Consider the following 71,784-nt stretch of genomic DNA (forward strand, 5'->3'; position numbering starts at 1 on the left):
CAGGAATACAGGCATTGAAATTAAAATCTTATTGAATTCTTAAGAGAGAGTGCTACTGAAACCTTAAGAGAGAGAAATAGTAAAGAATTTGGTATGAAGATTTTCTTTTTGTTGAGAGATAGAAAGAGAAAAAAGATTGCTGAACCAAATTGCCTTGTAGCTCAACAAGGAAGCAATTCTTTTGTTGGGTAGCATTGGAACCAGATGGGGTAGGCAGCTAGCCAATTTGATTACCGATTGTGATCAGGAATCTTTCCTTAATTGTGACAGTAGGATAGTATCGAAAAATTTTGAAAAAAATTTAATTTGATATTAAGTTGATGTTAGTTAATTATATTTGTAGAATCCATGCAAAATACTGTGGAGGCTATGGGTGGTGACGTTGAGTCTAATAGCCAAGCAACAATTAGGTTGTTGCATCTAGTCCACAAAAGAAACAGAGGATTTGTAATTGCAAGCTTGATGATTGTCTTATTGATAAAGCCAACCTTGTTCCTAATTGAGAGTGCTAGTAAAAATGATCTACTTCATGCCACATAATTGTTGGTGGTAAGTTTAGGATTCATTATCACTGAGCTAGGGTGGTTTGTGTGGTGAAAGTAATAGGGTGATTGAGAGTCCTTCATTGGTGAAACCTGAGTTTGATTTTGAGCAGTTTGACTCTGTGATGAGGTTTGTGACCCAATTTCTCCAAACTTAGACATGATTACAAGTTTGCAGGTAAAGATGCTTAGATTGAATAAAAGCTAACTAAGAAGACTTAGTGCATGAAGAAAAGACTTACTAAATAAATGCAAAACACAGAATACTAATGGTCCTTAGCACCAATCAGCATACTCCATGCATCATCCGAAGGACAAGATTTGCAAGTATTATAATATGCTCTGATACCATGTTAGAAAATGAAGAAGACATGACAGTTATATGGGAGGATTTTGGGGATTCTCGTTCAAGCAAAAAGCAAAGAATACAAGAATTTATATACAGAGAGTTTTGGCTGTTAAACAAAAAAGAGAAAAGCTGCTAAACTAACTAACTAATCATTAACATTTAACCAATTTTCAAAAGCGGTGTTAGTCAAAATGATGTGTATTGGCAAATAACTAGAAGTCCCTGCTCCTTTTATTGAAACGGTGCGTTTGTGGAGTTCTTTGTGGCTTTCTTCTGTTGCTCCAGTCTTCCTTATTAAACGGTACGTTTCTGCTACTAAACTTCTTTCTTTCTTGCGGCTGATTCCTTCTTCAACCCGAGCTTCCTGCTGTTGCTGAGCCACTTATGCAATGATTTAAGGTACAGGTATGTGTTTAACATAGGAGTATCGTTTCAGGCTTTTCAATGAAGGATTTCCAATCTTCTTCAGACGGGTCTTCGTTAGGCATGTTTGTCCGGGCAATTGTCGGCCTGTTGGGAAAATAACCAGCATATTCATATCGTCCAAAGTTCACAGCTGCATGATGACCTGAGGAAACCCAAGCGACGGTCGTAACAATTTGGATTAAGTCTTTCGGGGTTCTGAGGACAGGCCACCATGATTCATCTTTCTTGTCGCCATGGTCGACTTCACGAATTTCTGTCCACCATGCTTGAAGTTCTTCATGACTCCACGAGACTTGCATTTGGGTAGTAGTGGTTGACAGAGTCAGCGATCAATTCTTTAAGGATGTCCCAAGGAAGAAGCCCGTCATTAGCGAAAGGGTAATCCCTGATTTTAACCTTAGGCCATGAGGAGCTGTTGGATCTTCCATGGCCATCCCCCTAAGGTAGAAAATGGCAAGTAGAGTTAGTGAATGATAGAAACTAATTAAACCTCTTTCTGATAGTAAATGTTTTTATTTGCCCTTTATTTTTGGAAGAAAAAAAAAGTTTCATATAAAATAAAGTAATATTCTTGCAAAATTATTAATAAAATATATAATTGTTCTTTTAGACAACGAGATGTATGATTCTACTTCTATTTTTCTTTTAGATAACGAAATGTATGGTTCTGCTTTGCTATAGACCAATTATATTATAATTGGAGTTACATTTTATATAATTATTTAATTATTTAATTATTTTTAATTTATTATAATTTTATTTTTAATCATCTACTTTACTTTCTAAAAAATTTTAAAAAATAAAATATAAAATTCAAAATAGTAAGCAAAGTAACAATAAGACTGATCCTAAGGCAATTAGTTTGTTATGTGATTTTAACTATTTCTTTTTTATTTATAAAAATTAAAATGATTTTAATATATAAAAATATTTTATAATTTACATAAATCTATCACTTTTAACTCATATTCTTATATTGCAATCAATTAAGCTATCAAACAATTATTTTTGTACCCAATTAAGTCCTTATATAGATGGAAACATTATACCATTAACTGTTTTGGTTTTTTTTTTTTTTTCAATTTTTTGCTTTTAGAAGTAAGATGTAATTATATAAGCTACAAAAGTAACAATCAAATAGAGTCTGAGTGAACACACTACCGGCTAATTAAATCTGCGGGGAACGCCTGATGATCGAATCGCCACTCAAGGTCATAGGCAACAGAACTGAACTCCATGGAATAATTGGCAAGCGAGAATGAGCTCTCGATGATCCCATCAGCATTGATTAGGTGTGCTCGAGCAAGTGCATTGATCTTCATTGTGAAACGGAAATGAGGATGAAGCAATTTATAGATTGGATGCAACACACTGAGCTGCTGATTTGTTGCAATTATGTAAGGTTCAGTGGCACCATGAGTTCTCAGGCTGCACATGGAATGGATATTACAAGTTAACACTGAAACAGAAACGTGTAGGTGCCAAAAACATTTTAAGAGGTTGGGATGAAAGCAATGAAAACTTTGGTTAAAGATGAAGAAATGGTACATACCAATGAGTAACAAGCTAGTGAGAGAGGGAATCATGAGCCAGCACATGAGTTTTGGCAAGCCTCCATAGCCAGGCACCTGTGGAATGCCCACAAGGTTTGTATGCTTTTTTCCAGAACTGCGGTTTCCCATCCAAGGTTGGCCGACTCCGCTCTATGGCCAAAGGCCTCAAAGTCTCATTTGGGTTTAACAAAAATAGTGTTCGTGATCCATATAGTGTTGTGCCTTTAAGCTCTCTCACTTTCTTAACGAATGGTGGTAACAGGTCATGGTAATTTAGAATGAACAACTTTTTTTTGTTTTATTGCCTGCATAAATTAATCTAATACATTAATGAAACGTCTAAAGATTATTATTTTATATATCGATAATAAAATTTTTAAATTTAATAAAAATGTGACCATTCTCTAATTTTTTTGTAAAATTTAAGCCTCCACTGTAGGTGTATAAAATAAACTTAATGGAGCTTTTTCTTTATTTAAACTTTCTAATGAATCTCTTATGGTATACCTCATCAAGTGTCATGTAACCTTTGATTTCACACTCGATCATTTCTTTGGTGATTGTAGATTCCGGAGGACCGTAGCTATCAGGATCAAGTTTGCTCTGAAGTGGCCATTCCTGTTGGAATTTGTAAAAAAATCTTTAAACTCAAGACCTTTGTTTCTCTTTTTCTTAGCATGCCCTACAGATGAACAGATTAATGATAGCCACAAAACATACAGTTTAATCATACAAAAAAAACTGTCAAGAAGTACATATGTATTGTATAAAGGAGTTCTTGTCTTAAATTAAAGATTACTTAATCAAATTTGCATATGTACTATTAACGATTAAATTAGGGTAAAATACATTGACCCCTCAACTTTTAACTCTAATTACACATGGATCTATTAATTTTCAAAATGAAAACTCCACCCCAAACATGTAAACAACATTAATATTTAAATATGAAATATCTAAAATACCCTTCTTCTTTTTCTTACTCTTTTCTTTTCTCTCAAATCGGTCGGTGGCGCTCCCTTACATTGATCAACCACCCCTCAATCAGATTCAGCCAAATCTCCTTCGACCCCCTTGAGGAGCACCAGATCAATGCTCTCTTAGGAAGCATTGAGGATGACTGATGGAAAGATTTTTTTTTTTTTGAAAAGGAGTAAATAAATTTTTAAAATAATTATAATCTATATAATGATAATTTTTAAAATTAATGAAGGACAAAATTATCTTAAAATATTATCACATAATCAAACTAATACAAATATTAATAATTGACTAACGACAAGATTTATATGTCCAGTGAGAATAATCTTTTGAAGCGAAATGTTCATTTTAAAAATGAATGCACCCATATGTAATTATGATAAAAAATCAAAAAGATTAATGTATTTTACCTATTAATTAATTTTTGTGAATGAAATCTTACCATTCTAATAAAGAAAAAGTTTTTGAAATCTTTAACAGTTCTCCTACATTTAAGTTTCACTATTTGTATGTTTTGTTTACTTTTTTATGGGATTTATTGGTAATTAGAAAACTGAAGTTCGAAATCGGCTGCTATTCTAAAAGAAAAAAAATAAAAAAATATTCTTAAATGCTTGAATAATATCATAAGTAGTTTAAGTTTTCAAATTAAGTTATTTTTTAGCATGTTATCAAAATTCTTTAATCTAATGTCAAGCATCCTCATCATCATTTTGGTATAAATAAGACAGGTGGGTCTTTAATTAATTAATATTTTTCACACCTTTAATCATATTTTTTTCATATGCATTAATGCTTTAATTTCCAGTATCTGTATATACGTCATACCGTAACTAGTTTAATACCATATGGGTTGATTCCAGCAAGGGTTTGCCGAACAAACTCTCGTCCCTCAACCAAAAGAATCTATCCCCTAAACATGAAAACAACGTATCATGATCATGTCCCAAGCTAAGGCGGTAAAATTTTGTAACAATTTGTATATATATTTGTGTACATATACAGGTCCATTGGATTCGAGAGTGGAAGAGAAGAGAGCTGAGTTTGCATTGGTCGAGGAGTCTTAAAGGGCCAGAGACACAAGTTGTATCCGAAATGATAGCCAATAAAGCTCCACACAGTGATAAATATTCCATGGAGTTTCCTGATCAGAACTGTTCAACACTAGTATAACCTTGGGGAGGCGATTCCATCCCCTCATCGAACAGCTGGTCTATAGCTGCGAAGTTTGGGAATCCGATACTCCTACGCCGCAGTGATGGGATCAAGGGGTGAAGCAAAGACGAAGCCGTCTTTTCTCTCAGTTTTTGCTGCTTAACCTCCGAGAAGCATTCATCCCTCGGCACGTACACGTTATTGCTCTTTGCCTCAGATTCATGATCTGCATGCAATCGTGTATAGCCATGGTTACGAAATCAGAGATTTAGAGTGGTCAACAGACATGACACAAACCTTCGTATGGCTCCATGGTAGAACTACATTTTCTTCTATCAGAATATTCTATTGAGATAATGATCCATATATGTATACATATATTATCCCCTCACACTATATAAACATGCAAAATATTTAATGATTTATATGAAAATTTAGTTCTCGACGTTTGAATAAAGATGGAAGGCAAGAAATAGTTTATACGTACCTCTAGGGCACGGGGGACGTCCCGTTCTGCAACGTCGAAGGTAAGGGAGGCCTTTGCCGCCCAGCACTGGTCTTGTTTTACTTGGATCACAGTCAGGGTCACCAATATCATTGCAAACATCATAATCATATACCCTTTCAAACCACTTACGCTCTCCTTTACCATTGCCTCTCAAAACCTTCAGCTCTTCCTTTCTCAGTGCCCTCAATCCCGCTTGGAGTTTGTGATGGCAAGTATGACTGCTCCAAACAAATACTTCGTAACAAATCAGTAATTTCTCTGCTTTTTTCGGAATTTTATTTCTATTTTTCTTTAAGAAAAGCATGGGTGAATGATTTTAGCTAGCTAGTAAGTTTTGAATTCTGACCTTGCTAGTGAAGAAGACTCTTTTCCCAGGATTGCCGTACTTTGAGTGAACCCAAGAATTACACTCGACAGTAACCGGACCCGTTGTGAAACCAACAAGGAGTATTTCCTCCAAAAATATTTCTTTGTGGTGCTCATTCTCAACAAGAGCCGCACCAACCTCCCCAGAATCTTCCCACCTTTAAATTCAGCCTCATACTTGACATTACCACCTTCTTTTACCCCATGTGCATAAGCTTTAATCGTGTCCTTCTCTAATCCGGTCCCTACAAAATATTGAATTACAAATAACTAGATTGATATTTACATGAAAATTACAACACTGATCGATATTTGCTATATTAAAATAGTTCAAGACAAGGAGAATCTAAAAGCAAAGAAACCTTCTACTTTCTCTTTACTTGGGTCAAGCTCAGCACTAACAAGCTCCAAGAGAATCAATTTAGCAGGCGAGTGTAGGAAATCCCATAGCCCTTTACAGCCAATTATTTGTTCCACAGTGACTACAGCTTTATCCCTTAGCATCATCATTTTTTTTTTTGGTTTTTTGTCTGTAGAGAGAATAATCCAGCTTGTTATTGGAGAAAGATGTGTTGGTACGTAGTAGATTTATATTATCTGCAAAATTAATGCGACATAGTTTTCATCCACTACACATAGCTACAAGCAAAGAGCCAAGCTGCTTAATATGTGAGTGGTTTTCGTATATAGATAATGGCATGGCATTAATGTGAAGTAAAGATATTAAAATTACACTTATTTAACAGTAAAGCCTTTAATTTATCCCTTTAGAGAGGTCCATCTGCAAAATTAGGAAATCTAGATGTAGCTTAGGGCCATTTACAATTGTACCAATTCGATATTAAGCAACCTTTTAATTATTTCTAATTTAAGAATTTTGGAATTAGTATTTCATACATCAAGGGTAATTTGAATAAAATTAATAATTTTTTTAAAAATAAAGAATAGAAATTACACAACCTTTAAAAATGAAAAGCTAGTAGGAAATCAAATAAAGGAAAAGAAAAGGGGAAAAATTATACCTACGAGTGATTTGTCTGCACAAAATATATAGTAATTGAGCATTCCTTCATTGTATTTTCTTTATCCATATAGAAAGAAATTGTTTGACATAATAATAAGTACCAGCATGCTTTAATTATATGGTAAAATTTATAATTTAATTAGTTATTACCTGATTACATTAATTTAAAATGAATGAAAATCAGAAATCTGAGTCTAGAATTAAGCTTGCTAATAACTTATTACATTTATCATAGAGGGGAGTAACATTTCTCGTTTTCTTTTAATTGTAAAAAATGAAAATTAATGGTTAATAGAACTTTAAGTAGTTAGGGCGGCCAGGCCCCCTGCTAGGGCTCTAGCTTTGCTTTTTATGCTCAATTGGTTGGTTCGGTTGGGTTCGGTTGAGATTGACATAGATGAAGTGTCTTAAGTATATTTAAAATGGTAAGAATCTCTGGCAGAGTGAAATTAGAAGGAATAGCTATTGGTCTTGGAGGAAATTGCTTAAGCTTAGAGAGTTAGATAATAATTAGTCTCATTGACTCAAGCTTAATGCAGATTATAAATATTATTGGTCTCCAATCTCCAAATCTGGTTATTACAATGCCAATAGGCTGCTACAATCTATATAACATTCCTAAGCATAGTCTTCTATCTTCTCAAGCCATTCATGTTAGAAACAATTTCTTTTTTGCTTTGTTCCCAGGGTCTTGTCAGCAGCAGACCTGGAAAGTTGTCATGTAAATAGGCCTGTTGGCGATCCGGCTTGAAGAATTCCATTGGGCTAAAATGGGGTTTTGAAAGGCACATCTGCCATCTTACTATTCTCAGGATTGTCCACATATATCCAAACCAACAAGCACTTTGGGCAGGTTTTTTATTGATGTCATGTAAATCTGCTTGTATGTGGGCTTCCATACATGGTTTGAAGACTATAAACTGGGGAACTTTCAACTTTCATGAAACAAACATATACACATCATTTAGGGGGCTGCTAAAGCTATGCATCCTATATGAAGTTTTTTAAGACTAACATTCCTTTAAAATCAATGCAAAGGAACTCAAACAAACTGTACAGATATAGAACATCCATTGGCCATAGAACACTATGAACTGAACTCCCTATTATAGGTTAGCTTCTACCTGAACATAGCTGAACTATTTTACAAGCTGAAGAGGTTACCGGGTGAGCTGCACAGAGATAACTATCTTTGCCTAGAGAGAAAGAACTCGTAATCAGGGTGTCTGTTAACTGAAGTCTGATCTCCCTTGTTCACAACAGCCCTTGCCATAAGAGATGCAGTCTCCTTGAGAGTCCTTAATCGCTCCTTCAGTATTCCAGAAGGGCTTAAGCCATGGATTTCTGAGAAATCATTCACGGTAGAGTGCCTCGGCTGGAACCAGCATTCACCCTGTTCAAGTGATGAGCATTAATGATTAAAGAGTCAACCACCTTTAAAAATAGATGCAGTACATATTCAATGGCAGCACAACAAAATATAATAACTAATGGAAGAGGCAGTGATGATAATGAGAAGAAGATATGTTTGCACATTCGACTGACTCATGGGCATTCTTATTTGATACTCAGCAGTTTAAGTGAACACCAAGTCAATAATTTCATGATTGTTATCTTAAGAATGGAATGTTTGCTTTTGAAAACTAAGTTCTGAAATAGTTTAATTAGAGATAACTAGAAAAGCCAACAGCACAATTCCATAACTAAGAAATAGGGGTAAAACTAGTCCATGTATTTTGATCCGAGAGACACTGGATGCATATTTTCCATTAAAAGACAACAGATGCGTTCTCCCATTCTAAGCTATGCAGCAAAGTACCAGTCTTTCACCAATAAATTCCAGTCCTCAGATTATCTAATGGCTCAAGCATATATACTTTAATGTTATTATTCATAAATACTGAACCTATACCAGTAAGTGCATCTGTTAATAATAGGAACTAACAAAAACATACCAAATCAATATCTGTCAAAGCTTACTTTCACTATTAAATATGAATGTATGTCAGATTGGAAAGTTTCTGATAACAGATTTGGTTCAACATTTGGTGCAAATGACTGAAGGCATCCTCTAGTCATTTGAGATGCTGATGAGAGGGTACAGCTGATAGAGCTCTTGGTGACACGATAAAATAGGATCACCCAATTTGGTATTTGCCTCTGTAATCCTACATTTGTGATCCTCAGTCATCGAGTTAAACAGCATCACCGTTAGAGAGGATGATCTTTAGACAAAATCACCCCTAACATATTAGCAGAAACATATATACAACACTCCCCCAATTCAATTGGAATGTTCATCTTATTATTTTAGGATGTCCCAAAATACTGCCCACTTAAAAAAATATAATTCATAATTCCAAATTACCTTTATTGAAATACTAGCCAACCTATTAAGAAAAGCTATCATTTATTTTCAAACAAAGTACATAGCTAACTCTAGCATTTCTCTTAGGCCCCTTCTAGGTTGAGATTTTCATGTGTTATGTAAAATTCAAACAAGTCCACTGAATTAGAGGGCCAAAACACCTTTATGACATTAAAGTAGAATTTCGACGGTTAATAAGGCAGCCTTTGTAATTTAGAACAGCAGCACAGATGACTGCTTCTATCTCACACAACCCTGCACGATTACAGTTCAAGAAGAAACTATCCCAGTCATAATAATTGGTGCATGCTTGTGTGCAGCTATTGGTAAAGGAAATATAGCTCTTTGAAAAACATGAAGTTCAATAAGGGAGGTTTGTCCAAACAAAATAAATTGGGCACCAGGGAACATCTTAAAGACTGTTAAGAAATAGGCACTACCACAAAGCCACTTAAATTATCAAAGCTGGGCTTCAAAAGGATAGCAATTGAGTAATTAATTATGAATACCTGGGCATTGTAACTCTGAAGACCCACAACAGGAGATACTATACATGCATCCAAACTAGGGTAATCAAACTTGGAACTTCTACGAACCAAATGGCCAAGTGAATGGTAAGTCAAAAATGCTGCACGAAAATTTCCATCTGGAATTCTATAAATAGGATACCATGCAACAGAATACCTGAAATATAGAAGCAACCAACATTAAAAATCCTCTTGGTATAACTAGATACTAAAGAATTTCATCTTGCATTAAGTTGTCTAAAATAAAACCACAACATCATTCACTTTATGCTATGTGAATAATTTTCTATCACTAACCAAGATCGAGGATGCAGATCATGTATATTTATGGAGTTCAGATGAACTGGATCCCCATACATTTTGCACCGAGAAGAAACATCATCTCTAACCAGTTCTTGTATCCTGGAACAAACAGAACCATAATCAAGGTATTTGGGAAAAAAAATTGTTATTTTTATTAGCACACTAGATTCACCCAAATCTGCCCACAAACCGAAAAGGGTTAAATCAAAATTATAGTGACTAATTAAATAACATGTCAATCCGAAGCTTCACCTTCTGTCCCATTATTAATTGCTTGTTTACATTTAATTAAAACAAGAACAGCAAATTAGAGTTATCATCAATATGCACCAACAGCCAGAAGAAGCATAAGAACAGCATAAAACAAAGCACAACTAAGACTTACAAGCTAAAAATACTTTGCTACTACATTCAGCCTATCATTAACTCAGAAGCAAGAGCAGCCGGATCATGATTCCAGTCTTCAATTATGTTAAAGGTCAAGAATGGAAAGATAGTATTTAGCATCAAGATTTGTATCCATGTAATCAAAAGAGAAAACTGTTACACTTTTGTTTAGCAGGTGAAAGTGGAGAATAGGGAAAAGGGTTGATTAGAAACCACAAGAGTTGGTTCTACTTACTAAGGAAACTTAACATTTAATAATAAAATGATAAGTTCCATGAAAATCATATCAGATGTCAAAAGTATTGTAATTACAAAGGGAAAATACTGACGAGAAATAAAATTAACACTTACTTTTCATATAATGCCCGTCTTTGCTGAGGCTGTTCAGATTCAAAGTACTCAAAAACTGGTTCTAGACAATCTGACCATGCCATGTCAACTGATTTGGCTGACAACCCATTCTTAGAAGAAACTAGAGATGGTTCTGATCTAACCACATCATTTACTGGCAAATGACTACTTGGTTCTGAAGTGCGTGGCTGGGGTACAAGCACTGACAATATTGGAAGGTGACTGACATTGGTAAAGTCTCTTGAAGTGGAACCAGTATCATAACCCTCAGAAACTCCAGGAGAAGCAATTGTGGTGTTGTTCGGGGTGGAATGACTTTTACTGTTCCTAAAGAGTTGAACTGCTGACAAGAAAGGCACAAAGTAGGCACGAAATTCAAACCGATCAACACCCAATCTCTTTGGATTTTCATAATCTTCAGCCCTTATTTCTAATCCATAGCTGCCATGTTTCTCATACCACTGCCACAGGCATCCCAATGGGACGTTTGGTGTCTCATGTCTACACAATAGACCACTAGGAACCTGGTCCTGCAAGCAAGTTTGACAAGCTACTGAACTGTATGAATGACAAATAACTGGAGAAGAAAAGTGAAGAAGCCTTTCAAACTCGGCAATGGGACCCCCGATGGCCATCTGAACAGCTTCAGATGCCATTTGTGCCCTATAGGCATCATTCAATGCCTTAGATATCTTGTTCAAATCAGTTGCAAGTGCTGATAAATTTTGTTCTTTAGTTTCATCTATTAAGAAATTGGCCCCATTATGCTTGCTTTCATTTTCATTTATGCAAGCATTCAGATTCCTCAAATTTTTAATATGGTTATCATTTTCAGGAGAACTAATTGCATGTCCTGAATCTTTACCAATGCTACACATTGTTCCAGCGTCAACTGAAGAAGAAAGATTCTGAGCACAGGGAGCAACTTTCTCTTCAAATTTATTTTTGAAAGTCCAATCTTCAGCTTCTGGCCCATTAGAATGTTCCGTCGACAAACTGGCAGATCTCACAGATGTTGTAAATCCAGGATCCTTTATCCCAACAGGTATCCATTTCTGCAGAACCGAGCCCGAACTATGGCTTTGCTTACCATATTCTGCAAGAGAAAATTCTTTCTCTGTTCGAGCAACACCATTCACCATCAGATGAGGGAGGTACACTGGAGCTCGCACCTCATGCAAATTTGGCTGGTCCAAAGGGACACATGACTTTTTCAGCAAGCTGTCTTGATTCTCTATGCATTGATTATTCAAACCAGAAGCAGCATCACAGACACTTTCACATGGTTCCATGCTGCCTGGACTAACTTGTAAGTTGTTAAGTGATTCAGATTTCATAGTCTCAACCCTCGCAAAACCAAGCTGAGTACAAGACCTTGAAACATTTTTAATTACTCTTTGGTCATTCAGAGCAGTTAAAACATCTAACATTTCATCTTTTTGCATGCTGCTAGTCTTTGCATGAGCATTTAAGTTTACCTTGTTGGGATGAGACCCCTTCCTCGAACAACTGCTTTTTTCTTGTTTTGAAGCTGGACTAACTTTTCTTTTCAACTTCCTAGGAACCTTATCTTTTAACTTCCTTTTATCATTAGTTCCAGATAAGGTTGTTTCATTGGCAGCATTAGAACTTCTTTTCAGTAAAGGAGCATCCTTTGCAGTAACATCAGACCCTGAGCAAATGGGACTTGCTTTCTTCAGCTCAGTGTTGCACTTCTTTACACCATTCCTCTGAACCCTTTGCCAAACGGAATGACTGTTCTCTGTCCCCATTCCACCGTGCAAGTTTCCTATACTTCCAAGTTTGCAAGTACTTGAACTCCCAGGAACTGATTTAAACTGCTTACCCCTCTTGCCTGATGCAATCATTTGTACATCACAGCTGCTAAAATCCAGACCATGCTTCGGTCCCTGAGTATAATCATGGGTTTCCGAAATGCTACATAATGAGTTTTGATGATAGAAGGATCCCTTCTTGGTATTGGAACCGGGTGCCTCTGATTGACTATTTTCATGGCTGTTATCAAATGGCTTAACAATATGACTAGCACTCATACTCTCTTCACTGCTTGAACCAACAGAAACTGAATCCAACACTAGAGAATCATGCAAATCAGAGAAATCCTCCTGATGTATACAATCAAGAGAGCCCACCTGTGATGGATATCTCCTCTCTAGACCTACTCGAGACCTGGAAAATTGCTGGTCTTCTTTACCAATTTCAGAATCATTAATAAGATACTCACTAGGCAACTTCTGAACCTGAGAAGGTACAATAGATTCTGTTATATCCACTTGATCAATGTCAGATATGCATATATTTGGTGATTCAAAACTTGTAATAACACCATTGCTGCTGTCTGCAAAATCCGCTATATTTAGCAAACCATTAGAAGGTGAAGTTGCACATGATACTACCATACCCTGATTCATGTCATTGTTACCACAGATTTCAGATGCTGAACTTCCACGCGTATACTCAGAACAAACTTCTGATGCTGTGGAGCTAACATCACACAAATGTTTCTTTCTATGTTTTCCCTTCTTTTTTGCCTTCTTTCGTGAATTTCTCTTCTTAGACTTGTCTTCCTCAGAACAATCGACGAACATAGCAGATGGATTAGTAGCAGTAGATCCTTTTGGCATAAAAACAGAGGAATCATTGCAAGTGACGGAACTCTGACAGGAAGAATTGTTGGCCACTTCATCCAATTTAGTCATTTTGTTTGCAACAGTCCTGGTGCGAAATTGATGCTGCATATTTGATCCAGAGAAACTTCTGGCTCTACATTGCTTGGCAGAATAAGTAACCTCAGGTTGAGGCCCTTTCTTTGTCTTCCGTCCATCAACCTTAACTGAATTAATCAATGGAGAGGAAACCAGATGCATGCTATTCATATTCAGGTGAGTTCCAGATCTGAAAAGGTTATTGTGATCCAAATATTGCAAAGGTATTGCAACAATTCTCCATTGTCCATCAGATCCAAGTGTAGGTAATGTCAAAATGGCACACCTAAAAGATTAACAAGAGATGGACCAGTTACACAATCAAGTAAATATAATCAAAAGAGAAACATACATTGCTGATGCACATTGGAAAATGACAAAGAAGGAAACTAGATGACTAACTTCCAGTTATAAATGTTAGCAATCAGAAATTACGAAAGTAGTTTCATCAGAACAAAAAGGTAAAATACAACAGAAACACACATCTGCAAATTTCTAAATCCTCATTCTTTTCCACTCAGTTATTCAACCCTGTATTTAAGTCATTAGACATTTAACCCAGACCAACTATGCATAAGCTGCTCAAAAAGCTTTTCTTAAGACTCCAGTGACAACTGGAGGATCTTCTTGACAGAGAGGAAGCTTATATTCAAGCATTAAATATTAAGGCATGCTGGGAATAATACAAAAAACTTATGTATGCTTTTGAGATTACAAGGGAGAGCTATACCCTAAATAAAACAACACAATGTTTTGAATGTAAATGGCATCCGAAGTGTGAGTCAAGCCCTTACTAACATTTATCTATAGATATCAACAAATCGAACATACTTCCTCTATCATAAAACATAACCATGTACCCAAAGCAATTGTTCTATATATAGATTGCATTCATAAAGATTCCTAATTTCACAATGCAAGATCATGCTCTGGTTAACTCTGTTTACTACTGCTATCAAGAGTAGCCAAAACACATTTATATACGCTAGCTTTTCTTGAGGATCAATTTGCACCTGAGCCATAATATCTTGTCTCAATTATTTTAATGAAAATCTTTTGGCTTACTTTTTACCCAAGCTTTTCATTAACTTTTAGGATTTATTACTTTCTTAAAGGTTAATTTATTCTAACATGACAAGGACTCTACTAAGTAATAAAAAATGACTTAGAGCCTATTTGGCCTGGCTTTTTTCTAACTTAAAAGCTATTATGAAGCTCTTATGAAAAATAATAGCTTTTAAAATTAAGCTAAAATTGTTTGGTAAATTTCTTTTTATAAGTTATAATTTTTGTTAAAATTATTATAAAAGGTATTTCTTTTTTTTTGAGAGGGTAATATTGTAATTATTTTTAATAAATGAGGATATTTTTAGAACAGAAATAAAAATTCTCTTATATTTTTAAAAGAAGAGAAGAAAAAGCTCCTCTTTGGAGCTTTTTTTTAAGCTCTTTTTTTAAAAATTTTGTTCTTAAAAAAAAAAGAAGAGCTTCTCAAAAAATCATGTTTGGCCTAACTTTTGCTTTTAAGAAATAGATAAGCTGAAAAAAAGCTAGGCCAAATATGCACTTAATAATAACATAATAGCATAATTGAATTTTTTATTTATAACTAGCATCATAAAATTTGATTCAAAACAAAAGGGTAATATAATCTTCACAAAATTCTCACACTCCTTAACCCACACTATATAATCTTAATAGATAATCAATATTTTAAAGAAAGTATTTGTTAGACCTTTTTGAATGAATTACATATGTTTTTCTCACCTTGGATAAGGCAACAAAGCATTAGCTGGTGGTTTGGCAGAAGGAAATTAATTCATTAGATGTATCATACATTAAAAAAAAAAATCTGGTTCCCTTTTTTTTCTCTTTTTCTTTCTTTGGGGTGGGGGCGTGGGGGGGTTCATCATTCGCTTCTTTGTTTTGCATGCCATGTCAACAAAATGTAAGGTATTTTCTCTATGATATGTTCAGACATCAAATGCCTATTACCTGTGTACTTCCAATTTGTGCAAATGTTTTAGAAACTGAATTACTTTGAGTCAGCACATAAATTAGTACATTTTACAGAATCTCTCTTCTTGAGGGATGGATTTCAACAGATTTGAAACAAAGATTTTCTTTTATATTGATTTAAATATTATTATTAAACAATGACTTCATTTTCCGATCAATTCCAATTAATAGAGTATCTGAAGTTTGAACTTCAATTTTCCTACAATGATATCCTAGATGCAAGCACACATAGTTTCATACTAAAAAGGAAAATGATAATATAAAAGGAAATGAGCAAATATAAAAAGAAAGATAATTGAAAACCATTATTAAGCAATCTCAATAAATGAGAGGCATCTAGAAAAATAATACTAGAGGAGAAAAAGAAATAATGGGTATTGACAGCTTAAGTGTTGTCTCAAGTACCAAACAAAAACTTTGATTCTATGTTTGGGAATAATAATTTGGGAGAATTTATTAAATTTGGCTTGTTATATACATTGTGAGGGATGAAGCTAAATGCTATCTAAAAACTAGTTAAGTTAATATTTGAAAAGGCACCCGAGCATTTGGCTCATTGGTTGGTGCATTATCCCTCTGTCTAAAGAGCAAGGTTCGAATCCCCCCTCCCCCAATTATATATAAAAAAAAAAGTTTATATTTGAAAGGGTTTAAGTAAATGAATTTCAAATTCCCTAAATTATTAAGGTATTTCAAATACACCACCAAAATAGAGATATAGCAAATCCATGAATTTGGAATTAATTGAGAAAGTCATGATTTCATGAGTTCTATCACCCAAATCTATAGTAATCAAATTCAAGTTCCCAAATGCAACCTAGAGCAATTTATGTTGATCACCTTTAACTTGAAGCAGAAGGACATGTAAGTACAGCATACATAGCTAATGATCAAAATTGGATTACCTCTGACCAATGTTCCTCAAATTGAAAGAAGAAATTCCAGAATCCTGAATAATATATGGATGGTGATAGAAAAAATTACTCCAGCTAATCACAAAGTAAAAGAATATGAACTAGACCACTTAATATTGGCGAAATATAGGGAAAATATCTAACCTCTGATCTTCTAGAATCATTCAGCTGCAAAGAATTCTTGGAGCGGTTAGCCTTTCCTACCTCTGAGACTTTCTGATTATCTTGATGGGTTTGTTGAAGGGCACAAGGCATCTTTTGCTGTATCTGTCCATGTCAATAGCATAAACATATAAATAGGCAGCTTTATGCCAAGCTTACGAAGATTTACTCAATTAAAAAACCATGTTTGAAATAAAATTTTCCACGCTAATCACAGCGAGAACAATTATTTATCAAAACTATTAGGAAAACAAGAAATAAAACCAACAAATTTCAGTCAAAGAAAAATTCTATAAAGTAGCCAGATGCAGCAATCTATTCCAAGCCAAAATAGATGTTAGAAGAAATCATAAAACTCAGGAATGGGGTATAAGAAATTGCACAAGCAAAACATTCATAACAAAGATAGCTGTTGAAAAAGATATCTTAGAGCCATACAATGAACTAACCACTGCTATCAAATACACCACTAACTTCACAAAGTTTAAGCTATAAGCAATCATCAACTGTCTTTCGAAGGGAAAAAGAGGTAAACAGGTTCAGAGGGTAATTGATTACTGCTTCCTTGAGAATATATTTCTTAACGCAGAAAAGGAAGGTGCTAAACCATTTTCCAAGTTCTTGCTCAAATAGTCAAATTGATTCCTTTCAAACCAATTGTCACTTGAAGTTCTCGTAGCATAGAATAGGAAGATTCTGGGCACACATGAAACAGAACTTGACAGCATTTGCCCATTAATTGCTGAGGGTAAACGTAATCCACTTAACAAGTAGAAGAATAAAAAAAACTGATTGGAGTAGGAAAAAAAAATTTGCAATGTTAACTGCAGAGCAGTAGATCAATTCAATCAACACAAGCCATATAAAAACAACAAAAGGCAATATATAACAATGTTAACTAATTATTCAATCAGTTGCATAAGACAAACATAACCTTTTCCAAAAAGCTATAACCAATAAACAACTAACAGCTATCTAATTAGTGGAATATAGAAATCGTCAAATTTATCAAGGAAACAAAAAAGAAATCCAATACACCACACTAAAACGATTCTCTAAGTAGAGAAATCAAACAATCATGTACAAGAAAAGGTATATTTACCAAGAGAATGATTGTATAAAAAATTAACCAAACTTAATTAATTCAAACAACAAGCATAAGACTGAACATCATCTCTACCTCAACCTAATTCAAACATGTCAACACAGTGGTTACCACAAATCAAATTGGGGTTCTCACAACAACCTGGACAATCCAACTTTTGCAACATAAGACAAGCAAAATGCTACCAGCCATTACTAGAGTTTTGAACAACAACCAGGAACAAAATAGGCAATATAACAAAACTGTCCGATGTTGCTTTGCAATGTTTTGTGACATACGTAAATATGTTTTGTTTCCGGAAAAAGACAGACAAAGACAACCACTGTTTTTTCTTTCGCAAAATAAGCATTGGAAGAAAAAGTTTCTTGTTTCCCTTATTGACAGTTTTCATAAAGTAGGTGACTATTGTCCATGAGTACATACCGGTATCATATTTTAAACTTTTATTATATTGAAAATATATGAAAACTAGTTAAATAGTGAATTTAATATGAAAATGCAATAAATATATAATTGAATATATCAAAAAGGTTGAAATAATTATGTTAAAAATATATTAAATGTACAATTATAAACTAGTATATGCACCTAAGCATTTGGCTCATTGGTTGGTGCATGATCCCCTACCTGAAGAGCAGGGTTCGAATCCCCCTTCCGCCAATTAAAGAAAAAAAAATCTAGTATAAATACGATTCCATAATATATAAATATAAAAAACTTATATAATATAAAAAAAATAAACATGTTCTATAATACAAAACATATCTAATGTTTTAATTTTTTGAAAAGTTATCAAGTGTACATTCAATAATCATATCAAATTACAATACAATATTTAATAAAATAATCAAAACTCTGATACAATTTTGATCAAAAAACCTCTACTGTAATTATATCAAATCTAATACATAATTACACCTGAGCATATGGCTCATTGGTTTGTGCATGATCCCCTACCTAAAGAGCAAGGTTCGAATCCCCCTCCCCCACTTATAAAAAAATAAACCTAATATATAATTATATCAAATACAAAAATTGAAGATATATATATATTTCTCTAGTTATATATTTAAATATAAGTAAAAGTATAGAAATATAAGTAAAAGTACAGAGACTCAAATGAATTCCTATAGGTAAAAAATCGTTTTACCTATAGTATTACATACACAGATATACATGTATTAATACTGATTTAAATACATACTTTGGTTTGGTCAACTAATAATTAATATTCAACACTTAAATTTTCCTTTAATAATTAAATATCATTGATTCATATTATTATTATTGTTAATTATTCTTCTTTTCCAACATGTCATAATATTGCTCGTCATTTCAAAATTCTGGAAACAAAACGGAAATAAAAAAAGAGAACTTGATCAAACAAAGAGAAAACCCCACCAAAAAAACAAGGCGATTTTTCCAGAGATGAGGGAGCAGTAAAAATTTAAGCGGAAAAGGAAAAGAAAAGTCATATTGAAACTCACCAGAAAACATGCGATGATATGAAGCAAAAACTTCAGAAATGGAAAGAATTTAGGAATTGGAAAGAAAAAAAAAGGCGAAAAAGAAAAAAGTGAATGGTAATTTATAATAGTGGTAAAAGAGACTGTAAAAATTCTAAAAATAAAGGGAGATTGCCATTTCCCCAAAAATCTATGAGGACACAATCTAAGGAGAAGGGAATGGGTAAAAAACAGGGGGTTCCCCAAATTTAGGTGTGAGGTTCAGATAGAATAGCTAGAAAAGAGTAGACTAAATTTGCCTTGTGATTTTCAACAACCACTCTCATTTTCTCCACTTACTTTAAATATATCTATACATAAATAAATAAATTTTGAAACAAAAAAAAAAAAGTCTTCAAATATAGATAGAAAGACAGAGAAAGAGAAAGAGACAAACCATAAGTATAGGGATGAACCAGAAACAGAGCTTTGATTCCTTGTTGCCGCAAACTTCTCTCTCTGTTGTTTTTTCCGTCGTCGACTTCATTTAAATATTAATGCTGTTAATTGTGATTTTGCAAAATAGTTAGGGATATTATGGTCAGTTGAAATGAAAAAATTATAAGGTTTCTTTTGTTGGTTTCTAAGGCTTGGGCGACCATCTGTGAAACATGCATGCCACATAATAAAGAAACCCTCTGGCCCCACTACACCCTTTTTTTCCTTTTGTATACTTTATTTTCCACACCAATCATTAAAAAATAACAAACCATTATGTTTGGTTATAATTGCTTTGATAATTTTTGAGCACTAATAAATAATATATTATAAGTATCCAATAGTTATCATTTAATTGATAGTTATATATGCATAAAATTATATATCAACGCATTTTAAATTATTCTTGTATTACACAATGATTAAATTACTTAAATTCGAATATATTATCCGAACGTCTTGACGATATATCGGTAATTATTATCTATATTGAATTTCTTTTAATAAAAATTTAATCATTTAATATCAAAGAATTTGGTAACAAATGTCTGATGTGACACGGTAAATGAATACCTATAATAGCAAACTGAATGAAAAAGCATTAAATGTGAGCAAATATTTCAATTTACTTCCATGTTTACAAGCATACAGCAGATAGCGTGTGATGCCATTACCTTTTTCCCAAGAATTACGTTTTTGGAATTTTATTACCAGATATATAAACCAAACGTAAGCAATGTTAAAATTGAAAACTGAGAAGGATTTGGGTTGTATATCAGGGAAGAACAAAGGTTCAAGCCCTCTTAAACATAACCTTGAAGGGCACATCGCTAAGAGCCAGACGCCTAACGCCACCATCAATGAAAACACCCACATCCCTACACATGACTTTGCAGAAATCGCACACCGTTGGGCAGAAAACAAGCTTGTAATCATCTTCGTACTTTTCAATCTTAAACCAATTGTCAATAGTTTCACGACCGGGGTTGCCTTCGACCCCACCGGTCGTCACGAACCATTGCTGTGTTGAATCATCGAAACTGTCGAGCTTCCAGAGCGTGGACTGGACACAAATTGTAGCAGCGGAAAACTTGATGTTTTGATCGGTGGAAACACGAACAACACCTTTCTTGATGTTAACAGGTGAAAATGTTACTGGGAGACCGTCTGAGACCTCCAGCTGCTCTTGAACAACATCAAGCGGGCAGGACTCGTTGCCAGTGCTAGCAAGAGTTAGGCCACCTCCTCGACCACGGAAAACCGGCAGAATGTAATAGTCAGTGCCGGTGCGGAGCTTTTTGCCTGAGATATCGAGCACTGGATCAGGTGCAGCATTGGCACAGAGAAGGAGAGAAAGTGCTAGGAACACTGCAGTCTTCATTGTCTATTGTTTCTTCTTCTTCTTTTTCAAACTGTGGAGGACATGCAAATCTACAATTTATTTATAGAGCTGAAGGGATCTAGTGGATAATACTTTCAGAAGAGTGCATGACGTGTAATCAAGATCTTTAAGGGGAGTTGTGGGACAGAACAGAGAGAGCTGCCTTTGTTTGACCAGCTGAGCTGATGAAGCTAAGCGAACTGACTGTAGAATTGTGGAATGACGGACCTCAACTCAACTTGAAAACCATTTGTTTTCTCCAATTTCAACACCAAAGAGGCAGTTGCAACTTGCACATGCACAAAACAATAAAGTATATACAGCTTGAATCAGTCAAGTACATCCAGTTCAGGATCTAGATTGGTCCTCAGGGATGGTGAGACGGCCCTCGCAATCTTAAATCCATTTCTTATGAATAATTTGCTGTACTCAAGATTGCCTAGGAGATCAAATGCTCTTCTTTATTTGAAAGTGAAGACAGTAGCGCCATACAAATCATAATAGAAATTGTCGCCATCTCTGGAATTTTGGATATTTTAATATGTAGTCAATATATTTTATGCAATGTCAAACGTCAAAATATCTTATCCTATCAGTATGACATCATTGATGATTGTAATATAATAACTAAAGTTTCCCAGCAAATACCCAGATTCCCAAGGCAGGTTTGACGTGCTCACCGCATGCTAATATGATCTAGTACAGTCATTTTTATTTTGTTTTAATTAATGTCTGAATTTGATTTTTTTTTAATTAATTTTTTTTTGGGCTTGATTGCTATTAATTTATTAATGATCCTTAATTTAAGTATTTGTCATAGATCAACATCTATGACCAAGGCTTATAGGCAAACTGTGGATTTGGGAGTTGGACAGGAATAGGGAAGATTATAAGAGCGGACATGAAGAGGCCATAGTAATAATCAAAAGGGGCGAGCAAAATTATTTCAAACTGAAAAAATGTGAGTTTAGTTTTTTTATTCAGTTAAAATGGTTTTGGAGTGGTCGGTTAGTTTTGGGTGTTTAGTTTAGTTTTCGGTTGAGAAAATTTTCAACGGAACATACTGAACTAATCGAATTGTTGATTATTAAAAATTTAATATATATATATATATATATAATATTTTTGGCTTTATTCAATAATAATTTTGAGTTGTTAGTAAATTTTTAGTTCACTTGAGTATGTTAAAATTTAGAGTAAATATCCTCAATTTTTAAGTTTTAATCAAAATTTTAAACGAGTCCATTAATTTTTGAAATGAATACTTCATCCCAAAAGTGTAAACATTGTTAACCGATAATATAAAAAAGATTAAATTTTTTTCCTTTATTAATTTAAAAAATTATAATTGTATAACCTTTTTTTGAAAAAAAATAGAAAGCACCAATCGATGCTCTAAGCTCCCCAAGTGAGAGGAGCACCTGCTACCCTTTTTTTTAAAAAATAATCAAAAGATTAATAAAAATTATATAATAATAATTTTTAAAATTAATAAAGAGTAAAATTATTTTTCTAATATTATCACGTCATCAAATTAATGAAAATATTAACAATTGACTAACGCCTAGAGCTATGTGTCTAGCAGAAGATATTTTTTGGAGTAAAGTATTTGTTTCAAAAACTAATAAATCCATTTAGAATTTTGATTAAAACTTAGAGGTGTGGTATTATATCTTAAAATTTATATTTTATAAATGTATTATCTTAAAATTTGATAAAATATTATAAAATTTTTTAAGATTTTTAAAATTGATCAAACGGATCAAAATAGATCAATTTAATTAAATATATTAGTTTAATTTGATTTGTTATATCGATATTCGAAATTTTAATATTAAACCGACCGTTAACACTTTTGTTTTCAATTCATAGGGAATTAATGAGGATAGTACATATAAATTAGAAGAGTGGGTTTGGTGTCATTGCCATTTGAAAATCATTATCTATTGATAATTAGGGTTTATGCTTATGGGAGAAACATATGTACGGACTAAGACAGTTCATGAGCAGCAGCAACCATGGGAGAACTTTTGGGCTTCAAGAAGATTATCCTGTTTGGATTTAGCCATTTCTTATCCCTTCAAAATTTGCTTTATGTATAGTTTGAAACTTTTGGACGTGAAGAAGATTATCAATTCCCGAACTGTACAAGCTTCTTTGATCGATTTCTGGATGCAAATGAAGATATGGTACCTATAATTTGTTTATTATATGGCATTGACCATGCAATTTTGGTGTAATTTGCTCTAGTTTAGGGTCAATTATATTACCCAACATCTATAGAACAATCAAAAGAAAAGCATTGGGTATAAACACCAAGGAGTAGTATGTGATATCATCATTTATTCATATTATTATAATCTTTCCCAAGCTTTACATTATTGCGATCTTATTGCCGTAGTATACATATTTAGTGAGAATGGTGTGGGGTAAATGAAGGAAAATAAACAGCTTCAAGCTCTCTTAAACATGACTTTCAAGGGCACATCACTAAGAGCTAGACGCCTGATACCAGCATCAATGAAAACACCCAAGTCCCCGCATACAGGTCTGCAGAAATCGCACACCCCCGGACAGAAAACAAGCTTGTAGTCATCTTCATATCTTTCGATTTTAAACCAGTTGCTGAGAGTTTCGATACCAGGATTCCCTTCAACTCCACCAGTTGTCACAACCATTTTTTGTGTTGCTTCATCGTTGTCAAGCTTCCAGACAGTGGATTGGACACAAATTGTAGCAGCAGAGAACTTGATATTGAGATCCGTGGATACACGTACGACGCCTTTTGTTATGTTCACAGGTGAAAATGTTAACGGGAGACCGTTGGAGACCTCGAGCTGCTCTTGAACAACATCAAGCGGGCAGGTCTCGTTGCCAGTGCTAGCAAGAGTGAGGCCACCACCTCCACCGCGGATGACGGGCAAGATGTAGTAATCAGTGCCTGTTCGGAGCTCTTCACCTGAGATGTCAAGCACCGGATCAAGTCCGTCAGTGGCTCCTGTTGAGCCCCAGAGAAGGAAGGAAAGTGCTAGGAATAATGCAGTCTTCATTGTGTTGTTGTGTAAACTTGCTTCTGTTTGTGCCTTGATATACCACGACCACAGTATATTTATAGAGCTAGCTAGAGGGAGCTGGTAGATAATTCAGAGGCGTGATTAGGGAGTCGTGGGCCAAGATAGAGCTAGCCTGTTCTGACCAAACTCCTCCAGCTAATCAAACTCATCAACTTGGAATTGAGGGATGATGAATCTTAACTCATGAAAACCTTTTTTACTTGTACAAACAAACATTAAGGATTCACAGCTTGATTTTCTTTTTCTTTTTTTTTAATTAGCTGTAGTAAGGGGTTATAGGGGGTAAATCCCCAAGTTAAGCTATTGCTTTTTATTTTTTTGGCATTGATTACAGCCTGAATCAATCAAATACAGAAAACTTTGGGCTAATCTAGAATCTGCTCATATAAGATTAGTCTTCCAGGATGATAAGAGCCGGCCCACGCAACCTCTCCAACCTTTTACAATTACGTGATGACTATTTGTTGCAGCTAAGATCAGGAGACCAAACGCCTTTAATTCATTAGAAAGTCATGAGTATTGGCCATGTTCACATCTAATGGTCACAACTAGTGGCTGCAATGTTTTCATCGTCAAACTGTCTATGAAGAAGTTGTGGCCATGACGGTAGATTTAGATTTTCGCATTGTCAATATTTTGTGAAATGTTAAAAGCCATAATCCCTTATCCTATCCGTATGATATCATGAATGCATTGTCCTCATTGCAATAACTAAGATGGAAAATGGTTGGGTCAACAATTACCCAGATAAAGTATCAAGGCATGTTTGAAAAGTTCAGGCCAACAAGATAATATAAAATCTGACTTGGGGTATAAACAGCTACATTCTAAATGTAAAAATATTTGGGCCAAGTTCAACTTGAATGCGAAAGTTACCATCATTAATCTCCTATTAAGGCTATTAATAGGCTAGCATGGTTTGGGAAGTTCAAAGGGAAAAGGAGGGCTATTTGGGAGATTGAAAGGAAAAGAAGGGAAGATTACAAGAGTGGGTAGTGAAGAGAGGTTTGAGGAAGCAACCCTCTTTTTGCTTTGTTGAAAAGAAAAATAAAATAGAGCAGAGAGTTTATATGTCATTGCTATTGTACCTAATTTGACATCATTACTAAAATCTCTGTTCAGAGGAAAATTGGAAAATGGGGAGGAAAGGAAGTGTGTCAACACATTTATGAACTAAGAAAAGAAGAGATCATGAGGGAGAATAGGAAGTCCATCTCATGATGGGTGGCTCAGTTTTTTCCTTCTACAACTTCTCAAACATTTTGTAGCATGGCATCAGCTTTAGATTAAAGTAGCAATCTAGCAGAGATCAGAAGAATCAAGGAAGCACCCTGTGATATGCGGTGCTCAAAGAAGGGCTTTCCAAGTGAGGCCATGTCTGCTTTTTCCTCTTGTGCAGCTGGCGATCCCTAATAAGAGGGAAAAAGAGCAACTGAGAAGATCAAGATCTGTGGTCATGGCTGTCAGTGAACTAGCAATAGACATTTGATGAAATGTGTGTAGATTTAGGTTGAAGTGTAGGTCCCTTTATGGGCCAGTTATTAACACATAGCCGGGTTATAAGAATAAATGTTTTAAGAGCTAAACACCAATACTTTAACTTGTAACAAATTATTATTTCTTGCAATGAAAATAATGAAAATTCAAATTCAAATTCAATCCTCAGCATAAATAAAGGCGTATTAGTGTAAGCATAGATATTTATATATCTACATGAACCTGTCCTTGTGTCTTAACTTCTTCGATAAATCATGTCCCTCAGTCATGTCTATTTACCCATAACATGGACTAGAATCAATTTGAAGGCCAACAAGGAGATTCATAAGTCAAAATAATTAAAATTTAAATTCTCCACTCTTAGCCCTCCTGATTTGAAATTGATTGAAAAGTAAGAGTTTGAGTGAATTTTTGCAAGCCAAAGCACCAAAAACATAATTAACAATCAAGTGCTGATTAAAATCCAAAAACAGAACATCTTCACAATGCAATTGAATTTACAAAATTAAGGAGAGTCAAAGACTAATGTGCAACATCCTAGAATACACGGCAAAGAGAAATGTTTGATACACGCCTTTTCTTTCTTTTTGCTTAGAATACACGGCAAAGAGAAATGTTTGATACACACCTTTTCTTTCTTTTTGCTGCAGTCTATAGCTTGAAAATTTAATTGTCTCTGCCATCTATTAGCCTTAGCCTTGAATTGACCAGTGATTGTTCGTCTGCGGCTTATAGATAAACAATATACTGCATTACAAAATGAAGGAAATAGACTATCTCCCAAAATAATAATGAAGGAAATACACTGAAATTAGAGAGAAAAATGTCCTGGGTGAAAGAATTATTTTTTAAATCGAATGATGAAAGTTCATATGAAGACATTTGCAAAAGTTATCAACTATGTTTGGCTAAGATTTTTCTTCATGAAATTAAGCAGATCAAATAAAAGAGAATCAATTAAAATTTTGGAATGCAAAATCACATAGTAAGAACAAAAAAGTAAGTGATCTGTAAGGGCTATACCCGGTAATGGACAGGTTTTCCTCATGATCCGTTGTGCTAATTCTTCTGAACACAAACAAAAGATGTATGGGCTTCTACCTGATAATGAACAGGTTTGTTTATGGAAATCCTTTGCAAAGCCTTCTTCACCACCCCTCCCCCTAAAAGATTAAGAGGAAAATGAGAAAGCAGCAGCTTGGAGTATTGAGTTATTCCAACCCTAACCAAAGAAATTCTTCATTCAGTTTTGATTGTTCACTGATGCCTTCCAGAATGCAGCAACTATCACTGCCAGCATAATGTGGTCTATATTCAGCAAGAAATTCACGAACAATACCATTCACCTCAAGCCAACTACATCCAGGTCTTTTCCTAACCTTTTGATTTCTCATCAACTTCCTAATCTTCACAGCACCTTCCGGCCTATTTGTACTAGAATACATATGCCACAGAAGTAAATACGCCCCATCATCATCTGGTTCTAGCTCAATAACCTTCTTTCCTGCCACCTCTGCTAAATCCAATTTCCCATGGACTAGACAAGCACAAAGTAATGATCTCCAAACAACAGCATCTGGCAATATGGGCATTTCTTCAATGAACATTTTTGCTTCTTCCAAAAGCCCAGCTCGGCCAAGAAGATCTAAAACACATCCATAATGTTCAATTTTGGGTTTAAAACCATAGCGTTGAACCATTATCCTAAACAACCTCTGCCCCTGGACAAGCAACCCTTCATGGCTACAAGCTGATAGAGCAGACAAAAATGTCACCTCATTTGGAGCAACCCTTGATTCTAACATGTCAAAAAATAGCTCCAACGCTTGTTTTCCTTTCCCATGAAATGCATACCCTGTTATCATAGTAGTCCAAGAAAACACATCCCTGACCACCATGTCATTAAAAATCTTCGCGGTAACATCAAGGTATCCACACTTTGAATACATATCCATCAAAGCATTACTCAAAACAACATTCTTTTCATTCAAATTCACTTTCTTAACATAGCCATGAACGCTGACACCAAAATAGAGACCCCCACTGTCAGCGCAACCAGCAAGAACAGCCACGATAGTAACCATAGTTGGATCAACTTTTCCTTCACTTTTCATTTCTTTAAAAAGTTTCAATCCGACTAACGGTTCCTTCCCTTTTACGTATCCAGATATCATAGCAGTCCAAGAAACTGCATTTCTAGACGGCATTTTATCAAACACGCGGCGAGAAGCCTCCAAATCATTGCACAATAAAAATCCATTGAGCAAACTATTCCAAGAAGCAATATCTTTAACAAACATCCACTCAAACACTAGTTCAGATGCTAAAATATCACCATTTCTACTATACATATCAATAAGAGCATTTCCAACAATTGGGTTCTCAAAACCCAGCTCATATTTCGAAACAACTCCATGAATGAACTTCCCATTGTCCAAATCTTTATTTTTACCACAAGCTGACAAGGCAGCAACGACAGAATAAGTGTCGGGTCTTAAACAGTTACGTATCAACTGGGAGAAGGCTAAGACAGATTTGAAGGGATCTTCGTATTGTACGAAAAGTTTAATGAGACATGTCCATGAGACTATGTCTGGGCGTTGGATTTGGTTGAAGGTTCTGTTTGCATCATCTGGGTTGTTTAGATTCGCGTAGGTGGTGAGTATTTTGCACGACAAGGCTTGGTTGTGGTTTTGCAGCAGTCCTAGAGTTGTTGCATGGGCATGGATTTTCTTCAGATTTTTAAGATTTGGGCATTTCTCTAGGAGTGAAAGCAGCAGCTTCTTATGCTTCATTTACTTGCATCAATTGTTTCTTTTCTTTTCTCTTCTTTATTTTTTTTTTCTCATTTTCTTCTCAAATGAAAAAAACATTTGGAGTGAGAGCACTTCAGACTAACGGGCAATGGTTGTTCTGTCAAAATAAGGATCTGATTTCGATTCTAGACAACAATTATTAGGTATTGATTGTTCTTATATTGTTAAGGAAAAAATAAAAAAGAAAAACTTTGGGCTAGGATAACATTGGATGTGTACTTATTCAGAGCCAGATCAATTAATAATAGATAAAGTGATTTTTATTATATTTAGAATATCTTAATGAATATGAAAAAAAATTTTAACCTTACTTTAATAATCATGCCATTTATATTTTAATGTGTATATATATATATATATATATTAAGTTTGTCTTTGTTAAAATAGGTAAATTTTTTTCTATTATACTTTCTCTCAGCTTTTTAATTTACCATTGGCCTAATGTTCAAAGAATTGAGCAGAACTCAATTCAACCTCCCTAACCATCTTTTGTCTTGGAAGTTATTGACTCAATTCTGCCATATCTGTTTTTAGCATATACAATTTTCATGCAATTTACTATATTAGTATTCAACTTTGTTATGATTACATATAACATAAGAACTTATTGTATATGAAAAAACAAAATTATATGATGGTAAGATTTTAAAAACTAAGTACTTATGTGAAAATGTAAGCATATTTATTGGAGAATCCACATGCATAGTCTTGATAGAGAGCAAGTAAAAACTACTAGTATAAAATTTTGACCAGTATATAAGGATTAAGCAAAGAGCTTGAAAATGAGTGAATTCAGCACATTTATTCAGCAGTCATCACATGACATTGCAGTAAGCATGAACATTGTCATCACTGAAGAGATGGACGGTTTGATCAGGAACAGTTGAGTAAGCTTGGTCTGGGAAGTATCCGTGCACGCTTTCGTTGTAGCCATGCCTGTAGTAGTTGTAAGAAGATGCATACGTCGATTCATCCAGATACCGGGAAGCATAAGGATAGTATTCACTGTCATATGGAAATGGCCACAACTCTGCTTTCCTTCCAGTTCTCCTCACTACCTTTAGCACCTTCCTCTCATCAATGTATCCCGTCACCGTTACCTTCTGCTTATCCATGTCGATTTCCAAGCTGTCTACCCCTGCATTCATTTCAATTAACTTGAAACATGATCTCCTACCGTCTATTTTTTGTAAGCAGTAAGGCACTTAATAAACACATCATGAAATGCTTTGTTACTCTGATTCTTTATTTTCCTTAAAGTATCTTTGTCCGACACATATTTGACAGACACGTATCCGACACTCATCCCGAATCCGAGTAACATAGATGAAACGCAAACAAGAAATACATAGAAATGAACTCTTGCCATCTATTTTCGAGATTGCTCTTCGTATCCTTTTTTCACATCCTTCACAATCCATGTGTACCAAAAGTTCAACAATCTATCAAAAGAAACAAAAACAAAAGCCGATAAAAGAACTCGAAATCAATATAGAAGCAGGGGTTTGAACAAAGATCATCTGCTAGAGCATGCACTTACAGACATGGCATTGGAAAATCTTGTCTTCCCATAGAGCCAACCAAACATTTTATTGTGCTTCTCTTACCAAAACGTCAAGGCTTCTTCTATATTTGTCCTCCCTCAAGACTTTGTCCTTCGAAATATCTCTCTTAAAGCTACCGTCCTTGTTTCTTGAGCTGGCAGATAATTTTAGTAATGAACATGGCTTGACTATGAAGCTAAATACAGCTGCCTAATGTCCATTTTACAGGACATAACCAGCTTTGAGTTGTCAAATTTTTGGTTGATGTTTAGCCCTCCATTTATTTTTTTACAATCTTTATCTTTGTCTGGTTTATATCCAAGTTCACATATGCAGAATACTGGCAGAACTTAACTTAGTTTAGTGAATAAATGAAAAAGAATATCAACATGGCCATTGGTCTATAAGTTGAAACTGATAGCAATCGGAATCGATTCTTGGTTTGATTCTTTCTTCTTTTTGGCTGAATTTTTCGTTTCCAAAACATAAACATGCTAAACTAGAAACTAGAAAAAAAAAGGGCATGCATTATCAGTTAGAGAATGGCAGAATAATAAGTTTATTCTCTGCCAAAAGTCACAGTCAAGCAGGATGCCATGGTCCCCCTATTATTTCTTCATGTGTGAAACAGTTAAAGAATTATAATATCCATCCAAAGAGAAACTAAAAAAAAAAAAAAAACATTGCATGCCTCAAAGTAAGCATAAACCACTCAAAACTTCTGACCAAGAACACAAGAATTTGAACAGAGAATTTTTGGGGAATGAAGCAAACAAAAGAGTGTAAGAATCAGCTACAATATCTTATTCTGCAATCTAACTGATGACTTGAATGATTTCTAACCGGCTTCTTTGTTTTTCCAGCTATGAGTTTGCTTTGGTCATAATACACCCTGCTGTGTGTTTTTTCTTTCTTTCTTGAGAACAAATACCTTGCAGCCTTTTAACTATACATATTTTTGGTATTCTTGTCACACAAATCTATGCAAGTTCTTTAAAAAGAAAAAATAATGCAAGTTGAGGGGCTAAATTGGTGCAAAGAATATTAGAAGAAGAAAGGAATGGTTAGATGTAGGTTTGGGGAAAACAGAATGTTGAGAGCTGTCTCAACTGTCCTTGTAGAGCATATGCTGTGCTAATATAGGATTGGCGTGGTGCAGCTCTCTCACCACTAGCTACTGTTCCATCAGTCCTCCCCAGTCCCCACGGCACCAAATTACATTGTACTTGTGCAGCCATCCCCTAACCCCTCTCCTCTACTTGCCTCAGCCTTCTGTTTCTCTTTGCTTCTCTTTAGCTTTAGTAGAAGATGCCATTTACATATTGTTTAGTTGCTAAAAACCACATTCTTTACAATTGATGGTAAGGGTTAAAAAGTCCCTGCCATCGGGAATGTTGTATCATGTTCATTTGCATTACAAATACTCTCAATCTATAAATGGCCAACATTCTAGTATTCTTAAGTTACGGCAAAAATGTTGTAGGAAATTGAGTCCCTTTTATTTGGTTCTCACTTCTCATTACAGCCAAACCTGAGAACTAATCCCGCATTACCAGAAGCAGAAAAAGTGGCAAGAGGGGAGGAACTGCAATGAAAGAGGCAGAGGAAAACCCAAAACAGAAAGTTGGCACTTCAAAGTTCAAATTTGTCATTGTAACAATCCCGAATCATGAAAGACTACAAAGCAGAACCGAGACCATTTGCATCATTGACAAATTATATTTTGCATAAACTAACTCAAATATTTTGACAACGTGTCATTAAAAACTTATATATCTATTTCAATATAAAAGAGGTACATATGTCAGCAGGTCATATTCGAACAAAACGACATAAAGGAAAATCTATGACTATCATTTTTCTTGAGAATATTTACAAACAGAACTTATTCACATAAAAAGTTTAGAAAAGTGAAAGAACAAGAATTCTAAAAACCTCCAATACACAACATTCATCACAAGATAGAGATGATTCTGCAACTAGAACTATCAGCCGCACACTATTGTGATATATGGTTGAGCAGTAATTGCTGGCCAGAAAAGAACTGCTCTATCTCTTTGAAGCCCACTTTAGCTTTCACATTCTAATTCATCGAGTCTGGGTCAGTGAAAGAAGTGTAAAGATATAAACCATAGGGGATGATTGATAGGGGCATTTATGCCAACATATTATGGATTGTTGAAATATGACAAAGAAATTAACTAGAGGAGTTTCATGTGTTTTTTAAAGCCTTAAAGAGCAGAAAGGAACAAAATAATAGTACAATCCATGGAAAATCAGACATATATCTTGAGAATATTATTCTACCAAGCATGCAGGAAATGACACTGGTATTCAAAAGGTACTCTCTACCATATTAATACACAAAGAACAGGCAAGCAACGATGAAGGGGCAACAATTCTTCTCCTGCATATCATATACTACCTCTATCCTGCAAATGATGTTGCTTGTTTAGCGAGCTTAAGACACACTACCTCTGCATGCATATACAGATTATATTATCTGAATGCTACATTGTGTGATATCCAGAAACTCTCAGAAAACTACATGACTGCCCAACATATTTCCAACAACCATATGCAGACAGATAGTAAATACTAATGCTCTGTTAGGACATCGGTGTTCCATCAGTAAAATGTTCTTTAGGATAGTGTTTGGAGAGATTAGTATTGCAAGGGTCATAGTATATATTTCAATCATTTAAATATCTGACATCTAAATGTTATTCTACCTCTTATCTACACTAAGTTTCCTCTCTCTCTCTCTCTCTCTCTCTCTCTCTANCTTCTCTCTCTCTCTCTCTCTCTCTCTCTTCAATTCTCTTTTAATCTCATAGCATGTTATTCTATGCTCTATATTTATCTTAGCTACCAACATATCATTACGATTAAGAGTTTATATTTGTTGGTTTCAATCTCATAACTTATTTACAATTCTAAGTCATCTTAAGAGGCTCTAAGTGGAACACAACTTTGTACATATGCACATTGGATGTAAAACTTTAACTCCTACAAGCATGTTTTACAAAATAAAAGGAGGAACTTTACAAACTAGACCAGGCTTCATCCATAGACTATTAAAAGAAGATAGAGGAAGAGGAATCAATGAAGTTGATGTTGAACCTGGTGTTGAAATATGCATAATGTTGGAGAATATTGAGCACAGAGAAGTGCTATTAACATTACATGCATCACTCCCTTTTCCCTTTTTCTTTAGTACATACAAACAAGACTTACTTAAACAGTAGTCAAAAAGTCACCTGAAAGTCTCCCAGCTCAATCTTAAAAACTACCAGTAGGTACTACAAACCTGTTTAAGGAAATGATGATGGGGCTGCTGGTGTTGGGGGCAAGGGGCAGGGTTCTCTCTGGAGTTCTTTAACAACAGCAGCCAATGCCTCAGGGTTCAGACCCAGGTCACAGAGTGCAATGAGAACTGAGAGGGTGCGCCGATCAAGACCAGTATCAAGAATGTTTGAGATGTGAAATGCCTGGTCAAGAGATTCTCTGGCAGTCTTTGCAGCCTCTTCCATATTGAAAAGCTGGGGAAAAAAACAGAATCTTCAACAAGGTATTCTTAATCTTATTAACCTCACAAGAGAAAACCATAATGGCTAAGAGTCCACTTAGTTGTTGATTTTAATACTTACACATTGTTTCCAGAAACATAAAATAGAAAGCTCGTTCGGGTATGAGAGCAAACAATATTTTGAAAAAAAAAAAAGAATCAAGATTAAATTTTTTAGATAACAGAATGTAAAAAGCAAGCAACAAAAGCGATGATAATCAAGCAAAGCATGAATGACAAGTGCTAAGATAAAAATAGAACATAGAATACAAATTCTGAAGTCTCAACAGTCAATTCTTCCCAATTACTATATGACTTTGATTATGCCATTAGTTACCAAAGCCCTTCATTTGCAAAAATGCACCAAATTTCCATTCTTCTTTTACGAGTTTGTAAAATCGATTCACCGAAAGCAAATAATCAATAGAACTGCAAATCCCAAATACCCATTGTTGGAATCTAAACAACTAATTAATTTGGATCAATGCTTAAAGCAAATATATAATGAAAACCCAATATGGAATTTCATACAAAAGAGTATAAAAGAGTCACCTTTTATATAAAAGGAGGCAGCTCTTTGCAGAAGAAGAGCGGGAGATCGCTAGGGAAGACGGCAGTCCTCTCGCCTGTCCCTTCCTCGTATCTGGTTTTTTCCCCTAACCACCGTAGGAAGCAACTTTAGCTAATTGTATGTACCTATTTTAAGAATTGAGATTGACAATATAAAACAGCAAAGTATGCGGTACCTTCAAATTAAATTGTTTGAATAAGCATATTTACACTCACTGCTAAGTCAAATATTGAGATTTAATACGTCCCTAATTTGTAATAAAATTATGATTTTATATATTAATGATAAAATTCTTAAGTTTCATTAACAATTAACAATATTAGATAATTATCATATATTCATTTAATAATTAACTAATTTATTACTTCTCGTAAATTTATCTTAAATGTATTGTCCAAGTAAATACTTATCCCTCCATTTGAACTGTATCTTTTAACAAAAGACTAGATTGTACAAAGATATAAATTTCAAGTAAAACAATTAAAAAGTTGGTGATAAAAAAGAGAGGCTGAAAGCCAGTTTGAGGTACAAATATTGCTACAAAAGAGAGAAGCATGTGTCTGAAACAGAGATCCCAGAACAGCTTATCTAGTCAAGACATTGATTCCCAAAAATTATTGGCAAAATGGAACACCACTTCTGTCTGCAACTAGTTTCTTCTTTCAGCCCTTCTGGTAGCTTTCTTCTGCTTCGACTTTTTTACCTTCTGATGCTGTTTTACACCAACCAAATTGATGAACCATTTGGGTTTTCCAGTTTGAAAAACTAGATAACAAGCAGCTGCTCCAAATATGAATCCACATCCATATCCCATCAACGCAACTTTCCATCCGAACTGAATTCCTGATTTTGAGTCATCTTCCAACGGCAAGGTTGGCGATGGTGGCTTTGGTGTCTCATTGCAAGACTTTGACAATGGGCGGCCACATAACCCGAAATTTCCTTCGTAGGAACTGTTTTCAAATGTGTTGAACTGTTTGCCCTGAGGTATAGATCCAACAAGTTGATTGTCGGAAAGGTCTATAAAGGAAAGAAATATTAAATCGACCAATTCCTCTGGAATCTTTCCAACCAACTCGTTTGATGAGAGATCTAGCCATTCAAGTTGGGTCAAGTGTCCTAGTGATGGTGGGATATCGCCGCCTATTTTGTTACTTGAGAGGTTAAGCCCTTTGAGTGCACTTAGCTTCCCCAAAACTTCTGGAATCACGCCTTCAAAGTTGTTATTGGAGAGATCAATGCTTGTGAATATGGTTAAAATTCTCACAAGTTGCGTCGTGAATCCTTTTATTGTCAAAGTGAGTGAATAATTATATGAACGACTGCCCTGCATGTATCTCACAGAGCTATAACCTTCATCAAGATATGCCATAGCTTTTAGATTCTCAATGTACCAAGCAGGCAAAGGACCAACAAAACCATTGTTAGAGAGATCTAGAACTCGTAACTTGGGGAAAGGAGCTCTTGCTTTCGACTTAGGTACGAAACCATGGAACTTATTTGAGCTTAAAACAAGCACTTGTAGCTCTGGTAGAGTTTCCAACCAGTAAGGAAATGTACCCTTCATGTTGTTGTTGCCCAAGTCTAAAACCTCTAGGCTTCTACAATTAACCAGGGATTGCGGTAAGTCCCCTTCGAATCGGTTTCCATTGAAGTTGAGAGCCTTCAACTGACATCCCTTCATGAACTCTGGTAGCACTCCTTGAAGCATGTTAAATTGCAGTTGGAGACTCAGAATGTTGAGCCACGGAAATTCTACTGAGCCATTCAAAAAATTTTGAGAAAGACTTAAATAAGACAAAGTATTCTTTCCCACATCCCACATCCACTTTGGAATCTGTCCGTGAATTCTATTCTCAGAGAGGTCTAAGCCAAGTAGAACTTTATTCCCTCTTAGAAAATTTGGGAATTCACTCAAGTTACAAGAAGCCAAGAACAATGAGCTCAGTTTGGGCAATGTATAGTTGACTTTGATGTTCTTGCTTAATGACAGATTATTATGTGAAAGATCCAGCCACTCAAGGTTTTTGAGCTCTGAAAACATGTCCAACTCTACAATGCCACTGAAGTTATTAAATGACAGATCAAGCAGTGCAAGGTTTGCAAGTTTAAAAATTGAGCTTGGAATGTGGCCATGCAGCCTGTTATTACCAAAATCGATTGTGGTCAAGGATTTAGATTGGAATGCCTGAATATCTCCTGTGAATCTGTTGTTTCCAAGATAGAGGTTTTGTAATGATGGTAGGTTCAAAACCCAAGATGGTATTGCTTCAATAAGAAAGTTATCAGAGAAGTATAAACTAACTAGCTTTGAAAGCCCACTTGCATGATAAGGAATAGGGCCTCCTAGTTGATTATGTGACATGTCTAAATCTATAAGTTGTGGGAGGTTCACAACTGATGGAGGGATCTGACCACTGAAGTTGTTAAATGAAAGCAACAAAGCTATAACTTCTGATAGGTTTCCTATTGTTGAGGGAATTGAACCTTGCAAATTGCAACCAATGAGATTTAGAAACTGTAAGGACCTTAGATTTCCAATTGAATCAGGCAGTCCTTCAAGGACTTCTGTGCTTTCTAGGTTCAGAAACTCGAGGGGATTGGTCCAATTGGACTTTGGAAGATAAATGGCGAGTTCTTGGTTAATGCCTAAATCAATAAACTTAAGATTTGGAAATTGGAAAATGCTTTCAGGAATTTTACCTCGTAATTCGCAATTTCGGAGACTGAGAGATGTCAAAGAAGAAGAAAATTTCATCAAGTAACTAGGATCAACAGATGACATGTTTATACCGTCAAGGTAAAATTCTTGTACCTCACCCAAGTTCTGAACAAGCCTTTCGAGAGCAGTTGTCTCAAGCTTCAATTGTGAATCATCAGGAATGAGTGGTTTGAATGAAGAAAGATCAAGTGAAATTAGCTTGGAAAGACGGGAGATATCGGATGGAACTTGGCCTGAAAACAGTGAATTGGAGAGATTTAAATGTGTTAAATCTCCAAACCTACCAAACCCTGCTGAAATCTTGGAATTCCTAAAATCATTGAAGGAGAGATCGAGCCTCTTCAAGTGTTGGAGGAGGAAAATGCTGCTGTTGGAAGGAATGGTACCATAAAGCCTACTGCAACTGAGATCAAGGCCAATTACCTGACCAGTTTCACTATCACATGTGACCCCATCCCATGAACAACAATCTGTACTCTCTTCCCATGAGTCTGTCTTAGGATAAGATCTGATCCCATAGTCTGCATCACAAGTAAATGAAGCAGAGCTATTAATAAGAAAGCTCTGCTTGAATTGAAGCAAAGCTGCAGCCTCGTTGTGGGAACATATCTTCCCTGGTGTCGATGAAGTGAAAGAGGATGAAGTAGTGGCTTCAGCATAGATATAAAACAAGAGGAGCAGGCAGAGGAATTGATAGTTCCATAGCAAGCTTCTCATTTTCCTTATTTGGAACTTTAAACAATGAATGTTGAGGATGATGTGAAAATGTAGTATTTGTAAGCTTACAAGTCGGCAGGAGTCAATATAATTAGCCTCAGGTCTCCGTCTTTCCAAAATAAAACCAATACCGCCCTGTCCCCGGTGTCTTTGCAAGACAGCTTAGAATTCTTGGCATTATTCTCCACTAGTATGTGGTAGGCCAGTCCTTGTTAACTTTACCGGTTCCACTTTTCTGACTTAATATCTGTCAAGCCGTTTTATTAGAAAATCTTGTGATGTGTCCTTTCGTGGAAGGGAGGATCAAGCAGAGGCGGCTTATTCAAAGATTCAAATGAAATTTTTTTATTAAAATTAAAAAAAATTATTAAAAATTATTTTTTTAATTTTTTGTAGATATAAAATTTTTAATTAAATTTTTATAATTAAGTTTTTTAAATATTTTTTTTCAATTGATTATATAGTCAATTCATTTAATTTTTATTGAGATATTATTGATCTTAAATAAAATTTAATTTAATTTTAGTTTTAAAAAACTTCTTTCTCCTAAAGCAACACTTACTTAAATTGTTAACATTATTTTAAAATCAATATATGCATTTTAAAAAAGAATCAAGTCTTTTTATATGATTAACTATATCAATTGAACTTTTTTTTCCTGTATAATTTATTTTAAAATTTTTAACTCTGAAAATAAATCTAGACCATCAATATTAGAATAATTATTATATTTTAAGAAACATTCAAGATTAAGGTAATATTCTTTCAAACTATTATCATCTAATGATTTCAACTTTTTACCACTATATAGAAAACAAAAAAAATTGATTTTATATTTAATAAAAAAATAACTATTGAAAATCATTAAATGAGTTGATTGAAAATAAGAGAAATAAGTGAGAAAAAAATAATTGTTGGAGATGATTAAATACATATGACCGTTAGTTGATTAAAAATAAAATAATATAATTGAAAATTAATAGCATTCTAGAAATGAGAAAGTGATAGAAAATTGAGATTTATTAAACACATAATTAAAAAAATAAGAAAATAAATAAATTTATTAATTATTTTTTATTTATATATATATTTAATATAATTAATTATACTATAATTATTATAAAATTATAAATCTTTTTTAAATTTGAGATCTTTTCAAATTGAGAGCCTAAAGTCCTTGCTTGGCTGACTTCACTCAAGGGTCGGCTCTGGGACCAAGAATGTGTCAATCGGTCAATTGGTCCATCTATTTTGAACAATCGCTATATTCATCTTATGCATATTTCCTTAGATCAAACCATGGTGGCCCAGTTATTAGCTTGTAACTTTGTTAAAGCTGAGATCATATGAACTAAGGCACCAAGAATTTCATATCTGCATGCCATTTAGTAGGTAGAGGAAAATGAAGCTTAAATTTCTCACAAACGGGTTCAAAGTCTAGTAATGCAAACAAAGGGCAAACGGTATAACTTCCTCACCACTTCAAAGGGAATTTGAGGCAAAGTCAAGGTTCTTGCTCATGGTGGCTGGCTGACACGCCAAACCTCTTTGCATTTATATTACTTCAAGTCCGACTATATCCCAGGAAAGAGTGCATCCTACTTACCAGTTTCGCCATCTCATGAACATAAAATTTAGGAGAAATCAACGAGCTCCTCTTCAGTCAAAAAATGATCTTGTATTTTTATATCATGCTATCTGTCACGTAGCAGATGATGAGGTATTAAATATTATTAATTAAGATTGAATAAATTGATAAAAGATAAACACACAAATCTTAATCAATAATATTTAATGCCACGTTATCTGTCACATGATAGATTACATGATATAAAAGTATCACATATATCATTGGCTAATAAAAGTTAATTAATAGTTCAAAAAAGAGATTTATTTGATTTAAAATAAAATTCAAAGATTTATTTAAACGTAATAAAAAAATAAAAATTAAATTAATTTTTTTGACATAATTAAAGAATTTATTTAAATATTTAATAAAAATAAATGATGGGCATGTTTGCTACTTACGGCGTGCGCAACCCTTTGTAGATGTCCTTTCTGTCTCAAGACCCTGGTTTTGGACCACTCATTCCGGAAAAGCTATAAACAATATACGGAAAGAAAAACTTTTTAACAGTCTTTTATTTAAAACAAAAAATCGATGGCTTTATCAATGATACTTTCACTCCACAAAATTAATTATTCATCGAAAATCTTTATCAATGAAATTATTCGGTAATTAAAGAGTAATTATTTTTAAAAACTATAAAAAGAGTAATTAAAGAGTAATATTTAATTAAAGAGTAATTATTCGGTAAGAATAGACTAACGTGTTTAGTTGAAAACTATAAAAAGATAAAAATAATATTTTTTTTATTTTTTAAATTCATTACCTTCTGACAATATGTTATCGTTAATTTATAATTTAATAATAATTTACCATTATTTGCACTTTGAAATAAGTTAGCATGGTCTAAATTTGTCATTTTCCATTTTTGAAAGACACATGCAAATGTGGGGAAACTTAATTTGCAAGTTGTGCAATAATTGGAGCACTCGCCTTTAACCAAAAACAAAAAAGAAAAAGCAATTGGAACAGTCTTAGTATTTACCGCAGCGCTTAGTCATATGGAAGTCTAGTCAACACATTTTTTGACCAAAAATTCCACTATATACATAAAGTGTTTATAACACGTTTGATTGTAGAGCAATTATTCCGTAAGAATAGACTAACGTGTTTCTGCAACATTTGGAGCAATCTTCATATTAAATACTTGCAGTACTGCTTAGTCCAATTAAAGTTTAGTCAACACTTTTTTTTGACTAAAAATTCCAATCCATATATATATAAATTATAATATTGATAACATATTTGATTTACATAATACAATAAAAATAATAAAATAATTATTTTGTATGAATAAAATTAGGTATGAATAAAATAAAATAAAATAATTATTATACCGTTGTTAATAGAATGCAGTTGCTAATATTATTATAATGTTTAGTTGAAAATTATAAAAAGATAAAAATAATATTTTTTTATTTTTGAGATTCATTACCTTCTGACAATATGTTATCGTTAATTTATAATTTAATAATAATTTAATATGTTATTATGAAAATTGTAAAAAATTAGGATAATTTATGTATACTCAATTTGTCAAACCCTGCTTTGTAAAATAATTATAATGTCATTCACATGCTCGATAGAATGTTTGTATATTTAGGAAGTTCGAGAAATCGTTAAAAGACAGTATTGCCCCTAATGGTACCATTAAGTCGATTAAGCCTCGAACTAGTTCAAATAAGAATTTTAAGGTGAAATTAAAAGTTTCACAGTTCAGGGATGACTCAAAATGGTAATTAGGAGTTCAAGGATCAATTCGGAGTCAAACCGAAATTTTCACTATCTAGGGGCAAAATTGTAATTTTTTCATTCGCGGATAAAATTTGAGATTTTGAGAGAATTTAGATCACATTTGACAAATTGAAGAATGGTATAAGTATAAGGGATGAAAAATATATCTATGGGCAATTTTTCAGTTTTTAGGGAAAAAATGTAATTTTTGAAAAGTTCGGGAGCAAAAGTGTAATTTTTAAAAATTTACTTCACCAAAACTTTAGAAAAGTCTAGAAATTTCATGGAAGACATGGATAAGTGAAGAGGATTGAGTGGTAGAAAAAGAAAGTCAAAAAGATGGCTAGAAAAAAATAAAATAATAAAATATTTAAAATGTAAATAAAATAATAATATTTTATTAAGCCTATTAAAAGGCTTGAAAATTTCAGAATTTTTCATTGGGATGGTCAGCCAAAACCAGCAGGAGAGAGAGAGAAATAATAACAAACCCTAGAGTGAGAAAATTCAAAGAAAAAGTGTGATTTTTCAAGAAATCAAGTGTTTAAAGGTATGATTTTTCAAGTTTAGCTTAAGATTTATCATTTTCATGCATTTCTCCTTATTTTCTATGGTTAAATTATGTGTTTTGATGATGGATTCAAATCTGATCATATGGGTTTAGAGAGAGAAAGTTGTTAGATTAATTTGATTTTGAACTATGTTAGTGTTTTAAGTTAGTTTAGCATATTTAGAAACAAAACAACAAGAAAAGAATTCATTTTCCTCCATTACTATTATTGGCTGAATTTTCTAGGGGAATATTGGCTGATGATCTTGATGTTTATTTAAGGAATTATGATGAATAATGATGAATTATGAGTCTAGAAAAATAATGGGAATTTTCGGAGCAAAAATACGAATTTTTACCCATTAGGGGTATTTTCGTAATTTACTACCGAGACTGATAATTTGCACCACACTGAGGGACATTAAGTCAATTTGGGTGCAATTGAGGTATAGAAACTGAAAAAAATTAATTTGGAGTTTAAACGGACGCGTATATCGATTTAATCGGGTAATAGGCCGAATTAGGTCAGCACCGCATTTAAGCGGTAGTCGGATAAGTTGTATATCATATCATGCATATATACCGAGCCTGAATTGATTTTATAATGGTCAAGCATTGATGTGGCGAATTATGTATTGTACATTGAGGATAGGTGGTTAGCAAATTACACTGGTAAAAGTACAGAAATTGTGCTTGAAGACTGGGATTAGGAGTACATCGACTCCTAGAACTGTGAGTGGACAATTTATCGTCTTAAATTTCTAGAGTAATTATACTTGTTTGATACTTTTATTGAATGGTGAGTTTAAATTATAAAATATTATGTTTTTCAATTAAAATGTTTTTTAATAAAAATGAGATTTATACTGATTTTTAAATCAAATATTGTTTTGGAAAAATTGAGTATATGGAGACTGTATTGAAATTTATGATTTTATATGTTATTGAAATTGTGGCTTTTGACACTATGGTAGCATGATGGCTAAATTTTTTGGGTTGGCATGAAATATATGAATAGTTTTGGATTGATCTCGGTAGACTAGATTACATTTTATTCGCCATATTATGCTACTGGAATTTTTATGGGTCTGGTGGTATATTAAACGGTCACTTCAGTGGTGGGGGTTTCCGTGGACTGCCTATGAGAGGGGCACGGTAACCTAATTATATATTTACCTCCGGGGGGAGATGTTGGATGAAGTATCTCTTGAGGTAAGATTTGAATGCACCTCACGATCACTGCAGTGGTGGGGGTTTCCGTGGACTGCCTATGAGAGGAGCACGGTAACTCAATTATATATTTACCTCCGAGGGGAGATGTTGGGTGAAGTATCTCCTGAGGTATGATTTGAGTGCACCTCACGTTCGGGCCACCACGTGAGAGTGAGACTCAGCCAACGTCAAGGAACGGCTGTGTGTTAGATGTGAAAACATGTTTATGGGTATGGGTCATTGAACAGCCTTGGCGGTCTCAGTGGGATACCTTGACGAAGGTACCCGCGAGAATGATTCTGACAGGGGCCAAGTTTAAGAAATTCATAAGCCGGGAAATTTTGATGAAAAGAAATTGTTTGGTATAGATTGAAACGCATTTTGCGTTATGAACATTATTTATATATAACGTTTTTATATTATCTCTATTTACTCGGCTTTAGATGCTTTTGATGGTAATTGTTTACTCACTGGGATTATTTAATCTCACCCCTCTTCCTATCTATTTTTCAAGCTCAGGACAGTTTATTGATAGTTGATTAAGACGAGAATTAATCTCGGAGTTGCATCATAGGAAGTAAGGGTTCGTAGCTCTACACCTTCTTGGTTAGTTGGGGGCCCACGTGTCACTGTAAACGAAATTTCATACTTTAATTATCTTTATTACTATATGAATAAATTTATTTTACTCTTACGCTACAAAAGTTATTTTAGGAAGACTTTGAAAATATTGTGTTTTAAGAAAATATAATATTTTATTTAATATTTTTATTATATTCAAATAACTATAATTTTACTTTAAACGAATGTTTTAGACTTCAAAATTTAATTTAAATCATGAAATATGTGTTTCCACTTACATATTATATTTTTACGGATTTCGAAATTTCAAAAAAAAAATGACGAAAATGCCTCTGTGAGCTAGAAAATAATATTTTATTGTTTTGAGTTGGAAACAACTTATGATTTCTTAAAATGCGAGATTTAATAATTGTTGCTCATCGGGGAGATGCGGAAGTTGATGCTAAACCTTGCGGGGTTTTGATCGGCATTCGGGGTAATGAGTGCTTATCGGGACATCGCGGCGGTTGTCACAAGCCCGATGAGAGTTCCGAGTCGTGACACAATTAATAAAATGTGAATCTTAAATAATTGGAGCATTTCTAAAAATTGAATCTTGGATAATTTAAATGATATAAATTTTTTATTTGAAATATTAATAATTTTAATATTAAAGTTTTAATTTGATTTTTTATTTTCATTTATTTTTATTTTTTTCTATATTTTCATTTTCCTTTTTTCTATTTTCTTTCCTTTTTCTTTGTTCGTCACCCAACCACCAAAGATATTGTCCGTGCAATAGAGTGTGATCTAGCGCTTCTTGCGGCCGGATTTAGCCATAGGTAAGGGTGACCCAATAAGTTCAAAGGCTTAAAGCGAAATATTCAAATATGACTTTTTTTATTGAAATTAAAAAAATTATTAAAATTTTCTTTTTCTATCTTTTTGAGATGTAAAGTTTTTAATTAAACTTTTATAATCAAGTTCTTCTAATATTTCTTTTTCAATTGATAATATAGCTAATCCATTTAATCTTTCTTGAGACATTGTTGATCTTAAATAAGATTTTATTAATTTTAGTTTTGAAAAACTTCTTTCTCCTGAAGCAACACTTACTGGAATTGTTAACATTATTCTAAAAGCAATATATGCATTTGGAAAAGAATCGAGTCTTCTTATATGATTAAGTATGTCAATTGGACTGTTTTCTTCATGTATAATTTCTTTTAAAATTTTTAACTCTGAAAATAAATCTAAACCATCAATATCAGAATAGTTGTTATATTTTAAGGAACATTCAAGATTAAGGCAATATTCTTTCAAACTATTATCATCTAATGACTTCAACTTTTTACCGCTAAATAAAAAATTAAAAATATTTTCATATATCTTAAATTGTTCAAATCTACTTTGAAGTGAAAAAATTGTTTGATCTACTATATACAAGAAGTAATCAATTCTAAATGATTCTTCAAAAGATGTAGTTATTTCATTATCAACATTCTCATTAAATTGTTTTTTCCTACGAGTAATACGTGTATCACGAAGTTTAGGTTTTATATTCATTTCAGATGCAATTTCTTTAGAAGAAATTATAGCAAATGCAAATCCATTTTCTCTATATTTTTCAAAAAAAGAAAGAAGACTTTTTAATTGTTCTATAGCAACATCAATACACATATATTTTGATTGCAAATTTTTGCTAACAAAGTTAACAACAAACAATATATCATACCAAATAGTCATGCCCAACAAAAACTCAAAATTTTCAAGCTCATATGTTGCTAAGCAATTAGCTTCACTTTTAGTTTAAGGATCTTCACTAACTTCTGCTAATTTCAATAAAGCATCTCTTATTTGTGGAGCTTGGAATCTTATTGCTTTAACACTTTCAACATGACTTTCCCAATGTGTTTGTGACAATGATTTAAGAGTTAGACTAGGTATATTGTCTTGTAAAATTTTCCATCGTTTGGTAGAAGAAGAAAATAGTGAATATATTCGTTGTACCACTCCAAAAAATGATATAGCTTTAGTGCAAGAATTTGCCATGTCACAAAGTACTAAATTTAGATTATGACAACCACATGGTGTATAAAAGGATATAGGATTTAAGTCTAAAATTCTTTTTTGCACTCCTTGTTGCTTGCCCTTCATATTAGATCCATTATGGTATCCCTATCCTCTTAAATTATTAATATCAAGCCCAATATTTTTTCTTTCATCCACGATGGCATTAAAGAGACCTTTTCAGTTGTATCATCTACTTTTAAGAATTCAAAAAAAATACTCCATAACTTTAATTAGACTTGATGAAATATTAACACATTGTAATATAAAAGACATTTGCTCTTGATGACTTACATCTGGAGTGCAATCAAGTATTATTGAAAAATATTTTGCTTCTATGAGGTTTTTAATAATTTTATTTCTAATTTCACTTGCTAACAAATTTATCAATTCATTTTATATTTTATGTCCAAGGTAATGAGTATGAATTTTATTGTCTTTAATACGTCGAATATGTTCTTACATCACTGGATCAAATTCTGCAATCATTTCAATTAGACTTAAAAAATTTCCATTACTTTCTTGATAGATCTTTCATTTTTCCCACGAAAAGCTAAATTATTTTTACCAAGAGTTTTTATTACAGCAAGAATTCTTGTTAATACTTTTTTCCAATGTTCTTCATCTCTTTTTATTTGTTCTTGAACACTTTCATCAATTGTTTTATTTTTCAATAATCTCATTTCTAAATCAATCCAAGAACTCATATTAGTAATATGCTCATTACTCATTTCATGACTCTTAAGCTTAACACTAAGGTTTCTCCAATCTTTGGTGCCAACATTAGCTAATTTACTTGTACTAGAAGCCAAATTAAACAATTTACGACAAAAACAAAATACTCTATCTAAGTCTTTCGAATAAACTAGCCATCTTCTTTCATGTGTCTTCCCATTTGCCAACTTTTAAATATAGTATGTAACAGAAAAATGTATTGAAAACTCATCTTTGGGAAAATCTAAATCATTAACTTTAATTGGACCTTTTTCTACTAATAAATCTCTTAAATTTGTGTCCATATTTGTCCATTGACTTGGATCATAAATATTTTTAAGAATGCAATCATTTAAATTATTAGGTTGATCCTCTTCATCATGATTTCTATGATCATTTTGAATCTCTTCATGATTTCTATGATCATTTTGAATCTCTTCATTAGCTTATTGTTCTAGTATTTCATCATCATCTAATTCTCTAAGATTACTAACTTGTTCGTTTAAAGGACATTTATTAATAATTTTCGATTTATTATTTTTATCACTTGCAAAAAATTTATCAAGAGCTCCTTTTTGAGATTGTATTAAACTTTCAATTCTTTTTTTTTTAAGCTTTGAATAACTAGATTCAAATTTTTGATTTGACATGAGGTACAAAAATATTTAACTATTATAATTATCTTATATTTTTTAAATGGCCAATATAAAATCAACAATCAAAATTTCTAATTCAAATAAATTAACTATCACATAAAATAAAAAGAATATAACAACATAATATAAGCTCTAAATTAAAGTAAAAAAATCTGTAAAGATTAAAACAATAGTACCTAATTATTGAATGCTTATTGCAAACCACAAATGAGACTCACAACTTTATGAAGATAATAAAGAACAGATTTCTTGTGTATTGTTTGGAGAAAAATTGAAGTTAAAGAAAAAAAGAGCAAATGAGAATGGAAGATTTCAAAAATAGATNAATATAAAATCAACAATAAAAATTTCTAATTCAAATAAATTAACTACCACATAAAATAAAGATATAACAACATAATATAAGCTCTAAATTAAAGTAAAAAAATCTGTAAAGATTAAAACAATAGTACCTAATTATTGAATGCTTATTGCAAACCACAAATGAGACTCACAACTTTATGAAGATAATAAAGAACAGATTTCTTGTGTATTGTTTGGAGAAAAATTGAAGTTAAAGAAAAAAAGAGCAAATGAGAAAGGAAGATTTCAAAAATAGATATTATACATTGAAAAAGATAATTGGTTTTATATATAGGGGAAAAAATAGCTGTTGGAAATCATTAAATGCATTGATTGCAAATAAGAAAAATAAATGAGAAAAAAATAGCTGTTAGAGATGATTAAATACATATGACTATTAGTTTATTAAAAATAAGAGAATATAGTTGAGAATTAATGGCATTCTAGAAATAAGAAAGTAATAGAAAATTGAGATTTATTAGACACATAATTAAAAAAATAAAAAAAATAATTTTATTAATTATTTTTACTTTTATATATTTTAAATTATATATTTTAATATAATTAATTATATTATAAAATTAAAAACCTTTCCTAAAATTGAGGCCTCTCCAAATTGGAGGACTAAAGCCCTTGCTTGGGTGGCTTCACCCAAGGGCTGACACTGGCCATAGGAAGGACAACTTGTGAAAGACGTTTTGCCAAAATTTCGACATCGACAGAAAAAAAAAAAGATTTCTGTCAAAAAAAAAAAAAACCAATCAAGTGAAAGAGGGATGAAAGGAAGAGAGAAAAGGTGAGCTTTGGCAGTGCCGACCATTAGATGATGATGGTGACTATGGAGGAGGATCAATGACGATAGTGGAGAGGTTAGAGAGAGGAGTGAGGTCGATGAGGAACAAAAAGAAGAATGCATTATAAAAATTTATAGTTTAAACTTTCTTACTACCGTCAATACATTATAAAAATTTTATCGTAATTCTTAATTAACTTTTAACAATGTATGTTAGAGTAAGCATGGTAATGTATTTGAATTTTCATACAAGCAAGCCCCCCTCCCTCTTCTCCTCCCACTGGATCTTATTATAAACATGGGTGTTTGAAATTTTTATATGTTTCTTCGTATTTGGTATGAAAGACGTGTTATGATAAATGCTTAATCAATTAATATACAAGCAAGCAGGAGCATAACTTAATAATAATTCAACACAAAGAAGATAAAAATTTAACATGATTTGACGCTCAATTTGCTTACATCTACAGACGAGGGAAACAATTTATTACTTGTAGACAAGTATATCATACCAAGTTAACATCACTCAAACTCATAGACAATCAATCTCAACTCACACACTCACGAGTCAGGAAACAATCTTAAACCAAATATACACATGAGCACTCTTACAAGGTCTCAACGAACTCATTTTCATAAATCCATACCCAAACATCAAACATTTAGTATCCATGTCATGAGTACTCTCCTTTAGTATCATGAGGTGTCCAGTACATTCTCTAACCTTGTAAATACTACAACTTTACTTATTAAAAAAATATTCAAAAAAAATCATTATAGGTTAGATCTTGAATAACATGGTTGTTGTCTAGTTTCTTAGTGTACCAGCTTATTGTCATATATGATCACACGTGCGTATCAGGTACCAACAAACAATAAAATTTCAAGAAAATTGTAAGAAATGACCTTCATAGAAGGGTGACTTCAAAAATGATCGTCTCTATAATTTTAATTGTTTTTAGCCAATTTTTTGTATCACTTGACAATAATACCCTTTAAACAATTTCAGACAAATTAAAATGGTTTTAAGTTTCTCTCTCCCGCCATCCAGATAAAAATTTTAAAATTAAATCTCGATTTCTCTCTTTACTCAAATATGCCTATTTCGCCATCCAATTCACAAATATGACATCAAACTCTTTCTTATTTTGTTTTATTTTTTTGGATGGTGGATCTTGGGATTCTTAAGGGCAATGAACAACGATTTTGCTCTTTGCGGATAGCAATTTTGCTCAGGGAGAAAGAATAGCTAAAGCATGTTTGATGGGTTTTATGGTGGTTCACGGTTTTATTGTGTTTGGGATTAAGATGATTGTTAAGCATGTTTGCTAGGGATTTTGAATTTTTTTATAAAATTTTGCGTTGAAATTGTTCAAGGAATATTTTGTAAATAGGGTATATTTTATTTTTGTATAAGGGGAGTGAGCAAGACCTCTCGATAGGGATATATTTTCTCTTGCTTTTGAGAGTTATGGAGTTTTGTAACCTATCTTTTATGAAATGCACAATTTCATGGCTTAGTAAAAAAAACATATGTATTTTAGGTTCTTGAATTTGTTGGTTTATTCATAGAACCCCAAAATTGAGTTTAGTGGTTTTTAGGTATTGCGTGACTTAATCACCGTGTGACTAGTTTTTAGTCATTACGTGATTGGTTTTAGGCATTACGCGACTAGTTTTTATATATTGCATGATTGATTTTTAAGCAATACTTAAGTCACACAACGCCTTACGAACTAGTCACACAATGCTTTACTAACAAGTCACGCAATGCCTTACTAACAAGTCACGCAATGCCTATCAACTAGTCATGCAATGCCTTACCCAAAATTAGTCACGCAATGCTTTATCAGAAACTAGTCAAGCAATGCCTTATCAAAAATCAGTTACATAATGCTTAAAGTCAGTCACGCAATGCTTAAAAACTAGTCACATAATTCTCAAAAATCACCAAAACTACTAAATTCCATTTAACAAGATCACCAACTTCAAACGATATACCACATTCAATTTAACAACATAATTAACAAATATGAATGCTCAAAAAGTTCGAAAGTTTTTCTTTGTATATCAAAAATCACTCTAAAATATTTAAAAATGCTCAAAACGCTCACAGGTTTTCTTCGTGTATCAAAAACTACTCCAAAATGCTCAAAATGCCTAAACGTTTTTCTTTCTGATAAGGAATACTCCAGATATGAATAGTCTGGTGAGGAAAGCTCAAAAAATATGAGTCAGTTTGAGGTGCAAACCTAAACATAATTGACCCGTTAATAGGTTTAGGGTTGAGGGCGGATCCTAGAGAATGGGTCGGTTTCATTAAGGATAATTTTGTCCAATTTTTTTCTCTTGGCTAAAAATAGATAAAATTATAGGGAGGACTATTCTTAAAAATGTCGTATGCCTCAAGCCCATTTATGAAAAGCACTCTAAAATTTCTTTCTTTCAAACGTGCATTTTAGGTAGGTAGGAACAAAAGAAATGGGATGATATCAGGTCTTGATTTTTTTTTCCACAACTGCTTGCTTTTAAACCTTTTTCTCTCTTTACTTACTTCTATTGACGTGAAACAACCCATTTGTGTTATTCTAATTATTGTAGTGTAATAATACTAATATTTTCAATTATTATGCTAGTAAAATAAATGAATCATATCAATTATTTTCACTTTGCTGATTATTATTACTTTTTAAAGTTAATTATAAATTTCTTTTTCCCCAAGTTTTTTTATTGATTTTTGAGATTTACCACTTTTAAAGGTTGTTTTACTATAATAGAATAAGCACTTCCTGTGAATTATTAAAAATAATTTTTAATGTTTTCAAATAAATGTTTTAATGATTTGAACTTGAGATGACTCCATCTAAGAAGTATCCGGTTTGAATTATAATATACTCGAGTGGGATTTATGGCATGTGATAATTGTTATAGCCTATCTCAGTATACAATTCTTTTGGTCTATTACCAAAAAACAAAAAAAACAAAACACACACACACACACACACACACACACATAATATACACAAAATAAATAAAAAATCTTTGACAATCTGTCACATGTAAGTGTTTGTATCTATATAATAAGTGAATAGTTGTCATTTTATCTTTTACCAACTAAAAAATAAAATATCTCAAAAGAATGAAATTAGAAAACCCTACTTTTCATTAACANTATAATATACTCGAGTGGGATTTATGGCATGTGATAATTGTTATAGCCTATCTCAGTATACAATTCTTTTGGTCTATTACCAAAAAAACAAAAAAAAAAAACACACACACACACACACACACACACACACATATACACAAAATAAATAAAAAATCTTTGACAATCTGTCACATGTAAGTGTTTGTATCTATATAATAAGTGAATAGTTGTCATTTTATCTTTTACCAACTAAAAAATAAAATATCTCAAAAGAATGAAATTAGAAAACCCTACTTTTCATTAACAAGATTAATATATATATATATATATATATATATATATATATATTATATAAGGTTTACTTAAAGTACAAGTAAAGTAAATATTATAAAAAGAAGTATTTTAATCTCAAACTTTCTTAGCAAGTAAAGTAAAAATTAATAAAGAACGATTATATAGAAAATAATCTCCATAATTATGTGTATGAGAATGGAAATAAAAGATCTTTCAATACTCCCCTTCAAGTTGGAGCATGAAGGGTAGAAATGCCCAACTTGACTAATAGTTTATGGAACTGATCATAGCTAAATGCTTTAGTGAATATATCAGCCAATTGGTTCTATGAAGAAATAGGCCGAGTAACAACAGTCTGTGACTGAATGTGCTGTCAGATGAAATGGTGATATATTTTTGTGCTTTGTTTTGTTCATTCATGGAAGACCGGATTGGCTGCAATGTGAATAATAGCTACGTTGTCATAAAACAAGAGAATCGGTGCAGTGTGTCACTCCAAGATCTCGTAAGAGTCGTATTAGCCAAATGATCTCACTAGTGGTGGTGGCCATGGCTTGGTATTTAGCCACAGCAAAAGAACGGGAAACCGCCATTTGTTTCTTGGATGGCCATGAAATGGGAGAAAAACCAAAAAAGAAACTATAGCCAGTAGTAGATTTACGTGTCATTAGACATCTTGCCCAATTTACATTACAATATGCTCGCAAAGACAATGAACCATTTGAAAGAAGCAAGATACTTCGTCTTGAGGTTCCTTTGAGATAACACAACACCCTATGAGCAGCATCAAGATGAGGTTGTCGTGGGGCATGCATAAACTAGCTAAGAATGCATAGCTAATATCTGGATGAGTGATAGTGAGATAAAGTAAACGACTTACCAATCGATAATATTGCCCAAAATTAGCACAAATCTCACAAGAGTCGAGTGAAAACTTGTGCTATTGCTCTATGAGAAAGTTGCCTGGCTTGCAGCCTATGAGACCACTTTCAGCTAAGATATCAAGTACATGCTTACCTTGGCTTAATGTAATACCTACTGGAAAATGTGCCACTTCAATTCTAAGAAAGTACTTAAGTTTGTCAAGATCCTTGATGTGAAATTTTACATCTAAATAATGTTTCAGCTTATAAATGCTCTCAGAATTTGTTCTTCTGATGATCACATTATCAACATATATGAGAATTGCAATAAAAGATCCCCCATTATAAGAAAAGATGAATAAAAAGTGATCTGTGTCTGACTACTGAAAACTGATGCAAAAAAGAGAAGTGGTAAACTTGTGATACCAATTTTGAGATGCTTGACGAAGTCCATAGATTGATTTTCGTAAACGACAAACTCGTTGCTCTCCCTGTTTATTTGAGATCTTCATGTAGACTTCTTCCTTGTCATGTAAAAAGGCATTATTCATATCTAGTTGATGTAATTCCCAATGCTTAATCGAAGCAAGTGTCAGCAAATAACGCATGATGACTAATTCGGCAATGGGAGTAAATGTACATACGATGACTAATTCGACAACAGGAGCAAATGTCTCGTGAAAATCAACACCTTTAATTTGAGTGTAACCTTTAGTAAAAAGGCATGCCTTGTAACGCTCAATACTTCTATCTGGTTGATATTTGACTTTGTAAACCCATTTTGTATCGATAGCTCATTTACCAGGCGATAAAGGTTACAACGTCCAAGTATTATTTGCTTCCAAAGTGATAATTTCCTTCACCATGGCTTCCATTAAATGTGCATGTTTGACTACTTGAAAAAATGATTTCGGCTCGTTGGTGGACAAAATGGCTGCTAAGAAAGTAGCGGGACTGAGAGAAAATTTAGAATAAAAAATAAATTGTGAGAGAGGATGTACCGTTGAGTTGGCCAAATGAGGAGTTGAAAGTGGTGTGATGCTTGAAAGAGCAAGAGAGATGGGCAAAACATAATCATAACTAGACAAGGAACATGAAACTTGTCGTTGTCATTTGCTGAAAATAATGCGAGCTTTTGAAATAATATTTTCAAACTCATTGGCCAATTTATAACCAATTGGGTCAAATGAAGAGGGTATTGTGGTTGACAAATCAGATTTGCATGACTTAAACCCAACGCTAGCAAGTGAAAAAGATTCTTGTGGATCGGTGAATAAGGTGGACCTAGTTGTAGCAGACTATTATGTAACTGCCAGCGATGTGGGTTCGTCTATTACAAGTCGTAGTTTGAAGCTAGGGAAAATCGGCGGAGAATTTTTTTTTCTTTTTGTTCTTTTTTTTTTATGGAATTTTTACAAAGTTTGAGGCTTGGTTTTCGGTTATAGAGGAAATAGGGTGGAGTCACTGCTTGGGAGAGTGAAGAGGAGGAGTTTGAAGGTTTTGGGGTTAGGGTTTCATTTGAGAGAAAAATGAAGGATTTTTAGAGAAAAGGGAAAGCTTCAATGGCTAGAGAGAGAAAAAAAAGGGAAAATGAAGGGAGGAGGTGAAAAGGGGTTTTTTAACTTAGGGCAAAGATGGATAACACGCTATCGTTTTGATGAGGTTGGCTTGGTCGCTAAAAAAGCCCTAAACGACGTCGTTTCAGAAAGAGTGAAACCACTCTTTTGGTCTTCAAATGGTGTGTTTCGTAAAAGGGGCTTGGCGGGCTGTAACAATTTTCTTGGGTCATCACTTGAGGCCAAGTTAGGTAAAAGCCTTACTCTTTTTCTTCATGGATTTGTTGTGGTTTGGGTTGTTTGGGTCTAACCCACTTTATTTGGTTAAAAGTTTATTATTTGATGATATAGAATTAATTTAAATTATTTTAGGATAATATTCTAAAAATATTTAGATGATATTTTTAGGGTTAGGAAATTAAAGCAAACAAAAGAATATAAAATATACTAATAATAGCAGAAAATAATAAAAATGTTTTAAACATGTTTAGCTATAAAAATAATTTAAACTTAGATGAATATGTATTTATAAAAATATAAGGATTTAGGTTAGTGGAATATATATATATATATATATATATATATATATATATATATATATATAGTAAATAAGGGAGTAAATGTCTAGATAAAATATACTTATAGTAATAGATTTAGCTAAGCTAAAAAACAAAAGGAATAAATAAATGATTAGTAAAAAAATAAAAATAAAATAAAGGAAAAAGTATACATTTGTTGTCAAATATAAAAAATGATAAGGTAAGGAAAATAATAATTACAATAATAAAATGTATATTAATAGTTAGGAAAGTATATAAATCGGGTCTGAAAGTACTTCAATATTAATCACAAGAATAATATATAAGTAGCACCAATGATGGGTGGTTCATTTGGAATGCGAGAAGTCACAATTCCAAATGAACTTTTCTAAGTTAGAGATTTTGATTAAGACCCTACCAGTACAATGGGAGGGTCTTAATTTTGAATTCCAATATTTCTAATCCTAAATAAATGAAAATTACATATACTTAATTACTAACTAGTAAAAATATAAAAACAAAAGAAATAAGAAAGTAATGAGGTTTTAAAAGAAATATTAATAATAATAATAAATACAAAAAAGGATGGATAAAAAAATATATAATATATATATATATATATATATATATGAGGTTTTAAAAGAATATAGGATTATATAAAGCAATGAAATTCATCATGATAAATAATTAATAAAAATCAAAATTCCAAAAAAAAGAAAACTCATCATAATAAGGAATATGGCTAAAATATAAAGTCAAATATATATAATCATAAAAAATATATATAAACTTACAAGACAAAAAAAAAACATATATACACAAATAAAAATAATTATGAAATAAAAATACTTGGTTTAAAAATATGATTTTTAGGGAGGTTTATATAGTAAAATAAATAAATATTTACATAGCAAAAATACATAATGAAATAAAATGGTTATATAAGAACAATAAGTAAATACAAAATATTTATATATGGTATACATGCATACAAAGAAAAATAGTAAAAATTTTTTAAAGAAAAGAAACAAATATTAAAATTTATGAGCTTGTCACGCATCATTATTGCATCGTTAAATATCATGGCATGTAGATATTTTAAGTACACGAGTACAACTCCCGATGATGGGACTTTACGAAAGAACTTGCGAAGGCGAGTTTCTTCAAGAAATTCCTTAGGTGAAAAGATATCTATGGGTCCCATCAGTACGATGGGAGGGCTTGGAGAATATTTTTAATAAAAGGTTTTTGCTCGCAATAAGTCCGCATTCATGAAAATATTATTTTTATAAAGTATGAATGATTACCCAATGATAGGATTTATTCGTTAAATTTGCGAAGGCACGTTTCCTGTATAATTCTTGGAGTAAGAGAATATCCTCGGATCTCACCAGTATGATGGACGGATCTGAGAAATATCCTTAATAAAAAGTTTTCGTCTGACATTAGTTGGATTTTATACCATGCATTTCACAAACGCATTTTGTGCACGTCACACTCGTAAAACCAAATAAAATATTTTAATTTGCTAGTAAAATAGATGATAAAATAAATAAATGATAATTAAGGAAATATAATGAAATAAATTAGAGAATTAAGGCTCCAATAGGATAACCTACAATTAAGTGGCATCGTTCATGGAACAGGTGTCACGGGGGTGCTAATCCTTCCCTGTGTGCAACTGTACTCATGAACCCAATTATAAAAAAATCGTAGACCAGTTTATCGTTCCTTTAACAGATCTAAAATTAATTTAAGACCTCATCGATTAGAACTGAGTCAGTAGGTGGTCAATCGCACTTAGAAAAAAAATTGGTGGTGACTCCTTAATTTTTCACGTCTAGTGGTTGGGTTCTTAGACCCGCATGTTACGACAATCCAATTGATCAAGTATGCAACAGTAAGAACGCATTCACATTAAAATGAAATAGGAAGATGTGTTTGAAATGGCAATGCTCGTGCAACTTCTAAAAGAAGTCTATGCTTTCGCTTAACAACTTCATTTTGTTGTGGTGTGCCTGGGCAGCTAAATTGATGTTCCATGCCATGATCAAAATAATGAGTCTTTAAATCATCATGAGTAAACTCTAAGCCATTGTCCGTCCATAGAATTTTAACTTGCAAGTTAAATTGCATATAAACCCAATTGAAAAGTTGCAATAAATACGTTCTGGTTTTGAACTTGTATTTCATGAGGAAGACCCATGTTGCTCAACTGAAATCATCCACTATAATTATGAAATAGTGAGATCTAGAGAAAGATTTTGTTTTGTAGAAGCCCCAAATATTGCAATGTACTAAGTCAAAGGCATGCATAGTCTTATTTGTGTTGATGAGAAAAGATAATTGCATTTGTTTTGCCTTCCAACAAGCATCACAAAATAAAATCTTCTTGCAATCAAAAGAAATAGATAAATTAAAAATCCGAGGAATGCGATTTATTAGTAAATTCCCTAAGTATTGATGCCATAAACTTGCATTAACCGAATTGTTGGTTATCAATGCCTTTTCCCTTTTTATCGACTCTAAATAATAAATATCATTCCATTTTCTACCCATTCCAGTAAGCTTCCTCAAGGGTAAGACTTGAATCACAAAAAAATTTGACCAAAAGGTTACCATACAATGTAAATCATGTGTCAATTTATTAACAAACAATAAATTAAAATAAGAATCGGGAACCCCAAGAACTTGCTCAAGGATTAATCTTTTTCCAAGAGCAACTTGGCCTAAGGAATGAACCTCTATTGTTTCACCATTAGGAATTTGTATTGGTGGTATATTGAGTTGAGATACCCCATTTGATAAAAAGTCTATATTATGGGTTATATGATTTGTGACTCCTGTATCAACAACACATTTATCATTTTTCTTAATAGAAAAATTAGAGGTCGCCATGTTTGTAGATGGGTTACCTGTTGATGTTCCCTGATTACCTAATAGAGCTAATAGCTGCTAATGCTATGCAAAATTCAAACCTAGGATTGACGATCCAACTTCATCCATAGTGGCGACAAAAGCAACTCTATAAGACATGTTTGTTGCAACGCTGTTATCCCATTGATTTCCACAGGTATGCGATTAATCACCATTAGTTTGTTTGTCACTCTTCTTTCTAAATTTGTGCTAATTTGATGGATAACCAATCCCCTTGTAACAATTCTCTTTTCTATGGTTCGACCTCCCACAGTAGATATAAGATGGAAATCGGGCATGACTCCCATCATTATTTTTTTTTGTTGCGATTCATTTTCCTTAGCTAGGCAGTAGCTTTAATGATGGGTGCAAAAGTTGCAGCGATCGAATGTTGCTTCTCTTTTTATGCTGCAATGGCATAAGCTCTTCCAAGATTTGGCAATGGATCAACACTCAATATTTGTGATCGTACAGTTGAATATTCTTCATAAAGTCCCATCAAGAAATCAAAAAATTTTTCTTCTTCACGCATAAATTGCATTCTTTTTGATGCATCACAAGTACATCCACACATTTGCATAACGAGATAGGATTGAAACCCTATAACTCATCCCAAATTATTTTTAATTTACCATAATAGCACGAGATCGAAGATTTCTCTTGTTGTAAAAAGGCTATGGCGCGCTTCAACTCGTACACTCTCAGTGCTACTCCTTAAGTAAATCTTTTTTCCAAATCTTCCCATATTTCTCTTATAGTTTCAACATGAACAACACTGCCTTGAAACTCCTCAGCAAGTGTATTTGTAAGCCATGAAAGAACTACTGTATTACATTGTATCCATAACTGTAAATACAGGGAATCAACATCCCCTTTTCTTTATCGTTCCATCCACAAAACCTATTTTGTTTTTGGAATAAAGTGCATTCATAAAGCTACGTCTCCATGTGAAATAATTATCTTCACTTTTATGAGATGGTGTGTCACAAAAATCAGGCTTGGATGATTAGATGAATCCAAGTAGTATAAAGAAGTGGTATCAATGGCCTTGCTTTGACTAGTGTTTGCACTTGCCACCAATTCTTCAGTATTGTTGCCTTTGTCATTGTTTGCATAATCTCCAGCCATTAAAAAAATTAGGGTTTCGTAACCTGCTCTGATGCCATGAAAAATAAAATGTCTCAAAAAAATAGAATAAAAAAATCTTAGTTTTCATTAACAAGATGAAGACATACACACACACACACACACACACACACACAAAGTTTACTTGGAGTCTAATTTTAAACTTCCTTAGAGTGCAACTAAAGTAAAAATTAATAAAGAAAGATTACACAAAAAATAATTCCCATAATTGTGTATACGAGAAGGGAAGTAAAAGATCCTCCAATACCAGCTAGTATATATAGACATGCTCGCCTTGAAGTGCATAAAAGAAAAACGAAATAAAAAGAGATTAACCAACAAACACAAACATTGCTCAAGCCACCGCCACCACCACCACTATCACCATTTCTGAGGTCAAAATCGCTATTAATGGGGCAGTCGTATATCAGATTTCAAAGGACTGGCAAGAAGATTGAAGCTGGCGACCTCAATCAATACCTTGTTTAGATTACATCTAATGGAAATAGCTATGTTTCAGCATGTTGGAAATTAAAATGGTTCACAAGGAGTTTTTGTGTATCGTGTCACAAATGACATTAAAGAAATGAAAATTGATATAAATATAGAATTTTTAATAAAAAACTAAGAATTCTTTGTTAGCTCTATTGAGTTTTGTTCTGAATCTCTAGAAAAGAAAGAGAAATATCAATTCTTTTGAATTGAAGAAGAGGAGATTGAGATACACAAGATGGCTAAATAGCAAACTGTCCAATTACAAATAGATTACAACAATTGAGATACATCACAAGAAGAAAACAATAAAAGACCATTAGAATAATGTAAAACAAAACAGGACCATTACCCATTCAGTCCTAGTCATTGCGATATAGCTTGAAATCAATAGGTAGTTTGGAAACCATATCAACATTATGACTATGACAAGCTTACTCATTTTTGAAACCATGCAATCTATGACTGTGTAATCAATAATACCCATCACGCAACAAAATAAACAATAATATCATTTTTATATTAAATAGAGCTTAAATAAGGAAACAAGAAATTATGAAAAATATATAAACTCCACAATTAGCAGACTGATACCGAATACTAACAAATTATCAATTATATTCAGCAAAACCAAATTAAACCTAACAAAGAAAAAAACCTCCATACCAACAGGATTTACAACAATTAACCATTCTTCAACGAGCTAAATGAAATGGGAGATTTTCACCATGTCGTCCTTCATATGCATCTAGTGCCACCTTGTACCGATTCCATGGAACCTTTATCTTTGCACTCAATTGCAATGAAATTCTCTCAAATTCAAAAACCCTAGAAAGAAGAGAGAGAAAAGAGGAGAAAATGATTAGAAAAAAACCTAGATGTAAATGAAATTCCAAGAAGTTTTAAGAAATTTTGATTTGAAGAGAGGGAAAGAGAGATGATTTCGTTGCTATGAATCAATGAAATTAGAAATTTAATTTTTTTTTCGTTTTTGGTGAAAAAGAAATAGGGATATAAAGATTTAAAATTGGGGGAAAGAGTATGGAGAAGTGTTTGGGCAAAAATAGAATAGAAAATGAATTTTTTTGTTAAGCCCCTCATCTGCCACCAACAAAAAAAAAATCATGCGTTGTTTAAATGCTATTTAAAAATATTTAAATGCATTAATCCAATTGCAACTAAAAAAATGTAGTTAAAATCTCAAAATGTTGTTGTCAGCTTTCTTCAACATCCTCTAATGAATGATTAAAGAAATGAAACGGTTTCAATCCCTAAATCGCCATCTACTCTTCAACATCATAAAGTGGTGATCCAATAAGGAACTCGGCAAGCATTTATGTATCCAATTCTGGTTTTTTCCCACAAATTAAGCAACCACTAAAATTTATATTAAAATTAATTATTTTAAATTTTTTAAAAATTAAATTAATATTTTAATATAAATTATAAAAAATTAATATTTTGAATTTAAAGATTAAATTAAAATTTTAATTTTAAATTTTTAATATTTTAAAAATAAAGAATAAAATAAAATAATGATATTAATATTTAATTATAAATTATAATATTTNTAAATAAAATATAAATGATTAATATTATAAAAATTAAAATAAATAATCATATTAAAAATTTACATAAGAATTTATTAATATTTTTAATAAATTATTAAAATAATAAATAATAAAAATTAAAAATTAAAAACTATAATAAAGAGTATTTTTATCTTTCTATCACCTATTCACTTGCTATTTCAAAGTTGTTCTTACCACCAAACATTAAAACAAGTCGTTATAGTAATTTCCATCTTATTCCATTTAGTGAACCAAGCTACGTAATAACTATTCTTATTTTATTTTATTTAAATAAAATAATCATTTTATTCCCCTTTATTGTATTACATGAACCACACATACACTTAGGGTGGTAATTTTTTTTTTTTTTTGTGAAAGGTAAACTAAAATTATTGTTCATATTTGAACTAGCTATTCATTAATTGGACAAAGTTAGAGATTCACCAAAATTTATTATTGCTCTGCTTAAGATGTTAGAGTGAGATACTACAATTTTTTATCCGTTTTTAAAATATATTTAATTTAATCTACACAAATATATAATATTAATGATTAAGTTGGTACAACGGGTTAAGAGACATTAACTCAATTAATAAAATTACATGAAAAAACCAAGTATATATATACAAAATGAGTGTAGATATATTATTTACTTTGGATGAAAATTAGGAGATTGATTATTTTACATTGTAATTTATTTTATTTTATGAAATTGTCTTGTTTAAATTCCTTGCAAGTAAAAAACCTTTTCACATTTAATTGAAAATAAAAATTGAAGTTTTTCTTTTTGGTTTTTTTATTTGCCCCTTCAACCCACATATTGGTGTCACATGAACTAATTTTTTTTTATAATAAAAAGCTAATTTTTATGAATCGGTTGATATTTGGAAGCTAAAGTTCTAATAACATGGCTATGTCTAGTTTCTTAGTACACCAACTTATTGTCATATATGGCATGTGCTTTTTTAGGTACCAACAAGTATAACAAACAAACCAATAAAAAAAAATCAAAACTCTTTACACATGCATTTTGGGTGGGTAGGAAGAAAACAATATGGAAAAGCCGACGTATGGACCAACATGCGTTGGACCAAGATATAGATGATTTGTCGTTTTATACCCAACAAACTAATATATATAGATGATTGATGTGGTAGTCTCAACATGCACAAACACAATACCTACAAGCAAAAAGATTCAGCAAAACAGTTAGATGGCTCAACCCCCTACCACCACCACCATTTGTAATGTTAAAAACATTACTCCCACAAAGCTCATTTTTCAAGTTTCCAATGATTGGCAAGGAAGTAATGGAAGTGGCAGCGCTTACCCCGGTGAGATCTTATCAAATGTGACGGCTACGTTTTAGCATGTTGGAAATCAACACGGTTCACAAGGAGCTGTTGTGTATCGCATCCAAGTTACCCTTAACAAAGCTTATGACGTAGCATTCGCTTGGTTCAACCAGCCCAATTATGCCAGTAAGGTATACAATAATAATAATAATAAAACTAATCTCTAGTCTTTATCAAATTAACCACTTTACTTGTTAACATTTTAAAGCTTTCCAAGCAAGGAAAAATTAAACCAACATGCTACTTGTATAATGCAGGCCTATACTTCGATTGATCAAGCTGGCGCTTTCGTTGTCAATTGTTGGGTTGCAATTTTTAATGCACTGGTATCCAATGCTGAACCTACCAGTACCAGTAAACTCAAAGGATACACCTCAACTGCTGAATTGGTGACGAAAATTTCCCAGCATTCTCGGCCACAGTTTCTAGTGCTTAGTAGGCTGTTTAATTGCCTATATAATTGGTTGTCAAAAACTTACTAAGTAAATAAAGTGCATTATGCGCTACTCGTAGTCTATCACTGCTAGACGAAATTTGGCAGCCAATAGATTATGTGTTCATGTTTTTGCTCCTGTGATATGTTATGTTATATTTCGTATCCTATGTGACCTGCTTTATTAATAATAAATAGTTATTTGGTTTATAATATTATTTGCTTAGAAACGAAACAAGAGATTTCTGATTATTGAATATAATTAAAATTTTATGATCAACTAATTTTGTTATTGTTGGAATTAAAATTGTAAAACAATTTTCCAACTTTAAATAAATAAGAATTTATTGAAATACGGAAGAGAATAAAGTTTCCAAAAAGAGAAATAAAACAATTTTTTTATGATATTCTCAGCAGGAGTTTTACTTAACTCTTTGCCCCATTAAAAAGTGAAGAAAACAATTTAAGAAGTGCAGGCTTTTGAAAAGTGGTTGTCTTTGGTTGATGACGAGACAAATTGGAGGTTTGGAAGAATAAGAGTGAGTATGAAGCACTTGAGAATAAATTTAGGATAATTTTTGTTTTTGAAAGTTGGGATCTCATTAGAGAGGAGAGAAGGTAAATTCTCCTCAAGCTATACACTTGGATAGAACGGACAATACCCAAAATTAAAGCATCCACCATAAACGCAAAGCCAAACAGCACGCCCCTCTACGTAAACATAACCATTATAAAAATCTTGCTCACAACAAAAGCTGGAGTTGGAAAAAATTTTGGAACGTATACCCAAGTCAACTACTGGGTCTACCTCACAAAATTAAATCACACCCATAGTTGATGCAAATCAAGCATAGAGAACCACCCCTGTGCACAGATACTTCTGCAACAGGACATTAAAAGCAGTAAAGTTAACTGTAAAAATCCTCTGTTAGTTTTGAACTAACGATAACAAACCATAAACACAGTTAATAAATAAATGATGTCGGACACATGGCATAATAATATAAAGGGGCACCAATCCTTATCTGTTTTGGTCTTTTGGATTCACGGTTTTATTCCACAAAACGGACCTAACAAGTTGAAAGTGATGTGAATTCTTATAAGCTCAGTATCACTATAGTACAAAACCAATCGATCATGACATCCTCCCTTACACCCCGTTGGGAGTTTCTCTTCGATATGAGATTTTGTTGCTTCTCTCTATCCGTTAGAAGTATTGTTTTGATGATGTGGAATTCATATTCATGCGAGAACCGTAACATTCTCCTCCACTTCAACAAGGGCCTACTGTCCTTAGTGACACACTACTAGTATTCAAAGTTCGTTCTGATATCAACTGTCACGATCCACACTATTCGTTGTGAGGTATTATTTGCTTTGAGTCGTTGGTCTCACGAGTTTGTTTCACAAAAAGCATCTTATAGGTTGAAGGTGGTGTAAACCTTCATAAACCCTAAATAATTATAGAAAATTAATATAATAGAACGGTCTCTTTAATTGTTATGATAATAAAAAGACTTATATCTAGAAAGTTTATAGATGAATCACAATATAATTACCACATCTTATATATTAATTTGGTGCAAAGAAAGAGTTCGTTGTTGTGTTGATTTTGAGGGACGTGTTGGGGGCCTTATCACCATGTGGAGAGATGATTTTTTTTTTTTATCATGGAAGAGTTTGCACGATAATTTTATCTTGGTAACTGAAAGAGTAAGGCATTATCTAAAATGATGTTGTTTTTTTAATGTGTATGCCCTAATGATGATGCAAAAAGAAATGATTTTTGGGTGATTATATTACGAGAAATTCAAAATAAGGATGTATGGTGGTGTGTGGGGGTCAATTTTAATAAAATTTAGGAGATTGATTATTTCACATTGTAATTTTTTTGTTGGTGAAATTATCTTGTTTAGATTCATGGCAAGTTAAAAACTTTTTCACATTTTATTTTCAATAAAAATTGAACCTATTTTTTTATGACAAATAAGCTAATTTTTAACAATTGATTGATATTTAGAAGCTAAAGTTCTAATAACATGGCAATGTCTAGTTTCTTAGTACACCTAATGCCTTTTGAGGTACGAATAAATATAACACACACACTATAAATTTTTTTTCTTTGCAGATGCATTTTGGGTAGGTAGGAAGAAAACAAAATGGAAAAACCAAGGCATGAAGCAACATATAAATGATACGTGGTTTTATGCAAAATAAATTAGTGTGTGTATATATATATATATATATATATATATATATAGATGATTGATGCGGTAGTCTCAACATGCACAAACACAATACCCACAAGCTTAAAGATCAAGCAAAACACTTAGATGGCTCAAGTCACCATCATCATTACTCCCACAAAGCTTATATATCAGATTCCCAATGATTGGCAAGGAAGTATTGAAACTGGCAGTCTCGGCGTTTACCCTAATTAGATATTATAAATTGTTAATATTTTCAAAACAATATAAATTACTAATATTTAAAAATAAAAAAAAATCATATTAAAAATTTAAATAACAATATATTAATATTTTTAATAAATTAGTAAAATAATGAATATTATAAATTATAATATTTTAAGATTAGATGTTAATGATGAATTTTATTAGTATGATAATGAATTTTATATATGTTACTTATATTAAATTTTATTATATTTAATGCTATTTTTATTTTACTATCATAGTTTTTATAATTATTGTTTTTAAATTTGAATAATAAAATTATATTTAATTATAAAATATTTTAATTTAATCATGTTAAACGTCTTAAATGTATTAATTGAGTTACAAAAAAAATTATACTTGATCATATTTATTAATCGTGTTGTGTCGTTTAAAAAATCTTAATACATTTAATAAACATATTAGTCGTTTCGTGCCGTATTGTATTACATAATTATTAAACGTATTTGTGTATGTGTTTTCATATGCTAATATAAATCATTATTTGTATCGTGTTTAGGTTTAGTCTTATCATATTTTGTGTCTTACTCGTGTTGAAATGATTAAAATACGAAAATACAAATTGACAAGTCTACCATCTAATATTAAAATAAGTCATAATAGTAATTCTTATCCTATTTCATTTAGTGAATCAATTTACGTAATAACTATTCTTATTTTATTTTATTCTTATAGAATAGCCATTCTATTCCCCACTATTCTATTTCACGAACCAAGCATACACTTAGGGTGATAAATTATTTTTTAAAAAAAAGATAAACTAAAAATTATTATCCACATTTGAACAAGCTAATCATTATTAGGACAATGTTAGAGATTCACCAAAATCTATTATTGCCCTACTTAGGATGCTAGAGTGAGATAATACTATTTTTTATCCGTTTCTTAAAATATATTTAGTTTTATCTATACAAATATATAATATTAGTGATTAAGTTGGTACAACGAGTTAAGACACATTAACTCAATTAATAAAATTACTTGGAAAAACAAGTATTTATATATATGAAATTAAGGAGTATAGATATATCATTACTTTTTAAAAGAAACTAGGAGATTGATTATTTCACATTGTAACTTATATTATTTTTTGAAATTATCTTGTTTAGATTTGTTGCAAGTAGAAAACTTTTTCTTTTATTATTGAAAATAAAAATTGAACTTTTTCTTTCCCGTTTTTTATTTCGCCCTCTAACCTACAGAGCGGTGTCACATGAACTAATTTTTTCTATAATAAAAAGCTAATTTTTATAAATCGATTGGTGTTTGGAAGCTAAAGTTTGTAAATGGCTATGTCTAGTTTTTTAGTACACCGTCTCATTGTCATATATGGCATGTGCTTTTTTTGGTACGGACAAGTATAGTAAACAAAAAAAAAAAAAATTCTTTACACATGTATTTTTGGTGGGTAGGAAGAAAACAATATGGAAAAGCCAACTCATGGACCAAGATATAGATGATATATCGTTTTACACCCAACAAACTAGTAATATATAGTTGATTGATGCAGTAGTCTCAACATGCACAAACACGATACCTACAGGCAAAAGGATTAAGCAGAACACTTAGATGGCTTAAGTTACCACCACCATTTGTAATATTAAAAACATTACCCCTACAAAGCTCGTTTATCAGGTTTCAAATGATTGGCAAGGAAGTAATGGAATTGGCAGCGCTTAATCCAATCAAATCTTATTAGATGGGACAGTACATTTCAGCACGTTGGAAATCAAAACGATTCACAAGGAACTGTTGTGTATCGCATCCAAGTTACCCCTGACAAAGCCTATGACGTAATATTCGCTTGGTTCAATCAGCCCAATTCTGCCAATAAGGTATACAATAATAAAACTAATTTCTAATCTTTATCAAATTAACCACTTTACAACTTAGCATGCATTTTAAAGTTTTCCAAACAAGTAAAAATTAAACTAACATGCTACTTCTATAATGCAGGCCTATACTTTGATTGATCAAGCTGGCGCCTTCACTATCAATCGTTGGGCTGCAATTTTTAATGCGTTGGTATCCAATGCTGAACCTACCAGAACCAGTAAACTCGGAGGATACACCACAACTGTTGATATTGGTGACGAAAATTTCTCAAAAATTTTCGGCTACAATTTCTAGTGCTTGGTAGGGTATTTAATTTGCTTATATAATTGGTTGTCAAAAGCTTACTAAGTAAACAAAGTGCATTATGCACTACCAGTAATCTATTACTAGTAGCCAAAATTTGGCAGCCAATAGATCATTGTGTGTTCATGTGTTTGTTACTGTGTTATGTTATATTTTCGTTTCTTATGGCCTGCCTTCTATAGTTATGTGCAAATTTTAATAATAAATAATGAATAGTGCTCTTTATTTGGTTTATAATATTGTTTGCAAATTTTAACAACTGTGTTCATGTGTTTGTTATGGGTTTGGGGGGGCATAGCACCGCACAAAACGAAAACTCTGGTCTGGCAACTCTTGCATGGTAAGGCTACAGTCAAAGGAGAGTTACTGAAGAGAGGGATCATCAACAGTGCTCATGCATCTTGCCCGCTGTGTAATAAGTCCATTGAAACCGTGGATCAGCTATTTGTTGGTTGCAAAAGCGTGATAAATCTGTGGTATGATTGGTGTAATGAGTGGGGTTTAGCTTGGGTTATGCTAGCAAGATTCAAAGAGCTGACGATTATGTGGAACAACATTAAGATGGCATCAAATTATGAAAAGGTCTGGAAAACAACAATGTTCGCTATTACCTGGACCGTATGGATTGGCAGGAACGAGGTGGTTTTTCACAACAAAGTTTGGGATAAAGAACTCATTTGGGAATTGATTAAACTTAGAGTGGCTATGTGGGTTAAGGCTAGATGGCAAGATACTGCTAGTTCGATCACTGATATTTACAGATTCCCTGCTATTGGTCTCAATCAGTAGAGAGATGAGAACATAAGACCCTTAACTGTTTGGGAGAAATCAGGTGCCAATGCAATAAAATTCAATGTCGATGGTGCTGCGAATGGAGGCTCGGGTGAAGCGGGAATCGGAGGCTTACTTAGGAATGAAAAGGGGGAGGTCCTCATCAAATTTTCCAAAGCTATAGGCAGAGGAGATTTAAATTTGGCAGAATATCTGAGCATTAGGGAAGCTTTCATCTTGTTCTCAAGCTCTATATGGGCGCACAACCATTCCTTTGTTATTGAGAGTGACTCACGAAATGCCATTAGGTGGATTAATGACCCTTCCAAAACACCTTGGAGGTTGAGGAAATGGATGTTGCACATAGAAGTCTTAAAGAAAAGAGCGACAGATTGGAAGATTAGACACACGCTGAGGGAAGGGAATCGGGAAGCTGATCTCTTGGCTAAGGAGGGAGTGGGCAGAGAAATTGACTTGGTTGAATTTCATAACCCGATGTAAGCTTCTTGGGCTTAAAAGGGGCAGCCTACCTCGTTTCTCTTTTTTCTCCATCACTTTATCTAGTGAGATCATCTAACAAGGTAAGAACCCCCTTTTTTGTTGATGATACTCCCATATTTTTTCAAAAGGCCAACTGGATGGTTTTGCTTGGATTTCCTGTGTGTTTTTTCTACTGTGGGATGGATTGAATTGCTATCTTTGTGCTTTTTGGAGATGTTTTTCTGGATTCTCAAATGACGGAAGGTTAGGACTCCAAATCGATCTTGGTGGTTCTTTTCCAGAATGCTGAATGGAAGGATTGATTTTTTTGCTGACTCTTTTTGTAAGTCTACGAGGAACCTTTGAGTCCAGATGTGTGATTTAATTTTGAATAAGAGTTTTGGAGAAGTATACCCCTTCAGGAGATGGGCATACTAACCAATACTCCTTTTGTTTTGCTTTGGCTGTACACTGTGCCTCTTGTACAGGGGAAATCTTTTTCCCATCCTATTAATGAAATCTCCTTGCTTTTCAAAAAAATATTGTTTGCTTATAAACGAAACAAGCGATTTTTTATTATTAAATATAATTAAAACTTTATGGTCAACTAACTTTTATTATTTTAAACTTTAAATAAATAAGAATTTATTGAAATACGGAAGAGAATAAAATTTCCAAAAAGAGAAATAAAACAAATTTTGGTATGATATTTTGAGCAAGAGCTTTACTAAACTCTTTGCCCCGTGAAAAAGTGAAGAAAATAATTTAATAAGTGTTTGTAGAACTATTAATTTATATATGCTATTTCTAGAGCTACAGATTTTTTATTTTTAAAAAATTTTAAATTAGAAAATTTTTAAAAGAAAATACTTAAGAAAAGGAAGAATCAAAAAAGGAAAACAACAAAATATGACAAACAAATTTTCACACCTTTTACCTCTTCTGTTTTTCCCTCCTTATATATAATTTTATATATACATAAAGGCATTTTATTACCAAAAGTCCAAAATATTTACTTTTTTTATTTTTATCTCCCTTTTTCCCTTTTCAATTGCAGTATTTATACTGCATGTAATCTTAACTAGTTAGTAACAAATCTTGATTAACAGACTAACTAATCAATCAATTAACAATTAATCTAACTGCTGTCACATGCTTGTCACGTGCTTCATTAACAAACTCTCATGACTCATCGAATGCTACACATGTGCACAATCAGCTCCATTAAGCTTTGTTACATTCCACTCAAAATCATCACCACACTCTTCAAATCTATTATAAAACATAAACTTTGCTTGAAAACATTTTAAAATAATAAAATAGACATTTAATTTGAAAACAATGGTAGTATTTGTAAGAAGCATTTATTTTAAATGTCAAGTTCTTTCATGAGTTTTAAAATTAAGTCTTGTTTAACATTCAGTCAAATGCTTATGCATCATCAATTGTTTTTGTTAGACAATTTAATAATTTTCTATTTGAAATTTATTTCAAGCATATAAAATTTACCATTTTTGGGCCTAAAAAATTACCATATTTTTGTTATAATGACATATTGGAATTTAAAATGAAAATACAGTGAGATTCATATATTTTCTAATTTGATGCAATATGCGTTTTATTAAATTTTATATTTTAATTATTTGGTAAAATTGAATTAAGCAACAATTTAATTCAAAATGATTATTCATTTATTTTTCAATATCATATCTTTTTGCATATTTTAACTCACCACCACACTTTTTCGCAATAACATCAAGGCATAATATCTAAAAAGATCTTAATCTATTTAAAAATTTTAAATAAATATTTATACTTTTATTACTTTCAATCAAACTCTGATATTTTTATTTTGAGAAAAAAAATCTTTATTTTTTTATTTTGAATCAAATAAGTTATTATAATTAATGATTAACTTAATTCAAATGTCATTTATCATTCTATGTAACGTTAATGTAGCAAACTATCGTATTATAATTGATAATGATTTGGTATGCTGGTATATCATGATTAATGATGACGTTTTATATTAATTTGACATGATAATATGTTCATGTGATATTTTTTATCATTCATATCAATATTATGTTAGTGTCATATAAATATAAAATGATAAGTAATATTTTGATTAATGACAATTAATCAATAATTAGTTACAAGAGTTTATTTGATCGAAAATAAAAATATAAAAATTTAATTAAATATAATAAAAAATAAAAATTTATTTGAATTGTCTTAACATTATGCATAATATCAAATGCGAAAAAATCTCAAAATCAGCTTTGATGCGACAATTTCTTGATTTCAAATACACTGTTTTCAACCGTAACAGGCCGAACTTAACCTTAAAAAGGCTAATGGGTATGCTTTCTGCCCTGCAATGGGCTTAGCTCTTTCATTATTGCTCTTTTTAGGCCAAAGGCCCTTTCTATTGTTTAAAACGAGGTGAATGTTTATGGGCCGAATGTTGAGAACCCAAGTATAAAAGGCCAAGAAGACGCACTCTTCTTCGGCGGCAACAATATCACCCCCAAGGTCCTTAAACATCAAAAACCTTCCGAGCCTTCATTCAAATCATGCATTGCCTCAAAGCGAACGGGTAATCCATTCATGCTCGCCCATTCAACCTTTTCTTTTTGTAACTTCCTTCTCCATTTTCATTAGCAATTTTAAATTATCACCAAAACCCTAACCCTATCCCTAAAACTCACCAACTTCACCCAATGACAAAGGTCCACGGAACCGGCGTTTACGACTTCAAGCGCCACCATGTGGCCGAGTACCCAGTCGAGTTCACTGACCAACTGGACTCAAAATCTGGCCCCGGTTCATCCCTTCCCAGCTCTATTACTTTATCTGAAATCCAGCGAGACCAGCTGACTAGGATAGCCACGGCAAATTGGCTAAAGAGTGGCGGTTCGAAGCCTAACAAGCCTTTCGATCCTCAGCTAGTTAAGGAGATTTATGACACGGAGCTTACTGTGAAGTCGGAGGGGAAGTCGCTGAGGAAGACGGTACCGTTGCAAAGGGTTATGATATTGGAAGTCAGCCAGTATTTGGAAAATTACTTGTGGCCGAATTTTGATGCTGAGACGGCGTCCTATGAGCATGTTATGTCCATGATTTTGATGGTCAATGAGAAGGTAAGTGTTTTTTGTAATTAATTTTGTTTTACATTATTTAGAGTTAATAGATTTAAACTATTTGAGTTACTGATTCGTTGTTGGTTTTGCTTCTTGATTTTTTCTTCCAGAAGCAAGAAATGAAAATACACGTTTTGATGTAGAAGCAAATAATGATCAATACTGTTAAGTAGATATGTTAGAGTTGGTGTTAGAAAAAAACTAAATTATTGAAATATAAATGTTTTTGAGAACAAAATGCATGATATTACTTTTACATAGTTATGTTAAAATTGGTGTGGGATTTTAGTCTTTGCTAATTTTTGAGGTTAACTGGAAGTCTTTGCTCATTTTTAATTGAGTATAATTTTAGTTTCTTTTGCATGTTTTTGGTGTTTAATAACTTTCTAGGAAGCAAAAAGTAAAAAGTAAATAGCAAGCTTGAATTAATTCAATGAGTGACTCTGGACAATTTATCTTTGAACATTGCAGTTTCGAGAGAATGTGGCTGCTTGGTCATGCTTTTATGATCAGAAGGATGTGTTCACAGGATTCCTTGAGAGGGTCCTTCGGCTGAAGGAGGTTTGTATTGATATTTCTTTCAATTAGTGCAACTGAGGGCTTGTTAAATGTCTAATTATAATT

General features: G+C 32.7%; 9 protein-coding genes and 1 pseudogene across 14 annotated transcripts in view; 2 read left to right on the plus strand and 8 right to left on the minus strand.

The window, feature by feature from the left end:
* On the minus strand, positions 1,083-6,394 carry LOC18599356 (annotated as a pseudogene).
* On the minus strand, positions 7,404-19,817 carry LOC18599357. 2 transcript variants are annotated; one of them, XM_007029296.2, is made up of 7 exons: positions 19,669-19,817; positions 16,644-16,766; positions 16,491-16,534; positions 10,841-13,852; positions 10,097-10,201; positions 9,782-9,956; positions 7,404-8,297 (listed from the first exon to the last, which is right to left on the minus strand). In XM_007029296.2, the coding sequence occupies exons 1-7, from the start codon at positions 19,756-19,758 to the stop codon at positions 8,091-8,093; spliced, it is 3,756 nt and encodes a 1,251-aa protein (XP_007029358.2). In that variant the 5' UTR covers positions 19,759-19,817; the 3' UTR covers positions 7,404-8,090. The 2 variants fall into 2 exon arrangements, with proteins under 2 accessions (XP_007029358.2, XP_017977263.1); XM_018121774.1 differs by lacking the exon at positions 19,669-19,817 and adding an exon at positions 19,254-19,532.
* On the minus strand, positions 20,264-21,150 carry LOC18599358 (miraculin). Its single transcript, XM_007029298.2, has one exon. The coding sequence runs from the start codon at positions 21,088-21,090 to the stop codon at positions 20,503-20,505; it is 588 nt and encodes a 195-aa protein (XP_007029360.2). The 5' UTR covers positions 21,091-21,150; the 3' UTR covers positions 20,264-20,502.
* Positions 23,400-24,187, minus strand: LOC18599359 (miraculin). Its single transcript, XM_007029299.2, has one exon. It carries the CDS (start codon positions 24,138-24,140, stop codon positions 23,544-23,546), a length of 597 nt encoding a protein of 198 aa, XP_007029361.1. The 5' UTR covers positions 24,141-24,187; the 3' UTR covers positions 23,400-23,543.
* Positions 25,154-28,612, minus strand: LOC18599360 (pentatricopeptide repeat-containing protein At2g29760, chloroplastic). 4 transcript variants are annotated; one of them, XM_018122416.1, is made up of 3 exons: positions 26,685-28,612; positions 26,290-26,383; positions 25,154-25,573 (listed from the first exon to the last, which is right to left on the minus strand). In XM_018122416.1, exon 1 carries the CDS (start codon positions 28,454-28,456, stop codon positions 26,873-26,875), a length of 1,584 nt encoding a protein of 527 aa, XP_017977905.1. In that variant the 5' UTR covers positions 28,457-28,612; the 3' UTR covers positions 25,154-25,573; positions 26,290-26,383; positions 26,685-26,872. The 4 variants fall into 4 exon arrangements, with proteins under 4 accessions (XP_017977905.1, XP_017977907.1, XP_017977904.1 ...); XM_018122418.1 differs by having other exon boundaries at positions 26,290-26,389; XM_018122415.1 differs by lacking the exon at positions 25,154-25,573 and having other exon boundaries at positions 26,118-26,383.
* Positions 29,180-30,481, minus strand: LOC18599361 (heavy metal-associated isoprenylated plant protein 21). Its single transcript, XM_007029303.2, has 3 exons — positions 30,018-30,481; positions 29,844-29,919; positions 29,180-29,615 (listed from the first exon to the last, which is right to left on the minus strand). Exons 1-3 carry the CDS (start codon positions 30,063-30,065, stop codon positions 29,293-29,295), a joined length of 447 nt encoding a protein of 148 aa, XP_007029365.1. The 5' UTR covers positions 30,066-30,481; the 3' UTR covers positions 29,180-29,292.
* Positions 29,539-34,403, minus strand: LOC18599362 (mitotic-spindle organizing protein 1B). Of its 2 annotated transcripts, none has more exons than XM_018121738.1 (3): positions 34,142-34,403; positions 33,332-33,563; positions 29,539-29,615 (listed from the first exon to the last, which is right to left on the minus strand). In XM_018121738.1, exon 2 carries the CDS (start codon positions 33,552-33,554, stop codon positions 33,336-33,338), a length of 219 nt encoding a protein of 72 aa, XP_017977227.1. In that variant the 5' UTR covers positions 33,555-33,563; positions 34,142-34,403; the 3' UTR covers positions 29,539-29,615; positions 33,332-33,335. The 2 variants fall into 2 exon arrangements, with proteins under 2 accessions (XP_017977227.1, XP_017977226.1); XM_018121737.1 differs by lacking the exon at positions 29,539-29,615 and adding an exon at positions 31,777-32,118.
* On the minus strand, positions 34,810-37,599 carry LOC18599363 (receptor-like protein 12). The gene has a single exon (XM_018121008.1). It carries the CDS (start codon positions 37,597-37,599, stop codon positions 34,810-34,812), a length of 2,790 nt encoding a protein of 929 aa, XP_017976497.1.
* Positions 67,034-68,038, plus strand: LOC18599364. Its single transcript, XM_018121009.1, has 2 exons — positions 67,034-67,541; positions 67,599-68,038. The coding sequence occupies exons 1-2, from the start codon at positions 67,034-67,036 to the stop codon at positions 68,036-68,038; spliced, it is 948 nt and encodes a 315-aa protein (XP_017976498.1).
* The window catches only part of LOC18599365 (intron-binding protein aquarius), an 11,814-nt gene continuing 10,564 nt past the window's right edge, over positions 70,535-71,784 (plus strand). Inside the window, exons 1-2 of the mRNA XM_007029308.2 lie at positions 70,535-71,160; positions 71,632-71,721. Of these exons, the coding sequence (XP_007029370.2) occupies positions 70,741-71,160; positions 71,632-71,721 (510 nt within the window). The 5' untranslated portion in view covers positions 70,535-70,740. The remainder of the gene's footprint in view (positions 71,161-71,631; positions 71,722-71,784) is intronic.

Source organism: Theobroma cacao, chromosome 5 (genome assembly GCF_000208745.1).
Source record: "Theobroma cacao cultivar B97-61/B2 chromosome 5, Criollo_cocoa_genome_V2, whole genome shotgun sequence".
Taxonomy (NCBI): domain Eukaryota; kingdom Viridiplantae; phylum Streptophyta; class Magnoliopsida; order Malvales; family Malvaceae; genus Theobroma; species Theobroma cacao.

What these genes read in the sequence shown, in the direction of transcription:
- LOC18599357 (XM_007029296.2), bottom strand. Translation starts at nt 19,758, where the DNA reads ATGAAGTCGACGACGGAAAAAACAACAGAGAGAGAAGTTTGCGGCAAC. An exon ending in ATGATTCTAGAAGATCAGAG is followed by an intron (nt 16,535 to 16,643) that starts GTTAGATATTTT and finishes TATATTATTCAG; the next exon opens with GATTCTGGAATTTCTTCTTT. An exon ending in TTGAGGAACATTGGTCAGAG is followed by an intron (nt 13,853 to 16,490) that starts GTAATCCAATTT and finishes TTAATCTTTTAG; the next exon opens with GTGTGCCATTTTGACATTAC.
- LOC18599358 (XM_007029298.2), bottom strand. Translation starts at nt 21,090, where the DNA reads ATGAAGACTGCAGTGTTCCTAGCACTTTCTCTCCTTCTCTGTGCCAAT.
- LOC18599359 (XM_007029299.2), bottom strand. Translation starts at nt 24,140, where the DNA reads ATGAAGACTGCATTATTCCTAGCACTTTCCTTCCTTCTCTGGGGCTCA.
- LOC18599360 (XM_018122416.1), bottom strand. Translation starts at nt 28,456, where the DNA reads ATGAAGCATAAGAAGCTGCTGCTTTCACTCCTAGAGAAATGCCCAAAT.
- LOC18599361 (XM_007029303.2), bottom strand. Translation starts at nt 30,065, where the DNA reads ATGTTTGGTTGGCTCTATGGGAAGACAAGATTTTCCAATGCCATGTCT. An exon ending in GATTTTCCAATGCCATGTCT is followed by an intron (nt 29,920 to 30,017) that starts GTAAGTGCATGC and finishes TTCTTTTGATAG; the next exon opens with ATTGTTGAACTTTTGGTACA. An exon ending in AGCAATCTCGAAAATAGATG is followed by an intron (nt 29,616 to 29,843) that starts GCAAGAGTTCAT and finishes AAATGAATGCAG; the next exon opens with GGGTAGACAGCTTGGAAATC.
- LOC18599362 (XM_018121738.1), bottom strand. Translation starts at nt 33,554, where the DNA reads ATGGAAGAGGCTGCAAAGACTGCCAGAGAATCTCTTGACCAGGCATTT.
- LOC18599363 (XM_018121008.1), bottom strand. Translation starts at nt 37,599, where the DNA reads ATGAGAAGCTTGCTATGGAACTATCAATTCCTCTGCCTGCTCCTCTTG.
- LOC18599364 (XM_018121009.1), top strand. Translation starts at nt 67,034, where the DNA reads ATGTGTTTGTTATGGGTTTGGGGGGGCATAGCACCGCACAAAACGAAA. An exon ending in TTACAGATTCCCTGCTATTG is followed by an intron (nt 67,542 to 67,598) that starts GTCTCAATCAGT and finishes GGGAGAAATCAG; the next exon opens with GTGCCAATGCAATAAAATTC.